The sequence below is a fragment of the Malania oleifera genome, chromosome 13, assembly GCF_029873635.1.
Source record: "Malania oleifera isolate guangnan ecotype guangnan chromosome 13, ASM2987363v1, whole genome shotgun sequence".
Taxonomy (NCBI): domain Eukaryota; kingdom Viridiplantae; phylum Streptophyta; class Magnoliopsida; order Santalales; family Ximeniaceae; genus Malania; species Malania oleifera.
In genome coordinates, this window is record NC_080429.1 from 22,491,673 (window position 1) to 22,563,761 (window position 72,089).

The 72,089-nt window shown below is 36.1% G+C and overlaps 1 protein-coding gene and 1 pseudogene across 1 annotated transcript; both read right to left on the reverse strand.

The window, feature by feature from the left end:
• Nucleotides 1–14,797: 14,797 nt before the first annotated feature.
• On the reverse strand, nucleotides 14,798–15,982 carry LOC131146596 (PLAT domain-containing protein 3-like; annotated as a pseudogene).
• A 1,192-nt stretch (nucleotides 15,983–17,174) lies between these two features.
• On the reverse strand, nucleotides 17,175–48,114 carry LOC131146595 (autophagy-related protein 3). Its single transcript, XM_058096272.1, has 10 exons — nucleotides 47,714–48,114; nucleotides 45,946–46,016; nucleotides 41,629–41,745; nucleotides 41,389–41,552; nucleotides 33,853–33,938; nucleotides 30,647–30,698; nucleotides 30,051–30,116; nucleotides 20,051–20,178; nucleotides 18,737–18,839; nucleotides 17,175–17,373 (listed from the first exon to the last, which is right to left on the reverse strand). Exons 1-9 carry the CDS (start codon nucleotides 47,872–47,874, stop codon nucleotides 18,743–18,745), a joined length of 942 nt encoding a protein of 313 aa, XP_057952255.1. The 5' UTR covers nucleotides 47,875–48,114; the 3' UTR covers nucleotides 17,175–17,373; nucleotides 18,737–18,742.
• Between the last annotated feature and the right edge of the window lie 23,975 nt (nucleotides 48,115–72,089).

The window sequence follows — 72,089 nt, forward strand, 5'->3', positions numbered from 1 at the left end:
TGAAATTCCATTTTGACCAGGCCGACCTCCAGGGAGCGACTGAGCCGCAATGGTCTCTGAGCACTCGCTAAGACAAGGTCTTTCTTAGGCATCAAATATGGAATCAAGGATCCTACAGAAAAACACTTCTGTATTGATATTAACTTAATGACTATTTTTATTATTTTATTATTATTGTACTTTAATCATATATATATATTTTTGGGTCATCACAGCCACACACTAACAATAATTTATTCCTTCTTACTGAGAGGCAGTGTGCAGCAAAAGTGTTAGTGGGGTAGAAGGTCCTTGGTTAGAATTGTTATTATTTTTTTATGTTTTTTATGAGTTCAAAACTTTATTGTGATACTAGGATTTTTATTGTAATAAAGGATGATTTTTAGTACTCTAGTAATTGTTATAGAGATGTTCCGTTGTATATATATATATATATATTTGGTGTCAGAGATTTATTTAATATAACCCTCCAGACCCCTTTTCGGTTTTGGGGTGTTACAAGGTGGTATCAGAGAAATTTGAGGGAAATTTTTTTGGGTCGTCACTCTTACTCTCTCTCTCTCTCTCTCTCTCTCTCTCTCTCTCTCTCACACACACACACACATCTACAGAGGATTCTTTTACATCCAAAGGTTTTAAATTTGAGATTTGCTCCAATCTTGCTCAATATCAAACATAATTGGCATCGTGAATCAATCCACATAAGAATTACAACGAAGAACCAAACTCAAAATCAAGAAAATAAACCTGAACATAATTTTCATGTACACAAACATGAAATATTTGGGTTACGACTAGTTTCCAAAACAGTAAAACAATGACCTAAATTTATCACAAATATGTATACAAGAAATAGGTGATGATTTAGAACTTTACCTTGCACCATGGATTCTATCGTTGAATGTTCGAAGAATTGTATAGAATCCAAATAGAGCCTACAACCAAAAGAAAAAATGAAATATGAAGAACAATGATATTTTATTCAATAGCTGAGTTGTGAACACTACATACTTTAGAGAGGACACAAGCATAAGTATTTATACACGATTATATGACATAGGAGACAATAAATGATAACTTCTAAATCCCATGATTTAAGATCAAATTTGAATTGTTGTCATATATCCTTTTTTTTGAATTAATATGCTCTGATTTGTTGGCATAAATGACTCTCAGACATTGACTTTGGATCTTTAACACTCCTTAGTCTTTATTGTGATAATTTGCCTCGGATCTTCGTCTTTTAAATCTACAATGGACAAATATGACCGTCAACGCTCAAAGAAATCTGAGCGAAATTTTTCAGGTCGTCTCAGTTGGTATCAGAGGTTAGGATACAGATTCTGTAAACTTTAGGAATGATTATTACCAGAGTATAGGTTTGAAGTAGGATAAGGATAGCAATAGGTAGGTTGGGTGTTGTAAGAGCAATCGGATATAGGATGCATAGTAGAGTAAAGTACAACAAGCAAATTAGAATTTTGGAGTTTTGTTTCATAGTCGAAAGCAGAAATTCATCGAGGGTCTTCAATGATTTTTCTGGAATAGTCAATGGTTCTAGAAAATTCACGATAAACCATTGACATTTTTCTTTCGGAATGCTGCACTATGATTTTTTCATGCATAAATAGTCACTGCAAGGAATGAGCTACCATCTGCAATATTGGAATATATGAAATAGAATTTTGTGCATTTTTAGGAATGTGTGCACCTGTGCACATTAGAGTATATTCCTAACTCTCTTTGGTTCTTTAGTGTATGTTATTCTCCCTCGTATTTCTTGTGCTTAAAGAAAATATTCAATCTTTCCATATTCTTATAAGTCAACCACGGGTTTTGAGAACAACTTTTCAAAGGGACAGTGGCTTATCAATCGACTAAGACAGAGTCCTCAATCGCCTGATGAATTATAACTTAGGATTTTCGGGGTGTTAGTGTAGGGTCAGTCGACTAACTGAGATTTCAAGCAAACTACAGAGAACTGTCAAAGGGCAGTCGACCTATAGCGACCCGAAAAATAGGAATAATAAGAAAACAAAGAAAAGAGGATTTTGGTCTGGTGTAGACCAAACCGTTGACGATTTGGTGGGGGAAGCAGAAAACCATCGACGGTTTTTGTAATTATCGTGGCTCAGTAACAATAAATCATTGAAAACGACTTGGTTAAAAGACCAAACCGTCGACGGTTTCCCCTACGCCAACAACCCTATATAAAGGGTTTAAATCATTTTAATTGTTTAAAAATCAAATCTCTCTCTTTTTCTCTCTTAGGGCTGCGACTAGCTCTTTCTCTCTCTTCATTTTCTCGCCTGAATCAAAGAAGGAACGTCATTTCTAGATCATGGCGATGTTCTCTGCAATTTAACCAGAGTAATTTTGAGAACCAGGCATTTCAGGCACCACTCCAAAATCAGGGTAAGGAGGTTATTTTTAAAAATTTAGCTAGTTATTGGTAATATGTGGGTCTAGGTATGTTGAATGGCAGTTATTCTGGGGTTTAGTTGATTGAATTAGGGTTTATGGATACAAGCTTTGTGCGGGCGCCACAAGCATAATATTAGATTCCCAACATGCATAATTCCAGAAAACAAGTAAGGAGATAGTGTAGAGACTCGAAAAATTATTGTAATTAAATAATAAAAGAAAAGAGGAAAACAGGAAAATATTTTAAGGGAATTTACAGGGTCTCGTCGACGAACACAGGGCGCTCGTCAATGAGCATCCTTCTTGGGTTCGTCGACGGGGACATCCATCTCGTCGACAAGAAGTTACTAAGAGGGCCATTTTTAGGGTCTAAATCTCGTTGACAAGGAGTAAGCGTTTGCCGACGAGACTACAACTTGGACTCGTCGACGAGGTGACGTGGCTCGTCAATGAGGCCACATTGATAGCATTTTATATATAGCCCTAAAATGGATTTTTGACCAAAAAATTCATTTTTACAGTTCCTCTCTCTCTCTCCAAAACGGTTCCTTTGACTTCTCTTTAAGATTTCGGCTCCGTCCCTCCTCGGTTTGACGATCAGAAGCTACCACGGTGATCCTGGGGAGATTCTCTACAACATAATCGGAGCGAAATATTGATTTGAAAAGTTTGGGAACCATCCCAAAACCAGGGTAAGTAGATTATTTAAGTATTTTCAATATTACTCAGTTTATTTGAGGCCAGATTCTGTGTTTATATGCGAATATGCTGGAGTTTTGTGAAGAAAAATTAGGGTATTATATTTTCAAGAATATGGTGTTTTGAGACCCTACAGGCAAGGGTTGAGGACCTCAGTGGGTGGTATTTCAAGAACGCAGGTAAAATGATATATGAATTATAGTTTAGGAGTTGTGCATATGTGGGTTTGGGTAAGTATTCAGTTGTTTGATTGGAAAATTATGTGTGTATTATCTTAGGATGTTGAAATTCTAAATACCGCACATGTGAGACTGTAAATAGCAGCTAGAGTTTAGATAGTCAGGTAAGGGAAATATGCTATGTTAGGAATTTTAGTATTATTATTAGCAGAAATTACATGATTTACCAGATTATTATTATTTAGATTATAAAATATTTGTATAGCAGAAAATACAGATTTTAGGGCATGTGAATTTATTTATTTAAATCGTGTGGCATGAACTTATAGTATATTAGCACAGTATTTATGCAGTTACAAATACCATGTTTTATAGTATATTAGTAGAAAATATCATGGGATATATATATTCTATAGAATGATGAATTTTCAATACATATACCAAATAGAAATTGTATAGTATATTTAGAAACATGATTTACAATATATAAACAGAAACCTATATTTTTAGCAATTTCACAACACCATGATTTCAAAACCGTAACACCCATTTTATCAGATAGACAGATATACAGACATTAAATATTCAATCAGTTACTCAGATTTTTAGATCAGTTTGTAATGTTATGGTTATTTCAAAATCATGGTAAACCAGTAATATAAAATATCAATTACATATATAGTATCAGACCCTGATGGATCAGATTCAGACAATAGAGCACGGTACCGTAGCTATATTCAATTCAGAGTGCAATGACATAACTCAGATAGTATGTGGATTCAGCAGTCGATCGTACCTATGTTGTGGAAAGACTCCCCGTCAGTTATGATTGAGGAGACCGATCTGACTTTCAGAGTTAAGTTAACTTATCCTGGTCGACCAGTTAGGATAGCTTCTGCCTACGGACCGCACAACCTTGTCTTGAGGGGTTAAATCATGACTTTCAGTTAGCCACCCAGGGAAGTTTTCTCAGTTATTGTATACATATATTCAGATTTATAGAAACTGTAGACATACCTATGAATATTAGAAGTATTATGAATAAAAAATTGAGAAAAATAGTTTATGTTAAATAACATAGGTATGAGATATACTGCACATTATTTATACGTGTTTTCTTAGTCTCAACTATATATGGTATATCTAAATCAGTTTTTACAAATATGTAAACTCACCTGCCGCACACTAGTAATAACATATTTTGTCTTATTGAGTGTTGTCTCATTCGAGTGATTTAACATTTTTCAAGTGAACCAACTAGGCGAGCAGATCAGGCTCGCAGATAGAGGGGACTACAATACTGCCCTGTTTGTGGGGTGAGTATTTTGGGAAGTCATTTTTGGAGTAGTCCCCATATTCAGTTGAGGGTGTTTTTGGGAATAGTTGTATATGTATATCTTGGAGAAATATTCTGACACTCTGGTATTGTATATATTGTTGTGGTTGTATGTATTTTGCTTTCCGCTGCATAGATAGTTTATTGTGTCTCAAATTCCACGGTTCCTATCTAGTCTGTGATGATGGTGGTATGATTTATAATAACAGGTATCAAGGCAGTGAAATTTCACAGTATATATTTATAAGGGAAAAAAATGGTAGGAAAAATCAGGTCGTCATAGTTTGGTATCAGAGCCTAGGTTATTAGGTTCTGTAGACTTTAGAGTGTAGTGGAAGCAATATCAGAGTATAGGAAATGATTTGAAGTTTTGTTCTGTAGTCTAGGTACAAGATTTTCATGGTGGTTTTTGTGCTTTTCTTGGGGTGACGATTTCAGGAAAGTCATAGTAAACTATTGTCGTGTCGTGTGAGAGGTAGGTGAGTGTTCATCAGTTAGCATTCATACCATTACTCCCTGGGTCCATCCTGAAAAAATAAAGAACACTATTTAAGGACCCTATCTCCCATACACATCTAATCTATTTCATTCAACTAAAATCTCATACTCATTATTAACTATCCTCCCTGTCACCGATGCAGTCAACCTGGTCATATAGCGAGAAACTGCCATGTACCATCAGCTATTGTGCCTGCTCCTAGATCATACCGAGGAGATCATCAGGCACTCTGAGGTGGTCAGTAGAGGAATACTACCCCAGCGCGAGTCTACACTCTTACACCGAGAGATGCTAAGGCTGCAGGGGATGTAGTGACAAGTACTGTATCAATTTTGTCATATAAAGCTACTGCCTTGTTTGACCTAGGGGCGACTTACTCTTTTATCGCCCAGAAGATTATTAAATTTTTTGGGATGGAAACTCAACCGCTAGACATCATTTTGTCAGTTTTTACATCAACTGGAGCTGTAGTGTTGTGTAGAAAGGTACTCAAAAACTGTCCAATTAGTATTTAGGGGAGGTCATTGCCAACTAACCTAGTACTTTTAGAAATGTATGGTTTTAAGATTATTTTGGGGATGGACTGGCTAACTACCCACTATGCCAGTATTGACTGTTATCAGAGAGAGATAATATTCAGATCTCCAGGAGGACAAGAGTACAGATTTGTGGGGTCATGCGTGCGCACCCCACCACAAATCTTATCCGCCATTTAGGCAAGGAGGTTGTTGCTAGTGGGTTGTCAGAGATATTTGGCCTGCATGAAGGAAGTATCAGAAAGGGAGTTGAAGTTAGAGGATATCCCGGCAGTGAGAGATTTTTTTGATGTATTCCCCGAAGATTTGTCGGGATTGCCTCCTGATCGTGAGATAGAATTTGCTATTGATCTAGTTTTGGAGACAGTGCCGATTTCTAAAGCACCGTATAGAATGGCACCGGCAAAACTAAAAGAGTTGAAGGAACAATTGCAAGAACTGTTGGATAAGAGATTTATTTGGCCCAGTGTGTCACCCTGGGGAGCACCAGTATTGTTTGTAAGGAAGAAGGATGGGTCGATGAGAATGTACATTGACTACAGAGAAATTAATAAAGTGACTATCAATAATAAGTACCTGCTTCTCCGCATTGATGATTTATTTGATTAGTTACAAGGGACACAGATATTCTCTAAGATTGATTTGCGATCTGGGTACCATCAGGTAAAGGTTAGAGCGGATGATGTTCCGAATATAGCATTCAGAACTAGGTATGACCACTATGAGTTTCTGGTTATGTCAATTGGTCTAACAAACGCTTCTACTGTGTTTATGGACCTAATGAACAGGGTCTTTCATCAGTACCTAGATCAGTTTGTAGTAGTTTTTATAGATGATATTTTGGTGTATTCAAAGAGCCCTGAAGAGCACAAGGAACATTTGATGACAGTGCTTCAAGTGCTGAGGTAAAAGAAGTTGTATGCAAAGTTTAGAAAGTGTGAATTCTGGCTGGAGCAAGTTACTTTCCTCGGACACGTAGTGTCCAGGGGTGGTATTTCAGTTGATCCGATCAAGATTGAAGCGGTAGTGGATTGGAAAAGACAAAAAATCAGAAGTTTCTTGGGATTGGCCTAGTACTTCTACGTATTTATTGAAGGTTTCTCTAAATTGTTGAGTCCTTTGATGAAATTGACCAAGATAGGTATGAAATTTGAGTGAACCAACGAATGTGAACGGAGCTTTTAGAAGTTAAAGTAGCGGCTCATCACTGCACCAATTTTGACGATTCCTTAAATAGAAGAGGGTTTCATAGTTTATAGTAATGCGTCACACAAAGGGCTTGGATGTGTTCTAATGCGCAGGGGAGAGTTGTAGCATATGCCTCCCGACAGCTGAAAGAATATGAGAAGTATTACCCTACCCATGATTTGGAATTAGCAGTGGTGGTCTATCTGCTGAAAATTTGGAGACACTATCTATATGAGGGTTGGTGTGAGATTTTCACTGATCATAAGAGACTGAAATACTTCTTCACGCAGAAAGAATTAAACATGAGGTAGAGAAGATGACTGGAGCTGATAAAAGATTACGACTGCACCATCAGTTACCACTCAGGAAAAGCTAATGTGGTAGCTGATACTTTGAGTCGGAATCAGTGGGATCAATAGTATCAGCAGTGGTGGTGCAACATCATATTAGAATGAATTTGGAAAAACTTGGGGTGGAGCTTGTAGAGGGTAATCACCAGGCGTTCATCTCTAATCTAGTACTATAGCCTACCTTATAGGAAAGAATTAAAGTTGCTCAGAGGAGTGATGCAGAGTTAGTAAAGCTTATAGATAAAGTGCAGAATGGACAAGGAGCAAAGTTCAGTATCTCAGATGATGGAGCCTTGAGGTTCCGTACCAGACTGTGCGTACCTGCCGACCCTGATATTAAGAGGATTATCTTGGAGGAAGCGCACCGATCTCTTTATACAGTGCACTCAGGAAGCACAAAAATGTATAGAGATCTTCGGGAGTCATTTTGGTGGAGCAACATGAAGAAAAAGATAGCTGAGTATGTATACTAGTGTTAGACATGCCAACAGGTGAAAATTGAGTATCAGAGACAGGCGGGATCATTGCAGCCACTTCACATTTCCGAGTGGAAGTGGGAACATATATCGATGGATTTTGTCAAAGGATTACCGCCAGCATTGCATGGACATGATGCCATCTGGGTAGTCGTAAACCATTTGACGAAGACTGCCCATTTCCTTTTTATCAGAGTTAACTACTCCATAACTAATCCATGAGCAGACTGACAGAGTTGTATATATAGGAGATAGTTAGACTCCATGGCGTGCTAGTGTCTATAGTTTTGGACCAAAACCCACGATTTACATCTCAATTTTGGAGGAGTTTGCTGAGGGTCATGAGTTCTCAATTGACGTTCGACACAACATTTCATTCTCAGATAGATGGTTAGATGGAGAAAACTATTCAGGTTCTAGAGGATATGCTACGAGCATGTGTGCTGGACTTTAGGGGCAATTGGATACAGTTTGTGTCATTGGTCGAGTTTGCTTATAATAACAGCTATAAGACCAGTATTAGGATGACACCATATGAGGTATTATATGACAGGAGATGTCGATCCCCATTATATTGAGATGAGATTGGGGACAGACATATTTTGGAATGGGGCTGCTATGTGGGTGGTCACCGGCTTTTTCTAGAGTCAGATAAACATTCCAGTGATTCTTAGAAGAAGTTGAGGTAAGTATAAGTTAGCGAATTTTAAGGACGAAATTCTTTTAAGGAGGGGAGAATGTAACGACCCCAAAAATAATGGGCATGAAAGTGTAAAAAGAAAAAAAAAAAAAAAACCAAGGTGTCACAGTGTGGTATTAGAGCAAAAGGGTAGCTACCCTCGATCCCCAAGAACTCTCGCTTATGAATGATTGCGGCGAAATAAGACTCTCTGCTCGAGGGCTTGCTGAGTTAAGGGACGACGATACGTAATGCCTCAATCTTAATGAGTGTTATGATAGGTACTCGTTATTGCCACGGGCACAAGGCCACAAGGTTAAGTGACAACGCCCGAAAGGGGGACGCTACAACAGGACCCACCTTTTTTTAAAAAATATTTTTCTAGCATATGTGGAGTTTCTTTTCCCCTTTTTCTAAAGGGGCTCGATGTGAGCCCAACTGATTTTTAATAGTGTTTTAATTTATTTTTAAAATTTTTTACTTTTCTTATGATTTGACACGAGCCCCACTAAATTCGTCTCTCTGATTCCTTTAATTTTTTTAAAAAATAAATATAAAAATATTTTGTCTTTTTATAGAAAAAATTTAAAAATTCTAAAATTAATTATGAATTTCACTAAATATTTTTTTTTTTAAAAGTCAAACTCAACAACTTTCTATTACTTTCTTTTTCAATACTTTTATATTATAAAATTAATTCAAATTATTAGTTCTTATTTTCTTTATTATTTGTTTATATTTACATCTACTAAAAGTATAGAATTAATTTTAATTATCTTGTATGTTTCAACGTAATGTTTAATGCTATTACCAATATGTTTTTCCAATATAGTTTTACTAATATAATAGTAAGATTATATTATCTATAATTATATATTGTTTCAATTTTGTATTAATATCATTTATCTTAATATTTAAATTGATTTTTTAATTTATTTCATAAATATATTTTTTTTTATATTATCCCACCCCGAAAAATTTTATATTATTAACATTGATGTAGTCTTTCTAGTTATACATGAAAGTTAAAAAATAATAAAAATACTTTGTAAATACTCATTATTTTTAATTTTTTTCAAATCAATGAGTATTTTCATTTTAATCATATTTTAAATTTATATAATCATCTTATTTCAATTTCAATTGAAAAATATGTATAAAATAAATAATTTAATATAAAAAATTAATTTTACATATTAATATGTTATCACATTAGCTTATCAAAATAACTGAAAATTATGAAATTTAATTTTAAATTTTTTCCCAAGCAAGTTAAAACTGAAAACATAATCTATTTTTCAATATAAAATTTTTTTGTGAACATTAACTTCAGATCTTGAATTATGTAAAATTTATAATTTTAAAACATAAAATAAAATACTTTGAATTTGAAACTGGGTATGACATTTTATAATTCAGGTTATGAATTTGTGCATCGATTTCCAAACTTCAGATGAAGCAATTTCAAATACTTATTTGGATCTAAAACTCCCAATCATCAGTTTGTCCCTTTGGGAGAAAGAACTAAATTTGTTTCAATTAAAGCAACTCCACAAACTGAGTTCAATACCTTCATCATTACATATAAAGAAATTCGAAGTTCAAGACCAAGAAAGGAATTAACACCAACATATAATTAATTATATAACTCGATCAAACACCGGTGGAGCAAACCTCACTAGCGGCAACTCTCCTCAAACAAACAAGACCACGTAAATCTACTCATCTACAAAATGGGCATATCTCCACTCTCCGCATCAATCATTGAGAGGCAGATGCGACCCGATTGGGCCGATTCCTCACAACAAAGCGGCCGGTGTTCCCCTGCTCCGGCGGAGCACGGTGGCGCAGGCACCCGTCGAGGACCGCCGTCAAATCGTAGGGGGGAGCGTCAATGGCGAGCCACTGCTCGACGTGGAAGATGCTCTGGTTGCAGCCCTGGTGGAGCCCGGTGGAAGTGACATCCACGAACTCGCAGTACCAGCCGTGGTGCTTGCCGGTGCCGTCGGAGGTGAGGTTGTCAGTTCTTACACCAACTGGGGTTGTAGTGTTGTGTAGAAAGGTACTCAAAAGCTATCCAATTAGTATTCAAGGGAGGTCATTGCCAGCTAACCTAGTAGTTTTAGAAATGTATGGTTTTAAGATTATTTTGGAGATGGACTGGCTAGCTGCCCACTATGCTAGTATTGACTGTTATCAGAGAGAGATAATATTCAGACCTCCCGGAGGATAAGAGTACAGATTTGTGGGGTCATACGTGCGCATCCCACCACAGATGTTATCCATCATTCAAGCGAGGAGGTTGTTGCTAGTGGCTTGTCAGGGATATTTGGCCTGCATAAAGGAAGTATCAGAAGGGGAGTTGAGTTTAGAGGATATCCCGGTAGTGAGAGATTTTTTTGATGTATTTCCTGAGGATTTGCCGAGACTACCTCCTGATCGTGAGGTAGAATTTGCTGTTGATCTAGTTTTAGGGATAGCGCCGATTTCTAAAGCACCGTACATAATGGCACCGGTAGAACTAAAAGAGTTGAAGGAACAGTCGCAGGAACTGTTGGATAAGGGATTTATTTTGCCTAGTGTGTCGCCCTGGGGAGCGCCAGTATTGTTTGTAAGGAAGAAGGATGGGTCGATGATAATGTACATCGACTACGGAGAAATTAATAAAGTGATTATCAAGAATAAGTACCCGCTTCCCCGCATTGATGATTTGTTTGATTAGTTACAGGGGACATAGATATTCTCTAAAATTGATTTGCGATTTGGGTACCATCAGGTAAAGGTTAAAGCGGATGATGTTCTTAATATAGCGTTCAAAACCAGGTATGGCCACTATAAGTTTCTAGTTATGTCATTTGGTCTGACAAATGCTCCTGCTGTGTTTATGGACCTAATGAACAGGGTCTTTCATCAGTACTTAGATCATTTTGTAGTAGTTTTTATAGATGATATTTTGGTGTATTCAAAGAGCCCTAAAGAGCACAAAGAACATTTGAGGATAGTGTTTCAGGTGCCGAGGTAAAAGAAGTTGTATGCAAAGTTCAGAAAATGTGAATTCTGGCTGGAGCAAGTTACTTTCCTTAGATACATAGTGTCCAGGGGTGGTATTTCAATTGATCCGATCAAGATTGAAGTGGTAATGGATTGGGAAAGATAGGAAATCAAAAGTTTCTTGGGATTGGTCGGGTACTATTGCATATTTGTTGAGGGCTTCTCTAAATTGTCGGGTCCTTTGATGAGATCGACCAGGAAAGGTATGAAATTTGAGTGAACTGACGAATGTGAACAGAGCTTTCAGGAGTTAAAGTAGCGGCTCATCACTGCACCGGTTTTGACGATTCTTTCAAGAGAAGAGGGTTTCGTAGTTTACAGTAATGCGTCACACAAAGGGCTCAGATGTGTTCTGATGCAGCAGGGGAGAGTTGTAGCATATGTCTTCCGAAAGCTGAAAGAATATGAGAAGAATTACCGTACCTATGATCTGGAATTAGCAGAGGTGGTTTATACGCTGAAAATTTGGAAACACTATCTATATGGGGGTAGGTGTGAGATTTTCACCGATTATAAGAGACTGAAATACTTCTTCACACATAAAGAATTAAACATGAGGTAGAGAAGATGACTGTAGCTAATAAAAGATTACAACTGCACCATCTGTTACCACTTGAGAAAAGCTAATGTATGATGTTTTGAGCCGTAAATTAGTAGGATCAACAGTATCAGTAGTGGTGGTGTAGCATCATATCAGAATGAATCTGGAAAAACTTGGGGTGGAGCTTGTAAAGGGTAATCACCAGGTGTTCATTGCTAATCTAATATTACAGCCCACCTTATAGGAAAGAATTAAAGTTAATCAGATGAGTGATCCAGAGTTGGTAAAGCTTATGGATAAAGTGCAGAATGGACAAAGAGCAGAGTTCAGTATCTCAGATGATGGAGCCTTGAGGTTTCGTACCAGGCTGTGTGTACCTGCCGACCCTGAGATTAAGAGGATTATCTTGGAGGAACCGCACCGATCCCTTTATACAGTGCACCTAGGAAGCACTAAAATGTATTGAAATTTTCGGGAGTCATTTTGGTGGAGCAACATAAAAAAAGAGATAGCTGAGTATGTAGACTAGTGTTTGACATGTCAGCAGGTGAAAATTGAGCATCAGAGACCGGCGAGATCATTACAGTCACTCCACATCCCCGAGTGAAAGTGGGAACATATATCGATGGATTTTGTCACAGAATTACTGCCAGTATTGCATGGACAAGATGCCATTTGGGTAGTCGTAGACCGTTTGACGAAGACTGCCCATTTCCTTTTTATCAAAGTTAACTACTCCATGAGCAGACTGACAGAGTTGTATATATAGGAGATAGTTAGACTCCATGGTATGCCAGTGTCCATAGTTTCAGACCGAGATCCATGATTTACATCTTAGTTTTGAAGGAGTTTGCAAAGGGTTATGGGTTCTCAATTGACGTTCGACACAACATTTCATCCTCAGATAAATAGCCAGACGGAGAAAACTATTCAGGTTCTAGAGGATATGCTAGGAGCATATGTGTTGGACTTCAGGGGCAATTGGATACAACTTGTGTCATTGGTCGAGTTTGCTTATAATAACAGCTATAAGATCAGCATTAGGATGACATCATATAAGGTATTATATGATAGGAGATGTCGATCCCCATTATACTGAGATGAGATTAAGGAAAGACAGATTTTGGAATAAGGCCACTATGTGGGTGGCCACCGGCTCTTTCTAGAGTCGGATAAACATTCCAGTGATTCCTAGAAGAAGTTGAGATAAATGTAAGTTAGCGAATTTTGAGGATGAAATTCTTTTAAGGAGAGGAGAATGTAACGACCCCAAAAATAATGGGCATGGAAGTGTAAAAAGAAAAAAAAAAAAACCAAAGCGTCACAGTGTGGTATCAGAGCAAAGGGGTAGTTACCCCCGATCGCCAGGAACTCTCGCTTATGAATGATTATGGTGAAGTAAGACTCTCTACCTGAGGACTTGCTGAATTGAGGGACGGCGATACGTTACGCCTCAATTTCAATAAGTGCTATGATAGGTACCTGTTATTGCCACGAGCACAAGGCCCACTAGGTTAAGTGACAACGCTCGAAAGGGGGACGCTACAACAGGGCCCATTTTTTTGTTAAAAAAAATATTTTTCTAGCAAATGTGGAGTTTCTTTTCCCCTCTTTCCTAAAGGGGCTCGATGCGAGCCTATGCAAACCCTACTAATTTTTAATAGTGTTTTAATTTATTTTTAAAATTTTTTCATTTTCTTATGATTTGACACGAGCCCCACTAAATTTGTCTCTCTGATTCCTTTAATTTTCTTTAAAAAATATTTTGTCTTTTTATAGACAAAATTTAAAAATTCTAAAATTAATAATGAATTTCACTAATTTTCTTTTTTAAAAGTCAAACTCATCAACTTTGTATTACTTTATTTTCAATACTTTTATATTATAAAATTAATTCAAATTATTAGTTCTTATTTTCTTTATTATTTGTTTATATTTACATCTACTAAAAGTATGGAATTAATTTTAATTATTTTGTATGTTTCAACATAATGTTTAATGCTAAAATGATATATTATTGTAATTTTTTATTTTCCAAGTTTTTCACATGCAGAAACAATTAAGTTGATGTGTTTTATAAAAAATTGTACTTAAATATTTTTTATGCTATATGTGTTTTAAAAATATTGTTTAACAAAATTGACTATTACAATATGTTTTTACCATATAGTTTTACTAATAGTAAAATTATATTATCTATAATTATATCTTTGTTTCAATTTTGTATTAATAACATTGATCTTAATATTTAAATTAACTTTTAATTTATTTCATAAATATATTTTTTTTCTTTATATTATCCTGCAGCAAAGAATTTTATATTATTAACATTGATGTAGTCTTTCTAGTTATACATGAAAGTTAAAAAATAATAAAAATATTTTGTAAATACTCATTATTTTTAATTTTGTTCAAATCAGTGAGTATTTTCATTTTAATTCTATTTTAAATTTATATAATCATCTTATTTCAATTTCAATTGAAAAATATGTATAAAATAAATAATTTAATATAAAAAATTAATTTTACATATTAATATGTTATCACATTAGCTTATCAAAATAACTGAAAATTATGAAATTTAATTTTCAATTTTTTCCCAAGCAATTTAAAACCAAAAGCATAATCTATTTTTCAATAGAAATTTTTTTTGTGAACATTAACTTCAGATCTTTGAATTATGTAAAATTTATAATTTTAAAACATAAAATAAAATACTTTGAATTTGAAACTGGGTATGACAGCTTATAATTCAGGTTATGAATTTGTGCATCGATTTCCAAACTTCAGATGAAGCAATTTCAAATACTTATTTGGATCTAAAACTCCCGATCATCAGTTTGTCCCTTTGGGAGAAAGAACTAAATTTGTTTCAATTAAAGCAACACCACAAACTGAGTTCAATACCTTCATCATTACATATAAAGAAATTCGAAGTTCAAGACCAAGAAAGGAATTAACACCAACGTATAATTAATTATATAACTCGATCAAACACCGGTGGAGCAAACCTCACTAGCAGCAACTCTCCTCAAACAAACAAGACCACGTAGATCTACTCATCTACAAAATGGGCATATCTTCACTCTCCGCATCAATCACTGAGAGGCAGATGCGACCCGATTGGGCCGATTCCTCACAACGAAGCGGCCGGCGTTACCCTGCTCCGGCGGAGCACGGTGGCGCAGGCACCCGTCGAGGACCGCCGTCAGATCGTAGGGGGAGCGTCGGTGGCGAGCCACTGCTCGACGTGGAAGATGCTCTGGCTGCAGCCCTGGTGGGGCCCGGTGGAAGTGACATCCACGAACTCGCAGTACCAGCCGTGGTGCTTGCCGGCGCCGTCGGAGGTGAGGTTGAGGCGGCATATCGGTGAGCCGATGCAGGGGCCGCGGCCGCTGAAGATGTCGACGTTGCCCCTCTCGTAGTAGTCGTGGCCGGAGCCCATCAGGCCCCAGGATTCGAGGTCCGCGACCCGGACGGAGCGCCCGTCGGGGTCGCCCAGGGTGGCGCTGATCCGGGAATCCGTACCCGCCTTCAGGATCGACCCCGTTTTCACGTAGAGCGTGTAAACGCATTCCTTCTGCAAAGGAAATGGGAGATAAACAGGGTTAAAATCTAACTGCATGAATTTATCAAGATCCGTTTGGCGATGATCGTTGATGTCAGGAAATTGCTATAATTTTCCAAGTTTTGAATCAGTGATGGCGATGATCATATGGTGATCTATAATCTAAGTTTAGCTAAGACGAGAGATATGATGACGACGTCGTTAGGGAATGAGATCTAAGATGCTATAAAAGGGAATGTGGGATGGCAGAGTGGCGGCGGAGTACTTACAGAGCTGTGTCCGGCGGCGGCGGAGAGGACGACGGCGGCCAGAACCACCGACAAGAAGCGGCTACCCGTCATCTCTAGACACTAGTATCACTCTCGGCTCTCTCAGTTTCTCTTGGGTGCTTCAGTGAGGAGCTAGTTGGATTGATAGAAGAGATAATTTGGTTTAAATAGAGTGGAAACAGCGCATTTGGTGACAAGAACTCGTCAAAATCCAATATATAACGTAGGAAAGACGCTCCAATAAATCTCAGCCCTCCAAATAATCATCCGACGGATATGCTTTAAAATTATTTGGAGTGGACCCACATGCACGTGATGGCGGTATCTCAAAAACGGTGGAGGCAGATTCTGTAAAAGATGAGCAGAGCTAGAGGAACTAGGCTCTCTCTCCCCACCGTTGGATTGTTAGAAAAGGATTTGTGATCCGACGGCGCAGGTTGAAACCAGCTGTACAAGGTAATAATAAGTGGGTAGAAGACAAGAACAATGATTGTCTTAGCCTCTTAGGAGGTTATTTAGGGTTTGCAATTTTAAAAATTATTTAAAAAAAGAAGAAGATCTCAACAGTTTTTTCTCTTTTAAAATTTTAAGATTTTATGAACTTTTTTTCTGTATATAAAATATAGCTTAAATTTTAAAAATAAAAGAAATATTTATTTATTATATATTTCTAATCATTTCACTTTGAATAAACATTCCTATAATAAAATTTTAAAATAATTATTTCATATCTATAACTTTTTATAAATTTGTATAAATTTTCATCTTGTTATTTACTTTACAAGTTTTTATTTTTTGACAGTATAGTTCAAATTTTTAAAATCAAAGAAATAACTATTTCTTATATATTTTTTAATTAATTTATTCAAGATGTAATACAAAAGGAATATCTTACAGTAAAATTTTGAAATAATTATTTCCTATCTATAATTTATTATAAACTCAAAAATATTTACATTATCATTTATTTTGCAATAACAACATAATTTATTGTTTAACTAATTATAACTAACCTACCAAAACTAATTTATTCTTAACAATAGGCATTCCATAAACCAAACATAGCCTTAATTTTTAAGAAAATTATCTCATTTTTCAAAGTAAACCTACAAAAAGTTAATTTAAAAAAAAAATCAGAACAAATCATTTTTAAATTCATTGATTTACTATATATATATATATATATATATATTATTTTTTATTTTCTTTAATAACCAAACGTTAAAAAATAAATTCCTTCAGATTTTCCCTTTCGAAGATCCAAATGAGTGGACCTTAGGAATAAATTGGCCACTTTAAAACTCTTTAGATTAATAATTACTTTCCACTAGTAATTTATGCTGCAAAAGCAACATGGTGGTAGAATTAGCTGGGCAATCTCAGAAAACAGCAGGAAGCATTTCGCAATGTCAAACATCTGTACAACTAATATAGTTGGATGAACATTCACAAGGATTACTGTTACATGAAGATTTCTAAGGAATGATTCAACTGATATATACAACTAGAAATGTGTTTGAGGGGATTATCCCCGCAACTTTCTTCCGCATTTACCCGAAATTCCGAGCTTCCATCCACCTAAACCAAAAACAGAGATTCATCAGCCAAGAATGAACAATGTAGAAACTGAAGTACACTGCCTAGGGTTTGGGTGCCAATGCAGTGTAAGAATATGCTTACCTTATCATCATATAAAAGAAACAGTAATTAAATCACACTGGAGGCTTCAATAACAAGGACTAGGCATGAACTAGTTTTGTTTATTTCAACCTGATATAGAAAGTCAGAAGGTTCAAATTACGAAAGCAGTCTTGTGTATGGAGGCAAGTTCATGTACGTCTTGCCCTCCTAAGACCCCCATTGGCGGGGAGCCCTGCGCACTGGGGTTTACATTATAACCCGATGTTGGAAGTGTGAAAATATGTTCCAAATAAAGGAGCAAAGCAGTCGATGCACTGGCTATACGGAGAAGGGTTCTGGTCAGAGCATCTAATTTTCCCCAGACACCTGGGCATTAACCATATGGAGAACAGATTCTGCTGCAAGGTGTGGCCTTCCTATATTAGGTACCACATCTGAAAGGCTGATAAAAAACAACTCTAACAGTTAATGGTCCGCAAAATGCAGATTTGCAGGCTTAAAAGAGAGAATTTCAAAGTTTTTAAGAACAGGAGTACCCTGACGTGGTTGATAATGAGGTCTATGGGTGCATTTGGATGCAACTTTGGAAGAAAATGCCTTGGAATGGCTTCTAGAAGAATGGTATCTAATGGCCTACTAGGGTTATTCTTTTCTTTTGGCAAATTACTAATCATCCCATCAACTTGCGCTGCTTAGAGACTGCATGGGAATAACAGCAATGCTCAATAACATGCAACATTCTGCTCTGTTACTGTAGGAACTTTGGAAAGGTTATTGGAATTTGAGAAGTATGCACTATTTAAGGATCCTCTCCAGAAAATAGAGGTGGCATAGAGATCTGGAATTTAATTTCTAGAACATAATTGTTACCCCTGAGATGAGGAGCGCAAGGTCAGCACCAAACAAGCTGGAATGTACAAAACCATGGATACCACTGGTAAGATTAGGTTCAGCACTTTTAGGCTCAGTGAAGTGGTATGAGAGTTCACAAATTAATTATAAGACAAAGGCTCATCCAGGAAAACTGCCACCCTTCTACCCAAAAATAAGTTGCAACTGCTTTTATCAAAGAGCACTTCAACAATGATTTCCCAGAAAATCATCCATTGAATGGATGAAAAGTAACTGCATATTTTTTTTACACATATTGAACTCACCTTCCCAAGCCAGAATACCTAGAATATGGCTAGATGCACCATAGTCTGCCAAAAGACAACTACAATGGAATCCCAGAAATGTAGATCTCAGAACCATTCAGATGAACAATGAAGAATAAGGGACGGTAAGCTATCAGAATTACCTCAAATCAACTGCTGGAGCTACCAAGATCGAAGTCCATGGTGTAATCATATTCAATTGTTGGAATTACGGAGGCCACAAATTTCAAGAATAAGAAGAGGTACCTAAAAAGAATAACAGATTTGAAATAAAAATTCTAAAAGATAATAACGGACAAAACAATTAGAAGAGTAGAAACCCAACATTGGTAATATTACATTATACTCATTCTGTCCCCGTGTACCTTACTGGACTAGGGACCAGAATCAAGCTTTCCAAGCAATCTACTTCACTGGTAAAAAAATATCACTGATGATACATTAATGCTTAAAAGCTCAGACATGGCTCATTGAGTTCAAGTATTAACACCCAGATAACACAAATTTCTTCACCACAACTTGTTCATGTAATTAGAAGGATCCTAATAATTTGATGATGCTTAGCTTGAGGATCATTTATTTTGTTCAATTTATTGCACAATATAATAGAGGATTATTTATTGTTTTTGAGGGGGTAAGGCATAAAGTGTAAAGTTTAAGTCATTCGTGCTCTATATATGGCAGAAGTAACTGCATGAAGATATTTCCTTCGTGGTTACTTTGTGGGATGCAGATAATGTTTCTCAAGCTACCAATGTTGCTGGCAGTGAAGGAGGTGACGGGAAATTCTGGGGGAAAGAACCACTTGAAGGTAGCAGGTGCAATTTTGATTTTGATTCTGATAATGATTTGTTAACAAATAAAATATGCGCTCAATATTATTGCAATAATTTTGGTTCTTCTTTGGAGGGTCATGTGCATGAGAACTCTTATGGATGTTGACAAGGTTACAGTCATGATGATAATAGGTGTAATTTTGTTGAGGGCTCTGGACACGCTTGGAGGGATCAAGATAATGGAACAAAGAAAGATGGTAACTTATAAACACCCATTTCGGAGATGAATGAAAAAGACGTTGAGGCACAATTTGGTTAAAATGGTTTTAAGCTTAACTGGTCTTAAAGGTTAGGAAATTGGATTGGATGGGGAAAAGAGTAAGAAGAAGGGGCAGAGAGAACTGGATAATTTGATCCATGTACTATAATGGTAATGATTTAGAGAAGGATTTTGCCTTATCTTTTATCTAATTCTTGACTACTAATTAATTTAATATGATTTAAAATCAGGAACAAATGGTAAGGCCTTCAAGAGACTAGTATCAATTCAATCGAGAAAGGTTTCACTGTTTCAGTAAGAGTTAACATATATTTGTTATCATAATTGCAATGCTCCATGCACAATTAAGAATGCTTCATTTTTTTAAAAAATAAACTCAGTATAAAAGAATAGACAATTACTTGTCAACTTCAGGCTCCACTCCACGGGACATTAAAACATCAATAATCTTCTTCATAACAGCCCCATGCCGGCATGGATGTACAGAAGCATGCTTCCCAGGCAGATGTGGATGGTCTTCAATAGTTACCTGTGTTAAATTTAAAACCAATAGTAAAATTAGGTAAAAGATTCTGAAAGAAGCAATTGTAATAACTGAAGAAAAGAATAAATGTACAAAACAAAACAATCTTGATTAATGTGAAATAAGAAGTAAATAAATAAAACAAGTATTGGACAGAAAAATTAGTATTGCAAAAATTAATCATTAAGATAATTCATGAATTCTTTTTCTCGTAAAAAAACTCATCACAAAGATAAGAGATACATTGAAATAAACCGATGCATGTATTACTTTGACAATAGATATTTAGAAGTCACTAAATGGTCATTCTATGAAATTGATTCGCTGATTAGCTACTGGGCCTAATAGATTGATTGAACTGCATGATACAAGCGAACATGCATATGCTTGCAAAACAGACACTTGTATGATTTGTTGACAACATACCAGTCATTTAATAAAAAAAGAAAAAAGAAAAACTACACCTTATCTGAGGTTATATAATATAATTGCTGAAAAAACTGTTGACAAGACAGTCTTCCTCTTGGCCAGAAAACAATCACTAGGGAATAAAAAGACAGAAGTTTGTTTCAGAGGATATTGCCTTAGATTAATGGCAGAAGTTTGTTTTTAGCACAGGACAATCTACAACATCAACCACCTAGTCATCGACCTACTAGGTAGGCTTGGCAATATGAATTCTTTTCTTCTATTATGCACGATCTAGGGCAACATCCTCTTAAAACTTCGTATTGTCAAAACTTTCTTATCTCACTAAGTTATTCTAGATTTACCCCTACCTTTCCAACAACCTCTAATGTCAAGCATCACCATTCCTCGTATAGGGTTACTTGGTCTATTTTTTAAGTGTCATCTATATCATAAGTGCCAAACCATCCGAACTTCCCTTTCCTTCTACAAGCACTATGCCAGGCCTACTGGGTGCATGTTCATTCTTTCCTTTATCTTCTAAAGTTATACCAATCATCTGTTTTAAATTTTCTTTTCTGATGCATTTACTTTTTGGATATATAGTTTCATAGTTGCCCAACATTCTGACCCTTATATCATATATGGTCTTAGTTGTCTTACAAATCTTTCCTTCTAATTTTCAGAACATACGTACTCTATACGCCAAATGCACTCCTCCATTTTATTCAACAAGTTTCGACTTCATGTAACACTTGCATAATAGATCTGAAGTAATGAAATCTAAAGGGTCACTCACATCTTAACTGCAAAGGAAAAATCCTGCATCAAAGCTGCCCAGCCACCCTACCTAATGAAGGAACATCACACAAATATTTGAGACTGATTCCTTTAGCTCTCCTCGCATGCAGCTAGTCATTAATATTAGTTCAATTAATTATCAAAGTCTAATTAAATTCTTTGATTTTAGAGGGAATCTTAGCCTTCCAAATTACATTATCAAGAGGAAAAGGAGAAGGGTTTGCAGACTTCAAAAACAGGGAATCAAAACTGACAAAGAAATTTCTCCAACTCAAAGATCCATTTGACCCTGTTGGATGATTTGATAATTGACAATATCTTTACTTGAGCTAAGTTTGTGAAAAAAGCACGAGGTGGATGGTTTTTATCATTGCATGAAATATTTAGTATAGCATATGCATGATGAAGTATTTGCATGAGTAATGTGATTTTGAAATTATTCATGGTAACTAAGAATAATTTTTTCTTTTCCTTTTTTTTTTTTTTTTGATGAACTTGCCATACAATTCACTCTCTTCACTTGGACATACTTATTTTTTCACTTGTATTTTCACATAAATATATATATAATTTATTCACTACAACAACAACAACAAGAAGCAGCCTTAAGTCCCACTAGGTGGAAGCTACATGAATTCTTTTCTGCCAATTTACCCGATCAAGAGCATTTTCCTCTACTAGATTACGAGCTATTAACCTTCCTCACTACCTCATTCCAAGTTATTTGGGCCTATCCCCTACCTCTTTCATGTCCAAAACAATAATTAACTCACTCCTTCTCATAGGTGCATTACTAGGCCTGCGTTTCAAATGTCCAAACCATCTAGCTGCCCCTCTCTCATCTGGTCTTCATCCCGTGGAATGCCTAGATTGTTGCTTATATGCTGATTCTTTAGTTTCCACCTTAACATTCGCATTTCGACAATTTTTACTTTTTTGTACATGTTGTTCCTTAGTTGCCCTACATTCTGAACCATAAAGCATAGCTGGCCATATAGCCATCTTATAGAAGTTTCCTTTTAATATTAAGAATATTCTACGATCACACAACACGCCTAACGCACTCCTCCATTTTACCCGACATACTTTAATCCTTTGTACTACATCCTCTTCAATTTCCTTTCCACTTGCATAATAGATCCGAGGTATTGAAATCTACAAGGGCTATTAATTTCTTAATTATCAAGTTAAATCTTCTCTCCATTACTTCTCTTTATGTTATTGAAATTTCATTTCATATATTATGCCTTATTCGTACTTATCCTAAAACCTTTTTGACTCTAAAGCAGTTCTCTAAAGTTCTAACTTAGATTCCACTCTGCTCCTACTTTCATCAGTCAAGACAATATCATATGCAAACAACATACACCAAGGGATCTCGTTTTAGATATTTTTAGTGAGTTCATCAATCACTAAAGTAAAATAAAAATAAAAATAAAAATAAAAAATGACTCAAAAATAGAACCCCTCCTATTGTGATGGGAAAATCTCTAGATTCCCCTCCTATAGTCCTAAAGCTAGTTATTAATAGTTTATTCACTTTAGATAATCATACCAATTCCTAAGATATTTTAAGATAACCATTAACTAATACCATAATGGTATTAGTTTGCATAATCAATTAAATTGTTGATAATCTCTTGAATAATCTATATAGTGTCTGAAATTAAATTTTAAATTCTCTCTTTTTGGAAACATCGAGTACTGGAGTCTCTCTTCTTATCTCTTTAATTTTTTTGTAATCAATAAAGAAAGATTCATTAAAGGGCATCATGGGAATGCCGGCATGTTGTCCAAGTACAAACCAGCAAAGGAATTCGCCCTATTGCAGGGCATAAAAAAGATCAAGAATTACAAGATATAACACAGGAATGTTCTCATTGTAGCAACCCTGTATCAAGAGTCAACCAAAAATAAACCACTATGCCACCTGTTCACACTAGCAATCCATTGGTCTTTAGCAATACGTAGGGGGCATGGCTGATCCTTCAAACGCTCTATTATTTCTTTCATCCACACAAACCAAAAAATGGCAAGAGGAATGAGGGACAAAGTGATGTATGACAAGCAACAGAATTCAGAAATAGAGAAAGAATCGAGACTTAGGGGGAAAGAATTAGAAGAGAGAAGAAGGGAAAGCAAGAAGGGGCAGCTGGCAGCAAGGAGAGAACCGAGGAAAAAAAAGATAGATAGAGAAAGCAAACAGAGAGGAGGAGGAAGAAGGGGGGGAAGGAAGCAGCAGCAGGAAAACCTGCAAGGAAGAGGGAGAAAGAGAGGATTTTGGGGTTGGGGGGGGGGGGGGACTGCAGATGCAATTCTGATTCAAAACATTGATGGTCCAGTAACTTACACGTCCAGCATTTACACCTACTACTACTAACACACATTTACATAAAAATCCCAACAAAACAAGAAATTACAAAATAAACCCAAAGTACTTAAAATACACAAAACAAAACTAAATTAACTAAACTCCTAAAATAACCAGAGTTTCCCAAATTAAAATAAATAAATAAAACTGGCTGCAATATAACAGCTAAAGGTCTCCCTTGGTGGTTCTCCATCACAAAGCTTTGTTCCCCTCCTTTCCGGGCCCATAACTCTCTTTTCACAGTTTTGGCAGTAAGCCACAGCTGCCTAACCAGATTACTCGCCAAATCCAAAAGGATTCTCATCCAGGAGCATTGTAAGAGGATGCAATCAATAGATTTCCACACTTTCCAAACACAATAAGCACTTGTTTTTTTTATAGCAAAAGAAATGCACTAGGTAGAATAAGAATGTACAATCAGGAGACAAGACATCTCCTTAATGAAATCTTGGAAAACCCAGGGAAAACAAAATAAGAAAACCAAAAGGTGTAAAAAACAGCCCAAGGAAATCAGCACAGCCTATGAAGCTAACAGAGAAAGCCAATGCCGCTGAATATCTGAGAAGCATATCCCTTTGAAATTACCATCACCCACGCACCACAGAGAAGCCAGAAAATGAATCTTCTTCCACACCAACAAAAATGCTAATATCTTCCCTGAAAATATACATGAGATTGAATTTGTTCCTTCCGCAAACCCCAAAATACTGAAAATACAGCATTCATCCATAGCACTTTCCCTTCCTTCTTCCTACCAAACTCAACAAAAGATATTGCCAAAAACTCCTCCACTGTCACTGGACAAAGCCAACTTTCTCCAAAATAACTGAATAACTTGTTCCAAACCTTCCATGCAAAATTAAAATGCAAGAAAAGATGCAGAGAAAATTTTGAGCAGTTAAAAAAAAGCACGCATATATCTGGAGAGAGAGCCATTAAAGGCCTACTAATCTGCAGCAAGTTACTAGTATTTATCCTATTAAGCACAAACAACCAAATAAAAGCTTTGATTTTAGGGGGATTCTGGCCTTCCAATTAGTTTTGTAGAGGGAAGGAAAAGTCGGTGCCAACCAAGAATTGACAAAATGATTTGCAAGAATAGACCTCCGAGAGATCCAACAGCCAAGGTCGGCTATCAGCTTCCGAGGATACTCGACAACCATTCAACAGGACCAACAAATGATGATAACTCATTTGTTTCCCTATCATTTAAGGATCTCCTAAAATGAAAATTCCAAGAAGGTAAAAGACCACCCGGTCAACAAGGAAAGAGGAAATGGAATCATTATCCTTAGCTCAATCAAAATAAACAAGGAAAAAAGGTGGATGAGATATTATTCCCCAACCAAAGGTCTTTCCAAAAATGAATCTTACACCCCTTACCCAACACAAATTTAGTATGGAGAATAAAGAGAGGGCAAATCTGAGAAATAGCTTTCTGAAGAACATCTAGAACCCAAATTGGTATCCCGCCATTCCCATCAAGTCCAAACTTGCTTTTAACAACTTTATGCCACAAAGAAAAATCCTATAAAGGGAACCGCCGAATACATATGGCCAAAAGAATTGTGGTTTTAGATACCGAATTTCCAAGACCTAAACCACCCTCTTGTTTACCTACAAACTACATCCCAACTCACCAAATGATCCCCAAAACCCCTATTCCCTAACGGAAGAAAATCTCTCATAATCTTCTAAATCTTATTAGCAACACCCATTGGAATCCTAAAAATAGAAAGAAAATACAGCAGGATACTAGAAAGACAAGCCCGGATTAGAGTAATCCTACCTCCCAACTCCCAAGGAAAAAAGGGCTCCCTTCCACCCATCCACACTATCAACTATCAGGTCCCAAAAGCTGACTAACCTAGGATTACCCACCAAAGGAACCCCTAGATAGGATAACGGCTACTCCAACTCAACACACCCTATCTCCATGGATAACTCTCTAACACGTTCTACAAAAGCGTTAAGTTCCGCAATAACACTCTTCCCCATATTAATCTTAAGCCAAAAAAATCCTTTCAAAAATATGGAGAGCCCCAAAATATTCAAAAAAGGAGGCATGTGATCCTCCAAGAAAACAATGGTATTGTCAGCAAACTGAAGGTGTGACGATAATCTTCTCCCTACCCACTTCCCCTTGTCTTATCCCCCTTACGGCCCTAAACCAAGATTTTGGTTCATCATTTACTATCATCAAGTAAAACAAACTAGAAATACAACCTTTCATTGATTTTAACCATCTCTCTCCAAACCCCTTCCTCATAAAATTCTTATCCAAAAAGCTCCAACTCACTCAACCATAAGCCTTTTCCAAATCCATCTAAAAGATGAAGAATTCCTTCTTCTTCCTCCTCCCAATGTCCACAATAGCTTCATTTGCAACCAAAATGGCATCCATAATTTGTCTTCCACCCCCACCCCCCCAACCCCAAAGCACTTGGGCCTTAGAAATAGTCATATCAAGCACCAAAGTAATGAAGGTAGAATTAATAGGCCTATGATCAAAAATCTTAATTGACCTACATTTCTTCCGACGTCAAAGTAATGAAGGCAGAATTAACACTCTTAAAACTCCATTCCCATAGCATAAGTTGAAAACCTTCATCTAGTCATTCTTCACTATTGGCCAATAATCTTGATAAAAAGCTAAGTTAAAACCATCTGGCTTAGGAGCTTTATCCCTCTCCATTCCAAAAACAATAGATCTAACTTCCTCTTCCTCAAAAGGTCTATCTAACTGGGCTATCTTGTTCACAAAAAAAGGATCCCACTCCAACTCTTCCACCATCAATCTACTCTCATCCTCCTCAAAAAAACAAGTTGTGATAGAAATTGGTGATCTAGGAGGAAATCCTAGTTTTATCTGAGATAGTCACCCCCATGTCTACCTCCAACTCCCTATTAAATTCTCTCTCATTTTTCCACTGGCTATTCTATGAAAAAATATAGAATTACAATTACCTTCATTTACTCACTTAAATTTCGTCTTCTACCTCCAACTTCTCATTTGCTTGAAAATCATATCTTCCAACTCATTCTTCAAAGAAACCCTTCTAACCTCCTCTTCCCTTAAGAGAGTAATGCTTTCTTCCTCTCGATATATCTCATCCAATTCACCTAAATGCTAGTTTTTTTAATCCTAATATATCCAACCACCCCCTTATTCCATTTTTTAGTTTTTATTTCAAGCTCTTCAACTTCTTCATAAATCTAAGCCCCTCCCAACCCCTTTCCACAACCTTTAACCAAGAATTCCTTACCAAATTTTGGATGGAGCCTTGATCCAACCACATATTTTTTAACCTAAAAGGAGCGTGACCCCAAGGCACCTCCCTAAATCTCAATAAGATGAGAAAATGGTCGAAGGTGGGTCCAAATAGCACAACTCGGGAGAGATTAGGGAACACGTCCTTTCACTCATTTATACACAATAACTTGTCAACTCTACAAGCCACCACCCTATCTCCCCCCACTAACCATGTAAAATTAGCATTGCCCAACAAAAGGTCACTCAAACCACTTTCCCTAATAACCAAAGCAAACTTCTGCATAGTGCCAGTAACCCTTCCCACCCCCTTCTCCCTTGGGGACTTCGCCACATTAAAATCACCACCTATAATCCACCTAGGCAAACAAAAGACAAAGACAAAATAAAGCTCATCCCAAGAAGAATCCCTAAGAGCTGGTCTAGAAGGATCATACACATTACACATAGGAAACCCACCATTGACCCTTGTGTCTAACTTCTAGCCGGATAAAAAGAGAAAAAAAATCCCACTAGTCTGTCCACTCTAGTAATAAAACATATCCACAACACAAGTATGCCTCATGCAAACCTTTGAGAGGATTCCCATATCCCTCTAACAACCTCCTCGTCAAGCTTAGTCCCCTAGATTAACACAATATCAGGAGAGCTCCTAAGCAAAACCTCCTTAACCAAACTTTTCTTCCAAACATCCCGTAGGCCTCTAACTTTCCAACTTATAATCTTCAGAACCTTAATGTTTGCCCCCCTTACCGCCCCCATAATTGATGGAAGAAATCAAATTCTTTAATTCTTTTTGCATTTTTTTTTTCCTGCTCATATGTTTTAGGATTCATCCCCAACATAACATTAGCTCCAGCAAGACTCACTAATTTCAAACCCATGTCATTCAGAAGTTCGTTTGGGTTTTTATAGCCCCTCTCACTATTCCCTAGACGAAAATCAAAGGCACTACCCCCAGCAAATCCCTCTTTTAGGCATAAAGCATCAAAAGGAGAAAAGGACTGAACAGGAAGAGGAAGAATACTTTTTTCAGCTTCCTAAGAATTCAGATCATCCGAAGGAGTTGTTGTCTCTCCATCATTACCCTTCCCAACATCAGAAGAAATAGAAACGACGTCCACCTTATAAGGAATAGGCTCAGGAACAAGGGACAAAGACCCACCCCCTCAAACAAAGCAGTATTTTGATCTGAGTTGTGCTTAGTAGAATCTTCTAACCTTTGCCCAGTGTCAAAAGACATTGGAGAGCTCTCTTCTCCGACATGCTGACTTCCATGTAAGAAAATCTCATTCTGTAATATTTCTCCCTCCTTTTCATATAAACAAAGATCTCTTGAAGGTTCTGCCCATTTATCTTCTTCTTATGTATCTAGCTCACCTCTCAGCTGGTCAACTAGCAAACCATTGTCAGAATCACAAAAGTTGCTTAGGTTGTCTTCTGAATCTAAGTTCGCCTCATCTTCAATAATCTCTTCCTTTGAGTCTCTTCAATTCTGTTGAAAACTGGGAGCCAATTGTCAAATGGGAACAATAATCTTTCTATGGTGTCAATTTTTCATTCCTTTCTTCCAATGCTGTCTGCGGCTCTCCGAAACTGATTAAAGGATTGCACCTATCCATCTTCAAAGGATCTTCCTCCCCCTTAGAGAACACCAGCATCTCCACTTTCCTATTCTCCTTAACTAGTACCTTCATCAAGTCAGATCCCCCACTCAATTCTAAGTGTCTGTTTGAAATGGACTTTCTCCTTTTCCACCCAAGCTAGCTCACTGATCCAGCCCATTTAGAATCTCTTGGGCCTAGCAGAAAAGCAGGCCTCAAAACAAAGCCTCCAGGACCAAATAGAGTGACACACAGATTCTTGTCCACTTCCACTATCTTCAGCCCAGGCTTCATTCCAGTAGTAGTAGCAACTTTGTTCTTTCCATATTCATCAACAAGAGGCAGTCTCCTTTTCTGCAGGTTATCCGTGATCAGAAGTTTCCCAAGAGTTGCCTTCAATGCCAAGAAAGCATCTTTTGTGGAGGCTGCAGTTTTCCAGATGGACTTCCAGGGAAAGCTGCTTAATGTTGGATTTTTTATTTATTTTTTTGAAGATTGACTCCACATTGACCAGGAGATATTTTAAATTGATTGAGAGATTCTCAAATTGATTTATTTCATTCTTGGATAACTTTCAAATTGCATTAGAAGTAACCGATTTAATTGATTCAGGCCTATTAGAAAAATATCGTGTGGAAGATTTGGTGGAGCTGTTTCCTTGTTTTGAGTATCCTAAATTGGTATTGCTTTAATTGATGAATATCAAATGAGATTACTGAGGGCATAAGCATTTGTGATTAATCTCCTCTCCTAAATTGTAGGTGTAAAGATTTTGGCACACATCTTCCGAAGATTGGACATGCTTAGTACATTCTTCATCTCTAAACTATAAACGGTAATGATCTGTGATGATCAAATATTTGACTGGGACAAAGTTTAACGTAATTAATGTAAATTTACTGAAATTTTCCAGCACCTATTCTACAATGTTCAAATTATCTCCTCTCCTTGGTTTTTGCTAAAAATTGTTTCTCTGCAACTTATTTGATGAAGAGATCGAAAATGAACCAAAAAATTCCATTTATATCCAGTTTCTGACAAAATTATGTTCTGGCTTAAATCTTTTTTCTCAGATTTGAGTAGCTTGGACTAGTTCCTTCTATCCTTTGAAAAGATAGAATCTAACAAGTCAATGGAACACTAGACAAACACTACTAATATCACGATCTGGTATTAAGATAACCAAGTTCAGTTTTTCCACTATGAAATATTATATCATGCCTAGTCCATTGGCACTAAAGAATTTACATCTTCGCTGAAATTTCTCACAGGACAATTCACAGACACCAAAAGTGGATGCTAAGAAATTTAAGGCAGGTTTTTTTTTTTTTTTTGGTCTGAAAGACATTTACAAACAAGGAAAAAAAAATGCAAAAACTATAGAAAGATTTCTAACATACCAAACATAAATGATATAGCTCACCGTTTTACGTGCATGATCTTGACTAACATCTTCAAGTACAAGTTCTGGTTGTAGCAGAATTCTTGACTGTTACAAAATACCAAAAGAGTGCTGAATAACTGAGGCCACCAAAATTAGTTCAGAAACTGCATTAACTAATTAAAAAAAAATCACATCCCTTGCTATAATTCTATTTACAACACCTAGGGCATTTCTAATCAATGCCATATAAAGAAATTATAAAGCACAAATTTCCTGTGTTTTTGAGGTATAGACTAAAACAAAATTTATAAGTTATTTGGGCCTCATGCATTGAGGTGAAGCCATAGATGCTCATGCTCTTGACGTCTGTGGATCATAGAGCAGCTGCAAAAAACGCAGTGCCATAGACTACTCCCCCTTGTCAATTTAGAAAGTAAATCGAAGGTATCATCAAATGATTGTGCTCAGAAATATGGAGTTTGACCTTGGATTTTACATTGTACAGGTTTGTGAGCCTAAATAAATGAATCATCTATAGTCCGCAATTACTATGCAAAAGTCAAACACAATCATTTACAAACAAAAATAAATTTCAATTCCAATAACTCAAATCCAAATGAATTGGAATGACCAACCTCATCATATCCAGTTAGCCACACACGAGGAGTTTGATAATATTTATCATACCTGAAAGAAATGAGACAGAAAGACTGCTTAACTAATGTGCAAAAAAAAAAAGCACTACATATTTAGCCAATGTGCAAGTACAAATGTATAGTAAAAACAACATCAAAAGTTCCAAAAATGCACAAGCATTTAATTGGTGCTTCAAACCAAGCCATGGAAAACAAGTAGCGAAGATTCGATCAATGACTTTAATACTATGGATTCGAAGAAAAGAAATTGTATACTCGTGTATATTAAGGCAGGATGAAAAGATGAACATGATCCAATGGATAGGCTCTAAGGTATTTATATTATGAGTTCCGAGATTTACTTTCTAAAAATTATTTAGTCTTTACTACAAACATCTTAGCTTATAGCAGAATAAGGAAGGTCATTATCAAGGAGAATCTCTAACTCGAGAAAAAAGGGTGAGCATGAACCAAAAATAAAATGAAGGTTGCTATATTCATTGCATTTCTTTCAATAAATATCTTAAGAAAAATAGGAGAGGAAAAGAGATACTTCTGAAAGTTTTAAAAAAAACAAAAAAAAAAAAAAAAAGACAAAGAAAGAAAGAACATGAAAAACAAAGAACAAAAAAAGATAAAGACGAAATGAAACTTATCGAGCTCTAAATAAGAAAAACCCTCTTGAACCCTTTCCATTGTGGTTCATAGTGCACTACAAATTTTCTAAATTTTCATGTTGTCCTTTCTTTGCTTTGCTTTGCTTTAGCACCATGCAAGCAAACTTCATCCACTCCAGGGGTAAGACCTTATCTGAGGGAGCACTGCCCACATCTTTTAGGCCACCCATTTGCCACACCTATTCTAAGCGTAGATTAGGAAATTGTATTGTATTAGGCTTCCATTTGTACTGTTTCGTTGACTTTCCTTGGTATTTTGTGATTTCATGTTTGTTAGGGTTTTCATGTGAATATGTGTTAGTGGTAGAAGTGGGTATAAATGCTGGACATTTACGTTTTGTTACAGGCATTGTTTGAGTCAGAATTCCTTCTTCTGAATTCTGAATTCTGAATTTTGTTGTCCTACATTATTATCCATAAGCTTTTGAGCTTCAATATCCTTCGCACTTGCCTTCTCCACAGGGTTGGGTAAATTCCTGTCCCCTACATTCATTATTCACCACCAACTCTTCGCCCAAACCATCTCCCTCAAAAACAGAAGAACCCCCCAAACCTTCAAGTGAAGGAGGCACATGAAAAATATCCCCATGTAATTCAGACAAATCGGAAACATACCCAAATTGTTCAAGGAACTCATTCAGTAATAAACAACTATCACGCACAAAATCACTTTCATACTCAGTCATTTCCCAAAATATCACCCCATTTATTTTCCTCCTCAATACGACTACCTCCATTATCTTTAATACTTGGCTTCACACAATTTTGTGCTCCTCAACATAAAATTTCTCTATGGAATCTCTTAAGAGTTTATCACCCGCATATAAGAACTCATTTGATTATTAAAAAGGCCTTCCTTACCTAACCCCTCCTATCTCACTTTCCAACACTTACACCTTTGTACTGTTGGCCTTATTGCATCCTTGGCATCCCTGCTATCCCAGATCTACGTGTTACCTATGAATGCAAACCACCGCCAACTCTATCCTTTCCCTGACCTCCAGCAAGCTGAAACTCCTGCTCCACCCAAGATCTTTCACAACCAGCAGCCTTCACAGAAGACTCTCTCAACACCCGATTGGGAGAAGATATACTGCATACGGTTGACCCACTAGTCTCATCAACACCATTTAGCTTTAACCCCACACAGCCACACCCTTGCCCAATTTTACCTCCTTTTTTTTTTCTGTATAAGATGCCATCCCACAATTAGAATATCTTATGAACTATACTTATTGTAGCAGGTGTTAATTTCTCCAGAAACATGGCTGTTCTAAACCTTCTGAGCCTCACCATTACTTGGGCCCCTATCTAGAACAGCGCCCCCCCAAGGCCTGTCCTTAAAGTCCTGGGGTCAGGACCATGGGCTTTAACATAAGCCTCCTGGTCTTGAACAGCAACAGTTGGGTTTTGGGCCTGGTTACTTCACTGACTCTTCTGGGATATAAATGACCCTCCTTTCCTTTCCAATAATATACCCAAGTTCAAAAAAAATCATCAGGCACCCAGGCCCACTGCGGTCTGAATCCAATCTTAATCACATTCTCAGCCCAGAGTGAAACCCGAGCCACCTTTGTTGCACTTGCAGCCCCAATCAAAACCCTAGTCGCCTCTGCCATGAATCGTAACCCACGAACAAGGATGATTGACTACCAGCGATGTATGACAAAGCTTCTCCACTTGCAGCTCACCGCCACAGCATGCACAAATCTGATTCTTCTCTGGCAACACAACCTGGCTCGACAATGATTCCCTCACAGTATTCCTTTGCCTGCACCACCATTACCAGGAAGGAAATCCCTAGCCACCGTAAAAAATTCTTGCACAAAACATCACCAACCATTCCTTTTTAACCCACCAGGAACAAACACCAAGAACCTTGTTCTTTCAATCCAAGCCATAACTCCAAAAACTTCCTCAACGTCATCAATAGAAACACCATCCAGTACCTCACGCTCCCAAGACAAACACCTCAAAATCCTTGACCCAACTTTCCAGTTATCAACAACAACCAATTAGAAAACCACTTTGCTGCAACTTTACAAAAGCTCATCCACCTATTCTGAGATAGATTGTGCTCGAGAAAAAGAACACTTGCGAGTCTAACCTACCATGCCCTACCACATATTACTGCAAGAGAGGCAAGGAGGATGAGAGAGAGAGAGAGAGAGAGAGAGAGAGAGAGATTAGTTTATGTAAAATGCTGAATTCTTATTTCAGAGAGTTAATTTTTGGAAGTAGAAGGACCGTCATGAGCAAACAAAACACTATGAATGTTACATGCTGCTTGAATTGCATGGTTACCTAGCGCCATGATAACATGAAGTAAAGCCTCAAAAAAAATTATTGAAGCAAGAGAAAATTAGCTTATACTGCATTAAAACGTTTAATTGTGCAGTTACCTAGCACCATGATGATCATGTCTATGAACCATCATCACACTCAAGTAAAAATCACAAGCTAAAGAAGCTGGAAACTCAAAGTTCTCTAATTACCCAAAAAAAAAAAAATCATAGCATTATATCTTACGTGATGCTGACATCATAGGTACGGGTACGGAGAATATTGTCATCATCAGGTTCATGGGCCACAAGATATGTAGATTGCAGTGTCGCCTGCATTCAGTACGTCCACATTTACATCAAATATTTCCAAACATCCTAACTTCATAATAGATTAAATTATACAACCAAAAAAAACAGTACAGGATCAAAAGGCATCATAGTAGAAAAGGTATAATAAGAGGAAATACATAAAAATAAAAATAAAAGAATTTTCTTAAGAATTTATCAACAGCATTTTTATCTGAATATAATTCAGGACACATCTGCATGTAATTTTGGTTCCACTGGTCACTTTCCACATATTGGTTTTTTTATCCTTCAAGGGTAAATTCTTCTTGCAAATCTTTCTGTGAATTTTTGACTAGTTCTGACTCTTCCTTTCCTCTCCACAAATCAATTTGGAAGGGCAAAGTCCCCCCTAAAATCAAGGCTTTTCTCAGGTTGGTTGCACTTAACAGAATCAATACCAATAACTTTTTGCAGACTAGGAGACCTTTGAAAGCTCCCTCTCCAGATGTTTGTGTGCTTTGCTCTAACAGTTTGGAATCTGCATTGCATCTTTTTATTTGGTTTGTTCAGAGAATGTAGGTTTGTCCAGACTCCAGAGATAGTGGGGGATTTTTTGGCAGTTTCTTTTGTTGGTTTTGGCAGGAAAAAGGAAAGGAGCACTCTGGAAATGTGCTTTCTTTGCAGTATTTTGGGGGCTGTGGATGGATGCAATGCACAGCATATTTTTTTTGGGAAAAAGTTGTCATTTCTGCTGGTTTGGGAGAAGATTGATTTTATGACTTCTCTTTGGTGTGTGGATCATGGGAAAGGGGGTGAGCTTTTTGGCTATTCAGTGCAATTGGTGATATTTGTTGGATTTTCGAGTGCACTTGGTTTTTTGTTTTGTTCACTTTGCTTTTTAGTTTTCTTCTTTGTTTTTATCTGGATTATCCTGAATTTTAGTAAGGAGATGCCTTATTCTCCTGGCTGAATTTTAATGAACTTGTTCTTCTGCTATCAAAGAAAAAAAAAAGGTTCAAAAGCAGGATATAAGAATCATGCATGCATATAATGACCAGTTAGTGTATGCTGCTGTAATTTGAAATCCATTCCCTCCTGTGTCCACCCCCAACAACTATCCCCCTTCTTTCTCCTCCCCCTTCTCTCTCTTCTCACCTCATGCTTCTAAATGTGCTTAATGAACAAAAAAATCTCAAATTTGAGTCAAACTTTTAAATTTTTCCCTAAACAATTTCAATTACTGCAATTCAATTCCAAAATATTTTCATTTGTTGCAACATTCAAGGCTTCAAAAGTACAGAATTTAACATTTGGTTGACAATTTTTATTTCATTTTCTGAAAATGATGGAAATCGGTAGTAAAAATTTAGGAATTATTTTATGAACTTTAGAAACTGTAATACTTAATAGACACTAATGCAAGATTTAGAACTAAAATAATGAAAATAAAATGCACCACCACCAAGTATGTGGTGCATAAGGTGCAATATCTATAATACAATAATATGCAAATACAGCTTTTTTTTCTAATGTAAAAAGCCAAATAAAATGTAGCTAATATCTAAATTCAATTTTGCATAAAATTTTAAAAGCTTGAAAGTTATCATTTGCATCCTTCTCCTGATAGACTTTATTTCAATAAAATATAACATTTATCAAAAAGAGAAACTTCAATTGTAAGTGTTGAATCTCAAATTTCAATTTCAAGCAAAATTCACTCAAATTTTCAAAAAAAAATCCAAATTCTGAGATTTTGATAAATTTCGAATGATTTGTGGAAATTTCAACAGAAATTTTATAAGACTAGAATTGACTGCCGTTTTGATTTTGAGGGTGGTGGAAACAAAAAAGTTTGACAATTCTGTGGAAATTTAGGATTATTGTTAGATACTAGTATTTATGTTAGACATGCTCATTTATGTAGTCTTGTTAAGCTTACATGTCAGCATAATATAAAACGTGGCAGTGGAAGATTCTTCTTCTTCTTGAAGGGGAGAATCCAGGAATGGCAGGATAACAATAGGCACCCTCATAATCAGATTTTCAAGTAATAAATTTAATATGAGATTTAAAAATGATGAACTCTAAAACAAAAGAAAATGAAACCCTATTCATTCAAATAAATAAAAAAGTCAATCCAGGACAAATTCATAACTCCAATGAGAAGTCCAACAACGCATACCTTCAGACAGTGTATGCAGCCGAGGCTGCCCAGCTGGTATTGCAGACATAAAACAAAAACAGATCATTTTATTTATCCTCTTCTCTCACACCAAATGTTGCTGTAGCATCAGGCTACAGCTATCAACAGCGACAGAAAATAGAACATACAGAGCTTTGTTTTGTTTTTGGAAGAAGTAATTAAGAGATGTTGGAGTATTTATAGGACAAATTCACAGCTAGAAACATTTTCCACCTCATATGCACTTTTAATTGGTTCATGTTTGATGCATATTGCAGTATAGGCAACAATGAAGGTGGCTGGTGCAGGCAACTACAGGGAAAAAGGGGACGGAGATGTCCAAGTTGGAGCTATCCGACTTCTGTATGTGCATGGCTACATTCAATTGTGGATGGTTTTTTGACAGAAAAACAAGGAACCAAAAATTAATAAATGAGGAAGGAGCCACAACTCATAAGTTTGCATCATTTCCAGTGCTGCAAGTTTGCATTTATCATAATCAAATTTTTCACCTGCTCATCACAGCGATAAGGTGATAAGGTGCCAATAGCCTCCGCCATATGGCCCACAAAAATGATGTGTACTAAACCAACCCACAAGGCATGTCAATTAAGGCATTATGAATGGACAATAGCTTAGAAAAAACAAGGGACAAAGATTCCAACAAAACCTCACCCGCCCAATCATCCTCCCAAAACGAATGAGATCTTTGCTTCCAACTTGGAACCGAGTAAGAGGAGAAGAAATGAGTGACTTAGCATGGGAAGCATCACCACTATCTTTAGTATCCCAACTATTCCAATGTAAACCATACTTGCATCTATGACCTTGTGCCACAAGGAGTCAACCTCCAAGGCATAACCATTTCCTCTTTCTTGATCTCTAATGGGGATAATTTCTCTTGGTATTTCCATTTTCAAGTCTGGATAAGGGGGTGCAGGAGCTCTTGCATTTGTTGTGTTTGTTTCTGGAATCTTTCTTTGAGTTTTTGATCCACAAGAACATGGCCTTTTGCTTCATTATGGTTTTCAGAAGGCCAAATTCCCCTGTAAAGTTAAGTCTGTTCATCTGATTGGTTGTTCTTAATAGTTTTAACACCAAAAATCTACTGCAGAGTTGCCTTCAAAGACTTTTTCTCTGCATGTGTGCATCCATTGCTTTGATAGTTCTGAATCTGCCTCTCATTTGTTCTTGTATCATTCTTTCTTATGGAGAATATGGAACAAGTTGTTTGGTGTATCTAGGAAAATCTGGATTTGCCCAGACTAATGGTGTATCTGCTGGATATTTCTTTTAGAGGATTTGGTAGGAGTAAAGATGGGTCAGCCTTGTGGGGAGATGCAGGTTATTTGCTGTTTAGAGGGGAATTTGATTCGAATGGAATGCTGAATTCTTTTTATGGGGAAGAAGATTCCACAGCATTTGCCATTGGATAGGATTCAATATATGGCTTCTTTATGGGGCTTTTGCAGCAGGCTGTTTCAAGGGATGTGCTTGGCAGATTTGCAGCGTGATTGGTTGCAGTGTTATTCTAAGTGCAGTATTTTCTCTTTTATTTTCATCTTCTTCAAATGATTCCTTATTCTCCATTTTGTACATTCTTTCTTCTTCTTTTTTCTATCCAAAATAAACAAATAATAATAATAACTACAAAAATTATTTGATCAATAATTTTTCTTAAAAAAATTATAATAATAATAGGTTATAATATTATTTTTGATAATAATCATGATAATTTATAAAAATAATAATGATTTTATTTTATTTTTTTATAACAATAATACTAATGGTAATAATTATTATTGGTATTGAATACCAATGTTTTGGGGAACTCTAGCATTCACAAGGAATCTAAGATGCCTGTGACATAGGATTCCTATACAACAACAACAACAAAACCAAGCCTTAGTCCCACTAAGTGGGGTCGGCTATATGAATCATTTTCCGCCAATTTATGCGATCATGGACCATTTCTTTTGATAGATTCAAGGATATTAAATCCTTACTCACTATCTCCTCCCAAATTATTTTAGGTCTACCCCTACCCCTTCTACTGCCCCCCACAGTAACTAAGTCACTCTTCCTCACAGGTACACTATAAAGCCTACGTTGCAAGTGTCCATACCATCTAAGTCGTCCCTCCCTTATCTTATCTTTTATAGGAGCTACATATAACTTACCACGAATATGTTCATTCCTCAATTTATCTTTCAATGTTATACCACTCATCTATCTAAGCATTCTCATCTCGGTAACTTTTATTTTTTGGATATTATGTTTCTTCGTCGCCCAACATTCCGATCCATATAGCATAACTGGTCTTATAGTTATCCTATAAAACTTCCCTTTCAATTTTAAGGGTATTCTACGATCACATAGCACACTTGAAGCACTTTTCCATTTTACCCAACCTACTTTAACTCTATGCATTATATCATCTTCAATTTCTCCTTCAGCTTGCATAATAGATCCAAGATATCGAAATCTACAAGTGCTATTTATTTCTTCATCATCAAGTTTAACTTTGTCTCCAATATTCCTCCTATCATTACTAAAATTACATTTCATATATTCTGTTTTATTTCTACTTATCCTAAAGCCTCTAGATTCCAAAGTTTCTCTCCATAATTCTAACTCAGCATCTACTCCGTCCCTAGTTTCGTCAATTAATGCAATATCATCTGCAAACAACATACACCATGGAACCTCCTTTTGAATACTCTTAGTCAATTGGTTCATCACTAAAGCAAAAAGATACGGATTCAAAACAGATCCTTGATGTACACCTATGGTAATTGGAAATTCTCTAGTTTCTCCATCTATAGTCCTTACGCTAATCATTACTCCATCGTACATATCCTTAATGACATCGGCATACCTACAACATACACCCTTATTTTCTAAAACCCACCATAGAATTTCCCTAGGTATCCTATCATATGCTTTCTCAAGGTGGGTTTTAGAAAGATAAATAGCTTCTGTAGTAGATCTCCCAGGCATAAAACCAAATTGATTTTCTGAGATTTTCATTTCTAACCTTAATCTTTGTTCAACTACTATTTCCCATAGTTTCATCGTATGACTCATAAGTTTAATTACACGATAGTTATTACAATTTTGAATATCTCCTTTATTTTTGTATATAGGTATTAAATTACTTTTCCTCCATTCATCTGACATTTTCTTAGTCTTTACAATTGTATTAAATAAATTAGTTAACCATATAATTCTGTTATCACCCAAGCATTTCCAAACTTCAATTGGAATGTTATCTGGTCCCATAGCTTTCAAATTTTTCATCTTTTTTAGTGCAAACTTAACTTCGTCAACTCTAATTTTGCGAATAAATCTTATATTTTTAGTTTTTTCCTCATTTGACAATTCTAAGTTTAAGCCTTCTATTTGGTTTTCGTTAAACAACTTACTAAAGTAATTTCGCTATCTTTCTTTAATATCTCCGTCCTTAACCAAGACAATATCATCCTCACTTTTTATGCATTTTACATTTCCTAAGTCCTTGCTCTTCCTTTCTCTAGCTTTAACAAGTTTAAATATATCTCTTTCAACTTCTTTTGTACCTAATCTATCATACAAACTATTAAATTATCTATATTTAGCTTCACTAACGGCCCTTTTTGCATCTTTTCTTGTCTCCTTATATTTTTCAAAGTTATCTCTGTTTCTATATTTTTACCACGTTTTATACCAAATTCTTTTTGTCTTTATGATTTTTTGTACATCTTTATCCCACCACCAACTTTTTTTGTTATTCGAGAATCTTCCCCTTGATTCACCTAAAATATCTTTTGATATCTTTTTAATAGAGCTAGCTAATCTATTCCAAAGAGTATTTGTATCTATCCCATCCTCTAAGGTCCAATCCCCATCTTTGGTCATTTTATCTTTAAATTTTATTATATTTTCTCCTTTTAGGTTCCACCATCTAGTTCTCCTACATTGGTTTATTTTATCCCTTTTCTTCCATTTTTTAATACATATATCTAACACTAAGACTCTATGTTGTGTGGTTAGGCTTTCACCTGGAATAGCTTTACAATCCTTGCATGATAAACGATCTACCCTCCTAGTTAAAAAAAAAATCTATTTGACTTCTATTTTATCCACTTTTAAAGGTTATTAAGTGTTCTTCTCTCTTCTTAAAGCAAGTATTCATTATACTAAAATCATATGACATAGCAAAGTCTAAGATCATCTCCCCAGACTCATTTTTGTCTTCATATCCATATCCTCTATGTATCCTCTCGTAATTTTTATTATCTCTTCCAACGTGTCCTTTCAGATCTCCTCCTATAAATATTTTCTCAGTCCCTGGTATGCCTTGTATAATACTATCCATATCTTCCCAAAATTGTCTCTTAAGATTTTCTACTAAGCCAACTTGAGGAGCATAAGCACTAATGATATTTATTATCTCTTGTCCTAATACCATCTTGATTTTTATAATTCTATCTCTTACTTTAGTTGCATCCACAACGCTATCTTTTAAGTTTTTATCTATAATAATGCCGACTCCATTCTTATGTTTTTCTTTTCCAATGTACCAAAGTTTAATTCCTGATTTATCCATTTCTCTAACTTTCTCCCCCACCCACTTAGTTTCTTGAAGGCAAATTACATTAATTCTTCTTCTAATCATTGTATCCACAATTTCCATGCTTTTACCCATAAGTGTCCCTATATTCCAAGTTGCTAATCTAATCCTAGTTTCCTGAGTTACCAAAAATAGGTTCCAGAGACCACATTTCCAGGAATCCTACAGGATAGCCTGAGCCAAATGCAGCATGCCCCTTAGGGTCTGTATAAAAAGACAGCTGCTACGAGGTTGTGTGGTCTTCAGAGGTTTGATGCACTTGGTTGGAGAGGAATGAGGAATGCACTGATCACTCATGAGTCTGTTTCTTTCTCTTCATCTGAATAGGAGAATCATTTTTTCAGCTTCCCTGTGCATTTCTGCATCTGGAGTTTTCATGGGAGTGTACTTCCCTACTTCCATCATGCCCAGGGAGCCCTCTTGGCCAGATATATTTGTAATTGTAGTCTTCTTATTCTCATTTTCTTTTCTTTTTGTCTTTACAGGAGGATGACTTATCCTCCTTCTACCTTCCTCTTCTCCTAATAAAATTCCTTCTTTTATATATAAAAAAGAAAAAAAGTTCCGAAGGAGGATACATTAAATGAACCACATTGAAAACTTAATAGAATGAAAAAATAAAACAAATTTGAAAATCTATTGTCTATCAAGCAATACTTACATCAACCAAAAGAACAGTATACAAATTAAATACTCACTGGATCTGTTTCAACAAGGTTGTCAGATTCTGTGTACTCTTCCATGTCCGGAATATCATCCTCCTCCTCGCCCCCAAAATATGAAGAAATAGAACGAATATTATTGTTCTTGCTGATTTCTAAGGTCTCCATTGATGGCAAGTTCTCCTCATCACATTTGGTTTCTGGAGAAGATACAGAGCATAAAGTGATAGAGGTACCCCCAAATTCAAACCAATTCCATTCCAATAATTCACATACCTTTTGGTTTTCCATGAGTTGCTAGCCAGCCATCATTATCTTCATTATCAAGAAGAACTTCACCTCCAGCAGCTTCGTATTCTTCTTCCACAGACACAGCTCTCCGTAAACAAGGAACTAAAATAGGAGTTCAAAATTTTTTTATGACTTAAGTTCAGATGGTACATAAAGACCAAAAGAAAATATAAAGTGTTTAAAAACCCAGCATAGGTATAAAAATGGGAAAAGAAGTTTTGTGAGAACAAAAAAGATTCATATTATATTGAACTCTTCTTCGTCAACTACATCTAACTTACAGTAAAGCCGCAGTATAATTTTGATAAATTTATGCAACTTAAATTATAATATTGTATTCAAACCAGCTAGAGATGTCAGTAGTTGTGGTGCATGTGGCACAATATTTAACCTCAACTTCATAAAATAAACCAAATAATAATATCGTACTCAAACCAACTAGAGCCGTGAGTAGTTGTGGTGCATGTGGCACACAATTTAACCTCAACTTCACAAAATAAACCAAATAAAAAAAAAAATGATACCTTCAAACATTAAACCACACTAACAACAATTGACAATTATGTTTCCTCTTAATACCATCAACAAACACATACCAATGTGTAGGTTTTATTCTAAATGAATCTTAAAATTGCAATTTGTTAGCTCTTAGGTAAACTAGTATGTCAATTATCAAATAAGAACATTTTAGTTACACTATATCGGTTTTTTTTTTTTTTTTCATGGAAGTAATTTTGTGGTGCAAACTATTTTTAGATTAGTTTATAATAATTTGACTAGTCAAGCACATTATGAAGACGAAAATTGATTTTTAAACTAAAAATCACTTGACAACAAAAGCTGGTTGTCAAAGCTTTCCTCAAAAGTTGTTTTAGAACAAAGATTACTTTTCAAGCCCCTTGGTGCCCTTTTAATGAATATATAATATTTTAAAAAAAAGTTTTCTCTTTTCGTTTTTATACAAAAAAGAAACATGTTATCAAAACACATTTGTCTATGTTGCCAATTTTTTGTTTTTTCTATCAGTTTTCTTTTTCTTTTTTTTTTCAGGTTTTAGGGGTTTCAACCAAAATAATTGACTATCCATAGTTAATTTTTGTGATGAAACCATTCATTTTATACATAATTTTTAATTAAAATTAAAATTAAATGACAATATGAATTTAAAATATAATTAAAATAAAATATTCCAAAATTTCCAAAATTTTTTAAAAATAATAAAATCCATTTAAAAAATATTTTAACTATTTTTAACCTATCATGTACAATAAGATTGTTTAGAATTATGAAATACAATAATTACATAAAATAATTATAATAATTTTATTTTTATTATAAGATTTTTAATTTTTATTCTTTTGTACTCCTATTATTTTGAGCATATTTTTAAAATTTTTATTTGATTCAAGAACAAAAATGAGCATCTGTTCAATCAAGCAATTAACATGTTTTAGCTTTAGAAATATTAACCAAACAAGTAGCTCATTTTCAGTTTTTAGTTTCTGGTTTTTTGCTTTTGTTTGAGATTTTCACTTTCATAATTTTTAACAGTGATGTCAAACAGCACCTAAATTATTGCATGCTATCTCAGAAGTAATTTAATACTCAAATCATTTTAAATTAAAAGCTGCCACAAACAGTCCCATAGCAAACTTGGACCAATTCTTGTAAAACAAAATATATTTATAACTTATATAAACCAATTTCAATTGAAGTATATCTTGGGTAACCTTATGACATTCCCACCGACAAGCTTCTACCCATTTTTTTTCCTGAATTTCATCTTAGATCATCATTTTGCAAAAAAAAATAACAGAAATACTATTCACTTGCAGGTTGCAACCATACTGCACATGAGAGAAGTTACTGGTGCTTTGCTAGTTTTGTTTACAACATCATTAGGACAAGGGTCTGCAACACTTTGGGCAATTATGGGAAGGCAGGAGGAGAAGCAAATGAGGTTTGTGGCTATTGCAAACAAGTTGTTCAATCTTGCAATGGAAAGAGAGGCTAGAGACACATTTCACATCTCTGCCTTCTCTGAGAGGAGCAACAAGAGGATTTCTCTTTACATGAAGATGGAAGAACATAGGTGGCTGTTGCAGACATAGAATGTGCTTCTGCAAAATAAGGGAGGGGAATTTTTGTTTAGGAATGTTCGAAGGAAAGATTGAATGTTGATTTTCACACATAGAGAGATGATGGCGATATCCCTGAGGGGCTTTGAATCTAAAACGCAGACAAGAATCTTTGACAATCTGAAGGAGCTAGGAAGTGTTGCAGTGTCAAAAAAGGTGGGGAAAAAGGATAAGGTCATTTGCAGCAACGCCTCATCGGATGACCGTGGTGATTCAAAAAAGACGGGGAAAGAAAAAGTTGTGATCCCATGGAGCAAAAGAAGCCAAAACTGATGATAAACTTTTCAATTGCAGGCAGTTTCCTGAGATGTAGCTCTCATTAAAAAGCAGAGATAATCTTCAGGAATCTGATTGAAGCTTATGCATCTAGGAAACCAAATACGTCAACTTCAAAGCAAGCATGAAGGCAATGCGTGCTTAACAAGTGAGGAATGGTGCAAATACAAGGCCTTGGTATAGTGAAAGAGTCCTTTGTCAAATTGGATCTCTACTTGTTGACAAGTTATTAAGGCAATGTTTTACAAAATAAATAAATAAATTTAGTAGAGATTTAAATTATAAACACTGTGAAGCCGGGAAAAGAAGGATTTTTTGCAAAACAAGAATATGAAGATCGAGGAAACAGGTAGAAGTTACCATGGGAAAGGAAAAGGGTAATTTATAATATCCTGGAATTTCAAGAAAGGAGAAGATGGTGAGAAGGAGGATCCCAGTAAAGATGATAAGGGCAAATATGGTAGGGTTTGTTGGCTTTTTTCCCTCATTGAGATGGGTGAATATGCCACATAAAGCTCATTTTCTCATGAATTCAAATAAAATGGGAAGAATGGAAAACTTTGTGCCCAATAAAAGTTATAAATAATAAAGAAAGAAATGGGAAGCTGCTGCAAGAGCAGGCCAGAAAATAAGAGAGCAGGGGGGGAGAAAGGAAGCAGCAGCAGCAGCAGCAGCTGAAGCACCTAAGCTACTGCCTTCTCTCTTCCCTTTCTCCTTTGAGCTCATTTCTTTTTTAGAAAAAGTAACTCTAGAAAAGAGAAACTATAAACAAAAAAAATAAAGCAAGAAACAACTTAGCAGTGATGGACAGGAGGTTGGTTTGAGCCCCGCTCAAATGTTGGGCGGGATGAGCCTGTCACCCCCATGTCCTCACATAGAAGAAATTAATGGAGTCTCGCCAGTAAAAAATGCAAAATATGCAGAGAATCTTTACTGTTCAAGAAAAAGTAATTGTGCTTACAAGATTTATTAGATGGAAAGCCACAAGGAATAGTTTCTCAGCTCTATTAAACTCAAGAATAGAAAGTCTTACCTTGCGTTTGGTTCACAAAATGTCAAGAATAGAAAGTCTTACCTTGCGTTAGGTTCACAAAATGTCTTTTCTCCAAGAATAAATTAGTTACAACAGGTTAGTTATAATTAGTTATGCAAAAAATTATGTTGTTGTCATAAAGCAAATAACAATGTGAAACTTTTTATGAATCCATAATGAGGAATTGACAAGGAATAACCATTCCCACCATGGAAATGTCTATATTTTTTTATTACATGTTGAATGAAATAATAAGGAATAGCTATTACCTACATCCCCAAAATTTTTACTACATCTTATTCCAAGGAATAGATATTTCATGAACCAAACGAACCGATAGTTTCTAAATTCTGTTCAACTCCAAATAGAAGGTTTACCTGAACAGTTAAACATGGACAAGAGTTTTCTACAGTCCAACTTACCAAACAGAAACCAAGGAAAACTTAAAACCAAACACCAAATAACTTTGATACCAAGCAACCTAAATTTGTGTCCCTAAAAAGATGGAATTTCCACTAACACAATATCAATGACAGCATATACTCCACCACTCCTTTGACTAGTGCTGATACATTTAGAATTTATTCAGGTATCCCAAGCCAAATCTAAATTCCAGGCTTGTCCTTATTTGTCACATCCCAACTTGATCTCGTTGTACAAGTAATTTATAAAAGAAGTTTTTTTCCCCATCTTTTTGACAATTTTTTTCTTTGGTTGTGGTTTGGGGGCAAAGGAAGGGCTTATCAATCTAGCCATTCAAAATAGCCATGGCAATCACATAGAACAAATTTCATGTACAATATATATGGAATATTGAAAAACATGCCAAACATGATCCAAGACAATATCATTTACCATTTCTAGTAATCAAAAATTGTTTTTCAGGAGGTAAGTATGGCTTCCTCTTGCCAGGTTCGCCTGATTCCCTGTCCATTATAGATCAAAAAGAGCAATATTTATAAACTCAAACAATAATTTAAAAAACAAAAAGCAAAAAGTTCAGCCTGTTTTTTATGGTAATTGGAAAAAAAAAATACTCTGTATTTTATGGCATGTAAAAAAAAAATGACAGTCCAAAAGCACCTTTTCATATTGGTCAGGTTCTACCAATCAAAACAAGCAAAGTGTTAGCATTCATAATGCTTAAAAGGTCTAATTTGACTTTTTCATTAAAGCTAGATCTTTTGGCCTGCTTCTGATGCCTGCAATATGTGTAGGTAGCAATATGAGGCCATGATTCTAAGTTTCAAGCATCTTGTTGAGTATGCAGCCTAGACCAAAGTGCAGTAGTTTTAAGTTCAAAACAGTTGCTTCAAAACCAAAGGTGCAGCCACACGAGGGAGCAAGCTTTGCCCAGCAAAAACTAAGAAAGGATTGCATAAAGCTAATCCAGTGCTTGTGTCAGTATGGAGTGAACCACCAAGGATGCTGGGTGCAGGTTGTGGAACTATACCATGATTCCAAATGGATAAAGAGCCTAATTTGACTTATTCCATCAATCCTAGGACTTTAGGCATATTTGCACCAAAACCCACATCTAAAATTGGAGCGTGGCAACTGCCATTCCAAAGAATATACACCATCTGCAATTCACAACAGTTCAATTCTGAATCAATATAACGTTTTTAACGAGAATAATTAAGGTGCAGTCCAGTACCCCCAGTTAAGAGAGTTGAAGGTCTTCTTGAACTAAAAAAACGATGCTTTTAAGAAAGAGTGGGTCAAAACTGCCAATTAAGTAATGTCCTTAAGTCTTAACATACACACAATACCATAAACCATTCCATGGGAGAGTTTAAGAAAATGTAGATCAGTGGGTCACTAAAAATTGAAATTTTAACGTACTATGATCATAAAATTAACATTTCTTAAACATAAATAATAAATCCATAAACTTAATCCATTACTAATCAAGCTAAAAGCCTCTTTGGTATGGCACCTTCAAACCTTTTGATAAAGTTTCAATTATGCATCCAATAAGTAAATATGTAAATGATAAACTGATAAAAGTTAATGAAAAATCAAACAAAATGGGGACTGAGTTAACTTGGCTTTGGGAAAGGATAAGACATTTGGCTTCTCTTTGGGCTTTTGCAGCGGGGTATTTCAAGGGAACTTGATTTGCGGGCCTCAAGCGGGATTAGCAGGCTTATTAATTGGACTTTTCTTTTTTATTTGGCTTTTATTTCATTGTAGGAGGGTTTTTTATCGTTCGTTTTGCATATTCTTCTCCCATCTAATATCTGGCGGTATTTAGTTTAATTGTATTACTGTTATATAATCTAGCATAGTATTATTTGTCTCCTCTGACCTAGGAAAACATCTGTACAAAAACTTGGGTTGGGGAAAGAAGGGTCGGGGAAGGCGGATGGACACTCCCCTTGTGTACCCAAATATTAAAAAGCATACTCCATCTTCATAGCTTAATACACGGAAAAACCTTTCAATGGGCCAAATGGAAGGAAACTGGCGAGGACAAGACAATACCATCAGTGAGAAAAAGTCTTCAAAACCCAATAACAAACTAAAATTTAATGAATTTTCAGCTACCCAGAAACCAGCTTTACAATCCATCGATACGACTACTGATCAAAATCGAAGACCCGCAAAATTAGAAAATTACCAGGACCAGGTGGGGCATTTGGAGACGAGATTGTCGCCGGCTATGACGAACTCGCTGACACTAAGAACGCCCTTTTCTTTGAACGCAGACACTGTGCGAGGCCCAGTGATCCTCTCCACCGTGCCCTTGAAAGCTTCGTGGAGCCTCTGAGACAAAACCATCTTCTTCGAAACCCAGAGTACGCGAGAGAGCGAGCGAGAGAGAGAGAGAGAGAGAGAGAGAGAGAGAGAGAGAGAGCTGTTGCAGAGAAACACAGGAATCAATCGAGATCTGGGAGAGCAATCGGACAGATATAATGAAATTGCGTGCTCGTTACAAATTTCAAACTAGCCGAAACTCATAATCGTCTTTGCCAATTTCCATTCATAAGATTATGAATCATTAAATAACAAGCTATGGGCACGCACTGTGCGTGCGCAGCACTCTATTTTTAATTTTTTTTAATTATAAAATAATAATAATAATATAAAATTTAATAATATAAAAACATTTTAATAGTTATAAAAAGTTAAAAGAGTATTTTTAACTAATTATAAATAATTATGTAAATAAATTTAATATTATGTTAAGTATATTTTGAGATAATTATGTGTATTTAAAAAAAAATTTAAAATAATCATTAATAGACAGATAAATTTAACATTTTTAAAAGACAATCCCAAAAAGAAAATTCTTTTATAGTAATTGTAGATATAATATAAAATTTTAATAATTTAATAAAAATGTACTCTCCAAGAAAATAATAGTACAACAAAAAAGGTGATAATACTTAAAAATTTACCTAAAATTTTCACTTGATTTCTATTATTATTGTTTTCTTATATTTTGCGTTGAATATAATAATATGAGTTAGAGAATTTTTTTAGATGTACGAGTTTTATATAGTTTTACCTTATTTCATTTTATTTGTAAGAATTATTATTTTGCGAATTATACATAACTTTAGAAGTTGAGTTTTAAAAAATTAATTAAAAACGAAAAACATCATTTTGAGAGGTTATTCTACATTAGTCCAAATAAGTTTTTTATGATTTTAGTAGTCTGTAAAAATTGTCTTTTCCTTATAGCAACATAATATATGATTAGATATTTTAGTTGACTTCTTTTAACCTAATAATATCACATTATCTTCTTCGATTTTAGATGTTGTGCTTAATTTTTTTTTGGGATATTGCATTAATCAACTAACTTCTTCATCTATGAATTTCATTAGGAAGCCCGTATAATTCTTCCCTAGTAGAGTAATGCATGACTATTTAAGTGGTAATATCAATGTATTTTCTTATACTTTTTTTATTTTAACGAGTTTCAAATATTAATTTCGTATAATGTTGTTAGAACTAACTAAGCCCAAACTTCATGACTGAAACATGCACCATACCTTTGCGAACTATCTTACAAACTTAGTATTAAACTCTAAATGTCTTTAACATTGCATTTGAGAGCATGACTTTCGGACATTTGATTTGAATTTTGATAGATTTGAATAAATTTCAATACAATTTTTGTATTACTTTATATTTAAATTCAATACAAATTCAAATCGAAAGTTTCTCCAAACATAGAGTAAATGTTACTAGTACTTCTTCAAATTATATTTTCTTTCTAGACTTTCTAAATGCTAAGGTGTAGGCAACACTCACACACTTGAACATCATATCTCTCAAATGCAATTTTTTACAAGAAGTTTCATTATAATAGTCTTCTCCCTTTTGGTTATCTTCTCCCCTTCACTTTCTTTTACTAGATGCTTAAAATGCCCGATACCCACCCTTTCTTCCTCAAAAAAGGTAGCACAGCAACCATCTATTATAAAATAGCAAGTTGATCTCATCAAGCAAGCACACTGCTGCAAAATCCTAGAGAAGCGGCCCAGAATGGTGAGGGATGATAATAATATTGATGGTTTGATGGAGTTACCATTAATCTGTTATTTTCCTTAGTGTCATTAGTTCACCTAATTATCACTTGATGATTGGTCTCTAAACTAATCTTAAGGCCAAAGAACCAATAGTTTTAGTATACTTTTACTAATGTTGAGATTCGGAGTACAATTATGCGAGAAAAAGGTATTAGCACCCTCTATACACATGTTCTACGAACGGTATCTAATTAAATATGAATTATCTGAATTTTCTTCATTTTATTTATTTTTTGGTAGTTTGTTTTTCCATTTTTTATTCCCCAAGTAAAAAATGACTCAAATAATTGTTCTTTCTTAATCTTTTCCAATTTTCTTAGTTTTTTGTGATTTTTTTACTATTTTCTCAATATTTGAATTTAAAATAAGTTAATAATTAAAAAAAAAAGAAAAAGGGCGGTCCAGTGATGAGGCAATGTAAATGGATTATAGGTATGAGATTTGACTTGGATTGAGTCATGTTGGTTTGAGCTAGGTCAAGTTTAGTGCAATTGGAACATGGATCAGTTGAATCTAAACTGAGGTTGAGTTAGGGCCAAACTCAATTAGGTTTGAGGAGATCTGGGTTTAATTGGGTAATGAGTTTGGTTTAAATGGGTTGAGTTAGTTTAGGATTTGGGTTTAATGAGTGTTGGGCTCAGCTTGGATTTAGGCCATTGGGCTAGAGGATATTGGGTTGTTAACTATGTTAAGTTTAGACAAACAGATCTAAGCTATGGGTTAAAGGGTCAGTTGACCTAAACTCGAGTCAAATTGACCTAGGTCCCTGAGTCAAGTATGGTGTTTCATGGATTCAGTTTCTTGGATCTGAGTTCTTGAATTGGGGTCATTGAATCTTAGTCCTTAAACCTGGATTTTCGAATCGAGTGTTCGAGTTTTTGGGTTAAGTTGATCCAAAATTTTGTGTCTTTCAGTCCAGGTTTGATTAGGGTATTTTGAACAAAATTTATGGGATTTTAAAAGACTGGGTTGGGGTCTCTAATTCAGGGCCCTCAATGTTGTGTTCAAATTTTAATTGAGTATTTTTTTTTTAAGATTTAATGGACAATTAAATAAGTTTCAAATCCATTTCAGCCAATTTTTTCATAAATCAAATCCATTTTTGCAAATTAAACACATGATATTTTGCTAATTGATTTTATCATGCAATTCTTCCTATTTCTCAACCATTTTGCGACATGTGCACAATCAAACCCAACTTTAACCAAAATGTCTAGAACCACATGCATACATGAAAAATTAAAGGTATTCACTCCTAGTCATTTCCTTTCCACCCACTATTTTTATCAGCAGAGCTCTCCCTTCTTTGATTTTTTCTTCTATGGTTTTCTTCTACTATCTTTACTGCTTCTCAATAACTCCCAACTACTCTTATTTCTTTAAGAAGTTTTAGTTTCTCTTTCCTTTTCCCACCTGGTAGAACCTTGCCCCATCTTTTTCAATCTCTCCGTGTGGTCGTGCATCCATTCAAAATTAGCTAAAACTTTTTTTTCCCAAATGAGAGGGAAGGGAGGCGACCCAATGTACAAAGTGACCCAATGTACCAAGCTTCATTTGCCTTAACTCACTCACTCTCTATATCCCTATCAAATGGTAGCTAGTTTTTAATACCCTTTGTGGAACATACATTCAAAATTAGTTAGAAAGTTTTTTTTTCTCCCCTAGTGTACCAGGCTTCATTTAGCCTAACCTCTCTCTCTCTCTCTCTCTCTCTCTCTCTCTCTCTCTCTCTTCCATTTTGTTTACCTAATTCACTATTTTTGATAAAAACATAGTAGGAAGAAGAAATTTTTTCTACTAATCTGACTCACGCTTTTTACAAAATAATCACTCTCTATTTATAAAAGTAAATGGTATTATTAAAGTAAATGGTGCCACATATGGGATGTTTTAGTCACTACGAGTTGTACATTGGTGCTTGTTACGAGGCTAGATTTCTACAATGGTGGTGCTTGTTATGAGGCTTAAATTTTGCAATTTATCTCAATTTCCGTAATTTGTCTTATAATTGTCAATACTCCCCCACAAGTTGGAGCATGAAGCCTAGGTCTGTAATGCCCAACTTGGATATGAAGAAGATAAACAATTCACAACCCAAAGGTTTTGTGAAGAGATCTAGCTATTGTTGGGAAATGGGTGAATAAGTGGGAGTAAGAAGACTGGCACAAATATAGTCACGCACCAAGTGGCAAACAATTTCCATATGTAAGGACCCGACTCGAGAAATGTGGATTAAACAAATAAGAAAAGGAGAAGGAATTTAAAAAGGTGAAAACAACAAGGCTCGTCGACGAGGCTCTTTCTCTCGTCGATGAAGTCTCTTCTGTGACTCGTTGGAGAGGTTCAAAGGATCATTGACGAGTGGATACCGAGAGATTTTGGGAATTTTGGAATCTCAGGCTTGTCAACGAGGCCAACTGTGTCGTTGACGAATGCCCTTCTTTTGCTTGTCGACAAGTGCTCCACTTCATCGACGAGTATAGCCGAGTCAACTAAATTATAAATATCTATTTCATTGCTTCATGGTTAAGAAACTCAAAACTCTCTCTCTCTCTCTCTCTCTCTCTCTCTCTCTCTCTCTCTCTCTCTCTCTCTCTCTTCGATCCTTTATTGTTCGTCACCCAAATCCACGATCCGACGTTACTACGTGGGTCAAGGGAAAAACCTCTACGGTTATAGAGGTTCAGATCTTTGTTTTGAGGATTTTCGGGTTTCATCCCGAAATCAAGGTAAAGGTCTAAGTTTGTTTTTGGTTCTGTAGATCTATAGTAAATAGGATTGTGTTGAAGTACCATTCTGTGGTTTATAAGTTCTAAGAACTCAGTTCGCTGTTTTGGAGTTGTATAGTTCGTGTTTTAGGTTTGGGAAAATAGGTAAAGGGATTTATTTACATCGGTCATTTTAGAAAACTAAACCGCTAAAAAGTTAACTTATGTTTATATGCACGTATTAACTGTTTATTTGCGAAGTTTTACAAGGTAAAAATTATCAATTTTACGATTTTACGATTTTTGTAAAAATGAGGGTTTTGGTGTATGATCTCCAAACTTTTCAAAACTTCGTTATTTACATTAAACTTAACGTAGGAGATGATTGAACCTCTTGTTTCCCGTTTAAATGTCATTTTTCAAGTTATATACTATATATAGTGGATTTTTTATCAAATGAGTGTGGCGTGTGATATGAAATGGAATATACTGAAATGTTATACACGTATATGAACTATGGGATCTGAAGTTCTATTTTTCTATCTGAAAATGTGGAAAACAGGTGTCAGTTATATATCGAGCTTTATATGTAAAAAAGGTTAAACCGAGAGTGTGTGTGGCGGTTTATACCACCGTGTGAATGAATGAGTTGTGAAAATACTGGAACTATACAGGTAATTTGTGAATTTGAAACAAGTTAATTCGTTTTATTATAAATTGTATATATGATATTGGGACCGCAGCTTGTTACTATGAGAACCTTAAAAAGCTCAATGTTATATGAGAGCCTTAAAAAGCTTAACATTATATAAAGCCTTAAAAAGCTTAAGCATGGTTCCGTTGCTAAATTTTGGATACAATGTAACCACACATCTAATTTTCAGTGTGGGTATCGAGATAGTTGGCTGGGTAGGAGTGTGCCACTTGTGGATTAATGGACCAGGTGGATTCAATCAAACTATAGTAAATCGCACAACCCGCGCCACGAGGTAGTGTTGGCACTAGTTATGAAGTTTCTAAGCTGGACGGTGTTCTAAATATGCATATGCATAATTTAAAAATTAAAATAGGCAAAGTCACGGGTTTGAGTACCGGGCAGAGAGATTGTACAGTGTATGGGCCAATACCCTACCCTAACCTCGGGAACTCTCACTTGCAACAATGCTTAATTATCTATTGCAGGAAATAAATAAATAAATATATATATATATATATATATATATATATCTCCTATATTACAGTATTGAGAATATGCTATATATGTAACTGTTTTCAATTGAAATAAACACATGTTGTCACATATTGATGTAATATCTTCCTCCGTACTGAGAAGTGTTTCACCCCAACATACAACCTTTGTTTCAGGTCCTACAAGACGTCGGTCCTAATTGCTAGAGGGACTTGGAGTGTCGTATTGTGTGTAGATTACATAAGTGTTTTGTATATATAATAGGTTTAGTTCAGAATGTCTTTTTGAGGATTTTGTAAGAACAAGTTATTTTTAAGCACGATCGTATGTATGTGAGAATACAGTTAGAAACTCTAGTTTGTCTTTTAGATTTCCATATGGATGTTTATGTTTTTCGCTATGCATGAGATTACAGATCAGTATGAAACACCTATATGTCCCTATTCAGGGCGGGTTGTATACGTATGTTTATCAAAGACAGGTGTATTATATAAGTGTAGTAGCACTCTAGGGTTATATAAAGGGTCGAGGCGGAGGTTGGGGCGTTACACTATATGTTTCGTGCATTCATGAAAAATCGGATTGCTTGCAATATGAATGGTAGCTTGATTGTTGCAGTGAAGTAGTGCAAGTTGAGGATGGGAGATTGTGAGATCATGAAGAATAGATCGTAACCATGTAATTTCACAAAAGGTGTTAGCCATGACACAATATTCACCTTTAGAAGAAGAATGAGAGACAGTGGATTGCTTATTTGTTCACCAAAAAATAGGTTTATCTCCAAGTTTGACAACAAATCCAGTGGTGGACTGTCAAGTCATAGGGCAGCTAGCCTAATCAAAGTCACAATAGGCTAATAATTGAAAATTGTAAGCTAAAGAATAAAACAAGACATAACCAAGAGTGGACTTCAAATACCAAGTAAAAAAAGGGCGACTTGCTGATGTGGCTCTCGAGGAGCATGCATAAATTGGCTTAGAATATTCACTGCGTAAGCAATATCTAGACTTGAAATAGTCAAGTAAATGAAACGACCAACCAACTGGTGGTAGGATGCTGGATCAACAAGAAGAGCACCATTAGTGTCATTGAGCTTAAGATGTTTCTCAATAGGAAAGTAAGCAAGGCGAGAGCAAAGTTGACCAACATCAGAGAGGATGTCCAGCATGTATTTGCATTGGTTGAAAAAAATTCCAGCAGGTGAGCACGCTACTTCAATGCCAAGAAAATACTTCAGATTCCCTAGGTGGTCTTGAATGCAGTAGCCAAGTGGTTTTTTTAGGGTAGTGATGGTGTGTAGGTCATTGCCAATAACAAGAATGTCATCAACATATATCAAAACGGCAGTGAACATGGTGCCTGTAGTATTGATGAAGAGACTATTATCAGCATTAGATTGACAAAAACCAGCCAAGGTAAGAACATGAGATAGTTTTGAGTACCATTAGCGAGAGGCTTGCTTAAAACCATATAAAGATTTGTACAAGTGGTAGAAACACTTCTCCCTGTGAGGACAATAATCGGGAGGTGGATGCATTTAGACTTCTTCATCAAGATGACCATGAAGGAAGGCATTGTCATGAACATCCAATTGGTATTAAAACCAACTTATAGCTGCAATTATAGCATGAAGACAACGAAGTGTAACAATTTTATGGTAATATAAACCTTCTATCTGGGTGTAATCCTTAGCAATCAACCGAGCTTTATGATGTTCAATGGATCCATTAGCCCTAAGTTTGGCTTTGTAAACCCACTTACAACCAATGGCTTTTTTATTGGGAGGAAGCGGTTTGAGAGTCCAGGTGTGGTTGGCTTCTAGGGCTTTAATTTCATCAACCATAACAGCCCTCCAGTAAGGAACAAGAACAGCTTGAGAATAAGATTGAGGGTCATGAACATTAATGGGAACAGAGGTGAGAAAAGTAAAGTGGCTAGGACTTAAAAAACAAAAAAGAGGGAAAATTAGGTAAAGAATAAACTATACATGAGAAAGTCTGTGGAGCAGGATTGGAATGTGAAGACTCCAGGAGATATGAGCAAATATAGTGTTGAAGGTAGGAGGAATAAGTGATATGGCGGTGTGGCCGAGAAGAGACAGTGGGGGGGTTGGTTCCAACGCGTTTAAGAGAGGGACTATTGGTGGGCCTATCTATTGGGTTGTCTGGGTTTGGGTAGGAAAATGATATTGGGAATGAAATTCAGTGAACATAGGATTGGAGTCCATAGGGATAGTAGGGACAAGGGGTGGAGTTTGTGCGAAATTATAGGTTATAGGGTTAGCATAAGGAAAGACAATCTCAACAAACCAAACATCACGTGAAGAAAAAACTTTCTTGGTTTTTATGCTATATACACAATAGGTGGAGTGACTAAAAGAATGACCAAGGAAGGTGCATGGGGAGGTCCGTGGTGAAAATCGTCCCAAGTGACACAAGAATAATTGTCTACAATGGTAAGAAAATAATATGCACTAGAATGAAAGGGTGTGGCATAGCCACCCCATATATTATAGTAAATACAATCAAAAGAACTAGAACTTTTATTCTCAACCAATGAAAAAGGTAAACGAGTATTTTTAGCATGAATACAAATATCAAAATGAGAATCTTTATTCAAATGAGAAAAACTTTCAGAGTACAAGGAAGGGATGGATGACCTAAACAACAATGCCATAACAGGTTAACAACAGAGTTGATGTGAAGAGCAATGAGGCCTGGGGCACGAAGGTGATAGAGACCTCCACATTCCTCATCCATTCCAATTAGCTTCCTCATATGTTGGTCATGAAAAATATAAAGAGATGGAGTAAAAAAAAGCAAGACAATATGAGGCTTTAGCAAGTTGGTTCACAGAAATAAGATTTTATTTATAACCAGGGACAAACAACACATTAGTGAGATAGAAGGAGGGTGATAATTGAAGATTGCCTATGTGAGTGACTTAAGTTGTGGCCCCACTGGGTAATGTAAGAAACTGTGAGTAAGTTGTGATATGGCTAGCACGTGCCAAAAATTTCATAGAGGCCACATATGCTGAAGCACTTGTACGTGTTAATAACCCAAGACAGAGAAGGCATAGAAGCAATGAAAGATAAAATGCCAGAGATACCAGAGAAATCATCCACACGACTTGGTTAAAGAAGACCTATCAATTGGTGTTATTACTCATAAGAGAGGCCAGGGATCACACTTGCATTGGAAGGAGAAGACGCCCAAGAGACTATGTTGGCTGAGATGGGAGGGACAGTGGAGCGGTGGTCTTTTATTTGGGCTTGGAGGTATTCTAGTGGGCTAGGTACCCAATTATTTCATAGCAGCTCTCAATAAAGTGACCTTCTTTGCCGCATTTTACACATTTTTTTCCATTTCTTGTTCTATTGGGGGTCTTATAGGAAGAACGAGTAACAACCATAGTAGTGCTGTCGAGTGTGGGTAGGAGTGGGAGCTGAAGATGGTGTTGGGTCTCTTCTTGATGAACAGTAGCATAGGCTTTGGCAATGGGGGGTATAGGATCCATAGCAAGAAATTGGCTCCTGATGTTGTAAAAGGAAGCATTGAGCCTTATGAGAAATTAGAATAAATGTTATGTGTTTTCTCTTACTGAGGCATTTTCTTGAGCAGTGCATGTGCAAGAATTAGGTTCCTGTAGAGTATGCAATTCATCCCAGAGCCCCTTGATGGTCTTGTAGTAGGTTGTAACAGTCATGGAATCTTGATGGAGATTAATGAGATCACTCTTAAGGCAATACAACCATGGGTGATTGCTTTGATAGAATCAGTGATCTAAGTCCTTCCATACTTTAGAGGGATTCTGACAATAGATCAAGCTTTGCCTTAGAGATTTGTCGATAGAATTTAGCAACCATGAAAGGACCATGTCGCAGCACCTATCCCACAATGTATCAATGGAAGGATCTATAGGTTTTGTTAGAGTGCCATCAACGAAAATAAGTTTATTTTTGGTGTTGAGAGCCATACGCATGGAACATTACCATGAGGAATAATTGTCATTGATGAGGAGTTTTGGAACCAAGGTTACTCCTAGATTGTCATAAGCAGTTAGGAAATATGGTGAAGTGAGATCACTGATTAGTTGGGATGGAGTTTGGTTGGGTGGTGCAGCCATAGTGTTTGCAGAAGTGTTCAGAGATCCCAAAGAATGAGTTGCTCTAATACCATGGTAAAAACGTAGAATGAAGGAGAACATTTTTCTATTCATCTGATTCACGTTTTTTTACAAAATAATCACTCTCTATTTATAAAAGTAGATTGTAACAACCCGAATTTTTAAATGAAATTTAAATAATAAAGAAAGGAAAATTTGAAAAAAGGGAAAAGAAGGGAAGCTGCCAAACTTCGTCGATGAACACAGGGTTTCTTCGATGAAGGCTTTAAAGATTTCTTCGATGAAGGCTTTAAAGATTTCTTCGACGAACACAGGGCTTCGTCGACGAGAAAATACCGAGAGGGGTTCTAAGGCAGCCTGAATTTCGTCGACGAATACAAGGTCTCGTCGACGAAATTTATGAAGAACTCGTTGACAAAGATCGGGCTCGTCAACAAATTCTGCCACCTATAAATATGAAAAATTCAATTTGTATTTCATTTTTTCACACTCCTCTCTCTCTCCTCTTTCTCCCCTTCGGCCCTATCACTCTCTCTCTTCGATTTTGGGCTGGTTTTATGCCGGATCGAAGATCTAAGGCTACCACGATGGTCCTAGCAAAGTTCCCTACAAGTTTGCCGAAGCGGATCGTCGGGAAAACGAAGTTGGAAATCATCCCAAAGTTAAGGTAAAACTTTTTAAGCTAAATTAGACTTTGAGGTAGTTATAGAAATTGATGTACGCATGAAAATATAAACGTTTAATACTGGGAGTTTTGAGTTTCAGGATATTGAGTAGGAAAATCCTACGGGGGGTCAGGCTAAGATTTTAAGGGGCTTTCTCAGTAGCCAGGTAAGGGAGTAAACTAAAACAGTTATTTTCCATGCAAAATTATTATTGATTATGAGTAAATTTATTTTCAGAAAAGCATATGATATACCTGTATATTATAGATGAAATGTACGTTTGATAAATACTGCTATTATGATGAAACGTATATGTATGTATGAGACGATAGAAAAGCACGATTTTAGATTATGAAATATGACTTTTAACAGAGCATGTGTGGCATGAATATTATTTTACGTGAAATGAGATATGATATGTATGCTTTTATGTGTAAAACACAATTTCAGGTATTTTGGAAAGATGGGTTAAGCTATATTGAGTTTGACGAATATATGATAAAAGAGTTAGTTTTTTTTTTTTAACGTAAATACCTAAAATGATTCGGCACGAGGCCGTATTGATGCTATCAGCGTGAGGCCATATTTATTGATGTTATTGGTGCGAGGCCGTATTTATTATGCTATCAGCGTGAGGTCGTATTATTATGTTATCGGCACGAGGCCGTATTTATGTTATTGGCGCGAGGCCATATATATATTTACTATGATTTTGGCATGAGGCCATACGTATGATTTCATCGCGAGGCCGTATCTATGTTTTTGGCACGAGGCCATGTTGATGTTACGTATGTTCATATATTATATGTTATTGCAACCAGGATGTTAGTTTAGTTCAGACTAAGAGCTCGGTATCGTAGCTATGGGTTGATTTTGGCACAAGGCCTTATTAGTGCTACCGTCCCATGAGGGGATGGGAGATGGATAGTCAATGAGGCTTTCAGTAGAGTGTAGACGTCCACCTGGTAGTTTGGACCAGGGTGTAGTAGGCCCATCATACTTACAGACGTAGTTGATTCGGCAGTGGTCGGCCAGCCATTGTCGAGTCCCACCTTCAGGCTACACAACCCGTCATGGGGGGTAATACATGACATTAGCTAACTATTTATCTTGGGTTGATTTTCAGTATTATAGTTATAGCAGATGTTCATGTACGTTACGAGTTATTAGCATATATGAAAATGTATGATTATTTCAAATGATATGATGAATGTTCTCCGACTTATGAAATGTACAGTATATGTATAATTGCACTAAATATTCATGTTGTCATACAGCTGTATTTAGTTTATTTTCCCTTACTGAGAAGTGTCTCACCCCCAACATCATTAAATTTTTCAGGAGTCCCTGAGAGACCGGCGTGTCAAAGCCGCCGTTGAGATTAGTGAGATTACCCCATGAGGAGGGTAAGATTTTGTACTAGGGTTAGAATTATTTTGTGTTTGACCTTAAAGATATTGTGATGTATATGATGATGTATAGTAGTACAATATCATAATGTTATAAAAGCTCTGGTATTATTATGTTTGATGGATGGATGTATGGATTTTTATGTTTACTGCTGTTAGGTTTTCCGTTGTGTATGACAGGAGTCCCCGTTACTCACGGGTTCGGGTTGACCATTTTATTTATTATGTTACATTTTATAGAGGGTCGTTACATAGATGGTATTATAAAAGTAAATGGTGCTACATATGGAATGTTTTAGTCACTAAGAGTTATACGATGGTGCTTGTTATAAGGCTTGATTTCTATAACGGTGGTGCTTGTTATGAGGCTTGATTTTTGCAGTTTATCTCATAACTGTCAATAATTCCTAAGCAGTTCTAAACCTCAAACTGATTTAGAAAATTTGAATGATCTTGGGTTGAGAATATTTAGGTTGCATATACATATACGTGTACAAATTTTTTTTGGTTTGGATTTGGCCAAAATCAAAACCTAATCAAAGTCTAAAGTAATCCAACAATATAGCTTCTTGGTTTAACTAGATTTTTTGGTCAATTCTTAGGTCTCGATAACTTATATATTTTTTAGACTAATTTTGAAGACTCAAGGTGAAAAAATTTTCGTCATAAAATTTGTAACGACCTGCTTTTTCATACTATATATACTGTGAAATTTCACTGCTCTAATACCTTTTAATATAAATCAAACTCTCATCACAGTCCAGATAGGACCCATGGAATCTAAGACACAACAAACAACCTAAGTACCGAGAAGTTGAATTCATAAAACCATAACCATGTATATACAATACCAGAGTGTCAGAATATTTCCCAAAATATACATACACAACTATTCCCAAAACACCCTCAACTGAAACTAGGTCTATACAAAACTAACCTCCGAAAATACTCACCTTACAAATAGGGCAATACTGTAGCCCCCTCTATCTGCAAGCTTGATCTGCTCGCCTAACTATATCGCCTGAAAAATGTTAAATCACTGGGATGAGACAACGCATAGTAAGACGAAATATGCTATTGCTAGTGTGTGGCAAATAAGTTACATATTTGTAAAATCTGATTTAGAAATACCATAGAAACTGAATCTGAGAAAACATGTATAAATGACGTACAACATAGCTCATACCTATGTTACTTATCATAACTGTATTTATGAAATACTTCTAATATTCATAGATACATTTACTGTTTCTGTAAATTTGTATATACATATAATAACTGATAAAAATTCCCTGGATGGATAACTATATGTCATGATTTAACTCACATGACAGGATTGTGCGGCCCGTAGGCGGGACCTATCGCTGGCTAGCCTACCAGGATAAGTCACTATACTCCAAAAGTCAAATCGGCCTCCTCAACCCTAACTGACGGGGAGCCTATCCACTACATAGACACAATCAACTACTGTAAATCCATATACTACCTGAGTTATGTGGTTGCACTCTGAACTATAAATAGCTACGGTACCGTACTCTGTAAACTGATCTATAATGGTCCATCAGGGTCTGATGCTATATAATACATTTCTATATAAAATCTATCTGTTTTACCATGATTTTGTATCAACCGTATTAACCATGACACTATAATAAATTATATTTCTGCATTAATTGTATTTCTGTATGTCATGGTTTCATGATATGTATATAATGGTTCTGTAAAACTATATAATCATGGTACTATGAAAACTGTAAAAACGTCTTCTTGTCTGTATATACTATAAATCATGAAACTATAGAGACTGTATTTCTGAATAAAATTGTGTATCTGTATAAATTGAATATCTATATAAAACTATATATCTGAATAGCTGTAATAATTTAAAATTGTTTATTCTATGAAAAATAATTCTATAAATATATAAACTTGTGATTCTGTAAAAGCTGCATAGAACACTATACTATACTAGTATTTCTCATGCCACACAAGTAAATTATACTCATTAACCATAATCAATAAAACTGTATAATTCTTGCTCTAGAAGACCCATAAACAAATATTATATTTTTATGGTGAAAATAACTGTTTTACTATCATAACATATTTCCCTTACCTGACTACTAAAAAGCCCCTACAATAACTAGGCTTACACCCGCAGGGTTCCCTAATTAATACCCTGAAAATAACATCTCTCATAACAAAACTTCAGTATTTCTTTGATTGCTACATTTTCTATAACTATAAGTAAGCCAAATACTAAATTAAAAGTCTTACCTTGAATTTGGGATGAAATTCAAGATAGCCCCACCAACGATCCACTCCAGTAGACTTGAAGAGAATTTTACCAAGAGTGTTGTGGTGGTCTCGAATCGTTGAACCCGCAAGAATCCGGCCTAGAAACATAGAGAGAAGGGGGTAAATACAAAGAGGAGAGAGAGAGAGAGAGAAAGGGTTTCAGCATGAAATTTTTGTTGCAAAAATCAAGTTTGAGCTATATATATACTGGCCTTCGTCGACAAGACACGTCACCTCATCGACGAGGTCATGAAAGAAGTTCGTCAACAATGCTTATTCTTCGTCAATGAAATTCAGAGCTGAAAAATAGTCTCTTGGTATTTTCTCATCGACGAAACGCGCCCCCGTCGACGGGCCCAAATAGCCACTTCGTCGACAAGGCCCTTGTTGAATTTCATTTACAATTTCTTTTCTCTCCTCCCTCTATTATTTAAATACCATAATTTTTTGAGTCATTACAAAATTACTCTAGAAGATAATTAGCTCATACACTTCTCAGAGCAGGGCATTAGCATAGGGCACTAGCACTATACAATATGAAAGGGAAAATGGCTAGAGGAGTCATGTTTTTATAAAATGGAGAGGCATCTCATTTTTCTCCCTTAGCATAGTTCATGTGAGGTAGTGAAGGATGTACAAATCAAAAGCTAGAAACCAGCAAAGATTAGCCTATAAGAAATCAAATGAGTGATTAATTGGGGGCATAGTTCCTTGTCCTATAGATCAATTAAAGCAGAGGTGGGATGACTCTCCCCTCCTCCATAAAATGGCTTCTCTCCATCATATGGTAGAAATTGCAAGCCGCTCATGGAGTTTCTCCTACAAGATATTAAAAAATATTTGCATGCTAATTAATAAGTAATCAAATAATATATAAAATAATTAAAAATTAAAAGCCTAATATTTTATATTAAAAATTTTAAATAAAATAATTTATGATTCAAGTTTTTGATGCGGTTAACTTTGCATGAATTTAAGATTTAATTTTTTTAAAATTTTATAATTCAAGATATGTCAGTATAGAGTTAAGATTAAATTATTTTGTTTCATCCTATACTAGATGTAGATTAGATAAAATTTAAATATATCACATTATTTAGGACAATAAAGTCAACAAGATGAAAAAAAAGGTTTAAAATTAATCAATTATTGTGAACAAAATTGATGTAAATTATTTTAATAAAAGAAATTTAAATATTAGAAATGTGAAAATAATTTACTTATTATAATCATTTTACTTTGATCTTCTATTATGTTAGTTGGTGCATGTTAGATAAAATCTAAAATTATTATTTTTATGAATTAAAAAATGACATTTACGATAAAATTAAATGTATTTTAGTCCACAAGTAATTTGTGCTATCCTTGTTTTCACAATGTAGATATAGATTCATTTTTTGGCGTTGCTTAATCAAGAAGTGGCTAAGACATCAAAAGAATACTGATGCATATAACTTGATTCCAAATCAAATGTAATTTTATTAAAAATAAAATTTATTAAGAAAGAAAGAAGAGTGCAAGGATTGCAAAATAAGACATCCTTTGCAACTATAAACAAAATAAAAATTATGAAAAAAGCCAAAGCCCGAGCATTCCAAACATGCTAGAAGCCAAAGCCCCCAAAACTACATACATCTTGTAACAAGTAACAATGCATGCCTTAATCCCTTCTATCATAATATAGTTTTTGAGTACCATAAAAACAATTCTTTCATATACAAAACACATTCATCTAACCATCCAAACCCATTTATTTAACTTATGAAAGATGTATGAAAAGTTAACTTTTTTTTCTCTCGTTGTTATTAAACCTAACTCAGCCTTACTCATTTGACCAAGAACAAGGTATCTCAAGTTTAAAAAAGTAAGTTTTATGTTCACAAATGTATATTACTTGGTCAAACTTGGCATGCCTTAGTCAATCAAGGTAGTCTTATTGGCTTATGTACATTGGTGGGTTTGCACTATGAGTCATTAGTATTATTATTTTTATGTTTTTTACTTTTCATTTTTGTAGACTTTCTGGTATTACTGTCAAGAATTATGAAAATAAAAATTAGAAATAAAAACTAAAAATCAAGAATAGAAATTAAAAATCAGAAACAATTAAGTTGTTTGGTTAATATTTGTAAAGTGTTGCAGAATAAAAATGTCAGGGACCTCCGATGAGCCTTTCAATCTCCAATCACCTAAAAAGGACGAAAACAAAGGTGGCATGGAGGACTCGAGGTGTACTCCGGGGGATTTCTACGATACCCAAGTAAGGGAATGATTTAGAGAGGTTGTATGCAACAATGAAATAGGGTTAGAATGAGATTCATTTGCCTCTCCACCTAATTCCCTATTTATAGCAGAGGAGTATGCAACAATGAAATGGGGTCGAGCTATTTTTGTCAAACTGCTCTTTATGGGCATTTTCTGTCGAGCTGCCCTTCAAGGTAATTCTTGCTGAGCGGTTTTGCCGAGCTGCTCTTTTTGGGCATTTTCTACTGAGCTGCCCTTCAAGACAATTATTGTCGAGCGATTTTGCTGAGATGCTCTTCATGGGCATTTTCTGTCGAGCTACTCTTCCGAGCAACTCTTGCCAAACTGTCTTCGCCGAGCTGCTCTTCGTGGGTGACTTCTACCGAGTCGCTCTTCAAGGCAATTCTTGTCGAGAAGTTTGGACGAGCTGCTCTTCGTGGGCAGTTTCTGTTAAGCTGCTCTTCAGGGCAATTTTTGTCAAACTATTTTGCTCAGCTTCTTTTTGTGGGCGACTTCTATCGAGCTGCTCTTCAAGGCAATTCTTGCAGAGCGGTTTGGTCGAGCTGCTCTTCGTGGGCAGTTTCTATCGAGCTGCTCTTCAAGGCAATTTTCGCGGAACTATTTTTCCAAGCTACTCTTCATGGGCATTTTCTACCGAGTTGCTCTTTAGGGCAATTCTTGCCAAACTATTTTTGTCGAGCTACTCTTCATGGGCATTTTCTGCCAAACTGTTTTTTAGGGCAATTCTTGTTGAAATTTTTTTGTTGAGCTGCTCTTCATGGGCATTTTTTGCCAAGATGCTCTTCAGGGCAATTCTTGCTGAACTGTTTTTGCTGAGTTTCTCTTCATGGGACTTTTCTATCGAGCGACTCTTCATGGCATTTCTTGCCGAGCTGTTTTTCCAAGCTACTTTTATCGAGCAACTCTTTGAGGGTGTTTTTTTGTCGAGCTGCCCTTCAAGGCAATTCTTGCCAAACTATTTTTGTCGAGCTACTTTTCATGGGAATTTTCTGTTGTGCAGCTCTTAATGACAATTCTTCTGGCCTCACGTGCTTTGTGCTCATTTGCTGGGCATGGCCTCATGAGCTTTGCTCGTCAGTTGGGCCGAATTTTCCTAATGACCTATGCTTATTTGCTTGGCATGACCTCACAAGCTTTGCTCATTAGTTAGACCAAATTTGCCTAATGAGCTGTACTCATTTGCTGGGCATGGCCTCACGAACCTTACTCGTCAGTTGGGCAGAATTTGCCTAATGAGCTGTGCTCATTTGCTGAGCATTTTTCTGGCCTCACGAGCTTTTCTCGTTAGTTGGGCCAATTTTGTAGATTTTCTAGGTCCTTCATGATTGCACCTGTAGGGAATCAAAATTTCTTATTATTTGTGTCATACATGGGGAATCTAAGACGTCTTGGGACTCGAGGTCATGTCAATTGGGTGTTCCCTCTAGTTGGGATGCGACTCGCGTAAAAGTTTGTTGGCGTTTGTCTGGTTAGCTTCTGCGTCTAGCATGATATGTGTATCTTTCTTGGGCATTGAGCTCATATGGGGACTTGGCATTTTTCATTGGAAACGTGAACTAACTAGTACCTTCCCGCCTTCTCTAGATGCACAATTTCTCAAGATTTGAATGAACTTTCCTCTATAAAAGGTGTTCATTCGCTTATTCGCTCCTTGTCCCGCTTGAGAGGCTCTCTACTAGGTACGCTTTTTATACACATTCTTTTTGTGTCTTTTGTTGCTTTTTGTTTGGCATTTGTATGTCAAGTTTTGCTTTGTTCTTCCCTTGTTCTTAGTGTTCTTTATATTATTCTTTGTGTTCTTCCTTTCTTTCGATTGTGTTTATAGCAACCTGTAGAAAATAGGCATTGTTGATCCAAATAGTTGAGTAATGTAAGTTGTTTGTTGTGCTTGCCTTTAGATCTTGATTCTTATGAAGCCCTCAGGGGCTCAGTCTAAGCCTCCTATTACCATACGGACTGCCCGATGTTACCTTTCCATGGAAGATATGCGAAAAGTTAATCGCTTATTCGCTATTCCCGATAATATTCATACTAGGTTGCCTAATAGCTTCGAGTCTGCACTGGAGTCAGGGCCCAATGAGATTTGTTTATACACAGACTTCTTGGATCTAGGGCTTCATCTTCCTTTTCATCCTTTCTTCTTGAACCTCTTCTGATTTTATGACATAGCTCCCTCACAGCTTGTCCCCGATTCGTACTTATCGTTGGTGTCATTCGTCGTCCTCCTCCTAAAACGAGATCACCAGCCCACAGTGCCTCGGCTTCAAAGTTACTTTCAAATGAGGACGCATTCCGTAGAGAAGGAATTGTACTACTTCAACTCCTTTCCCGAGTATAAACTATTTACTCCCAGTAGTTCTTCCATTACTGAGTGGAAGTTCTGATTCTTCTTTGCCTCTAGGGAGCTAAACTATCATGGGCCCTGTGTCTGGGCTACTCCTCTTGATGGTGACGTTTCTTCCTCCGTCTTTTATTTTTTTTGCGCGTGCCTGGGTTATGTTAGGTGTCTATATGTTTATCTCTAATCTTTTATCTTTGTTTCAGCTTGGTTGTGGCACTTGACTCCTACGCTTTCCCCATCAGAGCAAGCCATTCTTAAGGACCTGAGAGATAGTAGTCGACAGGGGATTGCCCCATATGACGAACTACTCAAGGAATGGGTCCTTGTGCAGTATGAGCTTAGTCGTGTCTCACCGAGTAGCTGCCTTTCCTATTTTATGGTGTACGTCTTCATATTTGCATTCCTCTTCCTCCTCCCTCTTGCAGATATGAATTTTAACCAATACAAGGTGGTGATAGCGGGGGCGAAGAAGCAGAGGTCAAGTAAGAAGAAGAAGAAGAGAGATTTTGAAGGCAACTTTTCTTAAATGCGGGATGCCCCTACAGTGGATAGCTAGCCCTTACCCCCGGTGGACCCGAACGTGCTTACTTTTGCATTGGGCCCCATTTTTCACGAGCCTACTATAACGCCCCAAAAATAATTATTGCAGGAGGATGTTGTGATTATAAAAAAAAGTTAATTATTAATCAACTAATTAATTGATATTATTAAATGGAATAAATTAAATTAAGTAATATATATATATATGTAAATAATAATATAATATACATTAGATACATATATTTATATATATATAAATTATTATATATGTAAAAAAAAAGAAGGAAATCATCCTGAAAGTTCAGGATGATTTGAATGAAACAGACAGAGGCCTGCGTTCTTTCTCTCTCACAGCGCCTCTCTCACTCTCCGTCACTCTCCTCATCTCCTCTCATTCTCTCTTCATTTTCTCGGCCAATATTCGGCCAATCAAAAAATCGAAGATACCGTAGGACTCCATTTTCCGCCACCGACATATCTACCGGAGTGGATTTGTCATAGGAGCGGCATAGGCATATCTCTTGGGGTAAGGTCAATTCTCACACTTACCTCAATTTTTATTAAATCTTAAGTCCAATTAATGAACAAAAATTGCTAGGAGATTAGTGGGAAGATTCTCTATAATCTAACTAGAGCGGGTTTTCGAGTTGGAGCTCCAGGGCACCAACCCTAAATCGGGGGTAAGTTTAACAATTTAGGCTTTTAATAGGCTATTTAGGGTATTCATAATTTAAGGAAAAATTAATCTGGGGATTGTGATGAATAATGTGGTTGAGTTTGAATTTCAGGATTCAAGGGTTTTGAACACTGTGGGGCATAGGCCGAAACTTTATCGGGCTTTTCAAGAATCAAGTAAGGGGATTAAGTTAAGTCAGAATTTTATTAAATTTAAACTAATTAATTTCATATATATATATATATATATAATTATTTATTTAAGAATTTAAAGGTTATTTCGAAAACTAGCCATTCGAAATGGATTTTACAAACTTAGGACATATGATATGGTATTTTGAATAAAAACGAATAGTGGAAACCTTGGTTGTCTATATGGTTATGTTTAAATGTTGAAATCGTGTAGCCAATGATTAATTGGTAGGATTTATTGTTTAACTGGATTTGAGACTATTTACGAAATAATGGAATTGTTGTGAAATATACTGGAACTACTTGTGAATATTGCAGGACTTTGATTTGATGGCTGAGGGACGGAGTTTTGTTTAAACGACTGTGAGCCGGATTGTATTAATGGCCGGGGGCTAGGTTTTTGGAATAGCAAGAAATATAAGTGAATTGATATTTTAAATGGTGATTTCTATTGTTTAAATTGCATGATATGCTTTAGGAACCTTGGGGACCAGTGTATTGTGAGCATGGTACCATTGCTAGTTAGACCGTGTGCATCCACACTGTTCTAGATAGAAGTGTAGGGGGTCCCAGCCGGCCGCTTACGTGAGGTTGAAGTAAGGGCGTCAGACCTGCAGCTTTGCTATGGATGCCTACAGACATACTTGCGAAGGATGTTGTTTTTTGACTTTGTTTGGACTGATCACCTAGGCTTAGTCCAGCCTTCGGGCCGCACAACCCGTGCTATGGGGGAAGTAAATTACATGTTTGTCACATGGATTTCTTATATGAATATCTGTTAATTTATCTGAATACGGATAATTAATAAAATAGCTTTGAGGGCTTATTGAGAAATGTGAGTGCCCTAGTAGCAGTAATGGTATTAGAGCAGAGGAAAGATACTTGTATGGGCGGGTAATCTTCCCTATCCTCTACTAATTGTGTGTGTGAGTGTAAAATAAGAATGATTTCATAAATGTATTTATCTACTTGGTGAACTGGTTATTTTGTACACTAAATGCATGTTGGCCACACACTGACATTAACTTAGTATTTCCCTTACTGAGTTGTGCCTCACCCCTACTTTACAAATTGTCATTTCAGGAAATTCTAGAGATCGAGTCTAGTAGGCTAGAGAAGTCGAGATAGTCGTGTAAATTTATATAGGTAGTGTGTATAAATAGATATTTTATTTTTGTTTAATTTTATGGGATGTAATTAAGAGAAACTAGATTTATTTGTGTATAAAGGTAGTATAAAGCTCTCGTAATAGATTTTTGGAGATTGTATCTTTTATTTTCGTTGCATTTTATATGATGAGTTTAGTATCAGGTACACAGATGTCACTAAAGTAACATCCCGGACCCCACGTGGTGGGTTGGGGCGTTACACCTACTCTTATTGGTCCTGCTTTGCACCGTGCGGTGCATGTGGAGGACGTTGTGGAGGCTAAGATGTCATTTCTGGATCATTTTTATACAATAATGCGACATACTTCCTACCAGGTACCGTTTTTAGTCTTGTCCATGACCTTGCTTTCAGTGCTCTTAACTCTTACTGATCTTGCTTACAGATGGCAACCATGGCTTTGGCTCAAGAGGAGAAGGTGGCTGAGATGTATCAGCACACCCTGGATGTGAAGGAGAAATATGTTGTTGCCTAGAATGAGTTGCATGAAGCCCGAGCAGACGTTGAACGCTGCGAGAGGGTTCATTAAGAGGAGATAGAGAGGATTCATCATGAAGAAATTCCTGCTGCTGTTTCGGAGTATCGGAACTCCAAGAAGTTCATCCTTGATACCGCCAAGACTTACCGCGAAGGCTTTCAGAGGTGTCGAGAGCAGGTCAAGACGTTGCATCCTAACCTTTCTCTGGTTGGCGTGTGGTCGTATGGTTACGACAATGTAAGCCCAAAATCGGGGGAGGAGATGGACGAGACATAGGAGATTAATATTAGGGAAGGGAGTAAAGCTGATGATTAGAGAGATCAGCTTGTCGTCTTATTATATCTTTGATAATACACTTTGGCTATTGAAGCCTTTTAATTATGTTGTACAACGTTTAGAGTAATAGAATTTTATTTCTGTTGTACAACTTTTTGAGTAATAGAATTTCAAGAGTAGTACTTCTTTAACATATCGGAGTTCTATGTGTTTTTTATTTCCCTTCCCCCCAATTCTTTTAAAGTGTATCCCCGACTTGATTTCTGATGTGACTTGGTATGTTCCCTCCTAATTGGACTTTAGCTTGTTTGATCCCAGCTCTGCTGAATTGTCTCGCGCCTTCCTGATGACCAAATCTCTTGGGTTGAATGTGCGTGCCTTAACTCAAGCATTGTTATATTTGGCCACTTTTTGTTGGTATGCTGCGACTTTCAACCGTGCTTGGTCCTGTCTTTCTTCCAAGAGATCTAATTTTGCTCTCAGCTCTTCATTGTTGTTCTTCTCGTCAAAATGTTGTCTCCACTAGGAGAATATTCCAACCTCACCAAGAATGACTGCCTCTGCTCCAAAGGCCAGTATAAAAGAGGTTTCACCCGTGGCTGCTCGTTGGGTTGTGTGATATGCCCAAATTATTGACGGGAGCTCTTCCACCCATCTGCCTTGTGAAATTTTGAGTCGTGTTCTTAAACCATGCAGTATTGTCCGATTCATGTTCTCCACCTAGCCGTTGCTTTGCATACATGCGACAGATGCAAATAGAAGTTTTATACCCAAGTCGGCACAAAATTTCTTGAAGTGTTCGTTGTCGAATTGTCTTCCGTGGTCTGTTACTATAGCCCATGGGATGCCGAACCTACAAATCACCGAAACCCATACAAATATGGTGATATTGCACTTTGTTATGTGGGCTAAGGCTTCTACTTCTACCAACTTGGTGAAGTAATCGATAGCCCCCAACATAAATTTCCTTTGCCCTATGGCTTGAGGCAATAGTCCCAAGATATCTAGTCCCCATTGCGCGAAGGGACAAGGGCTCGTGTAATACCCCAACCCTCTACACGGGTTCGGAGTGCTACTAATCCATTCATTTACCTGATAAACCATAACAAATACGTAGCAGAAAACATACCTATGATCCTCAATTAATATAATACCAGAGTTTACTATTCCTATCCATAATCCAAATTAACTATTCACCATCTGTAATCACAGATATACATGTCTCCAAAACATAATCCACAAATACCAGTATTCACAACTATTCACCCATCTGAAGACTTCAATACATAAAACATAAAACATAAAATATACATATCAAAATTAACATAAAAATATGCCATTTTCTCTTTCTATTTCCCAAAAATGCTATAAAACCTCGAGCTCTCTAAGCTCGATTTCAAGGAAATCCTGAAAAGATAATTTCATATTCAGGTGAGACACATCTCAGTAAGGGAAGAAACAATATATTAAAACAGTATGTGGCTAACATGAGTTTATATAACAACATAATATTTAACATTTGAAATCGTTAACATAATTTCTGAAATCATTCTCTGAACCTAATCAATCACATGCAAAAGATTTAACCCACGATATTACCTAAGGATAGGGGAGATTACCCGCTCATACAAGTAGCACCCCTCTACTATGATACATATGGCAACCCGAAGTTCACAATTGAAGCATACCAGGGTACTCACCTTACTCAGTAAGCCCTCAAGTATTAAATTGATCTCGTACCCACACAGTTCAAACAAAGGTTGACCAGTGAAGGCCCCAAGGATAGGGAAATCTACCCTTCCATACAAGTAGGTTCCCCCTACCCTAGTACGTTATGCGATTATTGCCACATTTGAAGTTACTAGTGCACTCGCCTTTCCCAGCAAGCCCTCAAGCAAAGAGTACGCCCTGCCCAATCGTAACATGTTCTACGAGCATGTATACTTCTAATATCATAATACATTATTCCTTTTGTCATTATTCAACCATTCACCTATGTTCATGTTCATAATTTTAACATTTCATTTCATTTCACTTTAAGTGACTCTTTCCCATTTTACATTGTTCACATTTCACACTTCATTTTCGTTTCATTCATTTCCATTTTCTTTTCATTTCATTACA

Bases quoted from the DNA above. Each gene is read 5' to 3' on its own strand.
- LOC131146595 (XM_058096272.1), bottom strand. From the start codon at position 47,874: ATGGTTTTGTCTCAGAGGCTCCACGAAGCTTTCAAGGGCACGGTGGAG. The intron at 46,017-47,713 runs GTAATTTTCTAA...TATAATGGACAG, and splicing joins AAATGCCCCACCTGGTCCTG to GGAATCAGGCGAACCTGGCA. The intron at 30,699-33,852 runs GTAAGATATAAT...CATTTCTTTCAG, and splicing joins ACCTATGATGTCAGCATCAC to GTATGATAAATATTATCAAA.